The sequence below is a fragment of the Gavia stellata genome, chromosome 17 (assembly GCF_030936135.1).
Source record: "Gavia stellata isolate bGavSte3 chromosome 17, bGavSte3.hap2, whole genome shotgun sequence".
Taxonomy (NCBI): Eukaryota; Metazoa; Chordata; class Aves; order Gaviiformes; family Gaviidae; genus Gavia; species Gavia stellata.
In genome coordinates, this window is record NC_082610.1 from 8,052,905 (window position 1) to 8,124,993 (window position 72,089).

Sequence of the window (72,089 nt, forward strand, 5' to 3'; positions counted from 1 at the left end):
AAAGCACTTTGCCAATATAATGCCTCTCAAACGTCAGGGCATGCATCTGCACAGAGAAGCCGACACTTTGGCTTAAGTACAATGGTATATCAGCTTACAAATGACAGGATTTTGCAGGTGTTGAGGACTTATTATGAGGAAAACCTTGTGGGGACAACAGTCTGGTCCCTGCGTTAACTCTATTTTAATTTTATATTGTTGACTGGACATGAGAGGTAAAAATGCTTTTGCAATTATGGAATTGGCCTATAATCGACAATAATAGACTCCAGTTTCTACTTCTGCTACAGAATTTCTATGGCAAGTCACTTTCTCTCTCTGTGAAGAGTTTATAGAGTTCATAATTTTACAAAATATTTAGGAACCTATTGCTGTAATAGTGCAATCAAAGAACACAGCTGAGGTCTTAATGGTAAAGAAAAAAACCACAATGAAACAACGCACCTTAAAAACTAATTTTTAAATTAGTTTTTAAAAGGACATTAAAATTCCCACACTTGATTTCTGCATGCAGTTATCACAGGATGGCTAAGTGGGGTTGAACTGAGTCATATTAACATGGATGATCTCAAAGGAATTACCTATTTCAGACAGTACTTGGCTTTCAGTAGAGAGTACTCTTCTCTCCGCTAATACATCCTGCTTGCAGGAAGGTACAGGGAGCTGTTAGAGAAGCAAACTGTTAGATGCCATTTCAGAAAGTAATCCTGATCAGAAATTTGAAGGAGGTAAGAGAAAAGGAAGTATTGACAGTGTTGCTTTTAATCTGTGTTTCACCAATGCTTCTGGGTGACAGCTTTCAAACCTGACCTTGTCCCAGCTACTTGTGGCTGTTACAGAAAAAGTACCCTCTTCCTCACTCCACAGTACCCTGAAAAAACACCTTTAAAGAGCATTCTTTACTACTCCAGGTGACACATTTCCACTTTTCAGGAGAACTGAAAATGTAAAATATCAGTACATAAAAGATGGAGGGAACATGGAGGTTTTTACCTGAAGTTTTGAAGTTTTTAAACTGAGTCAGCTGCGGTATAATAAGCTAAATACAGTGGGCTACAGTGATCCTCTATTGTGTTTCCATGTACATAATCCTTAGAAGGGAATAAGTTATTCTTTCAATGCTGATAGCTGTGCTCGATGAGGCATAATGATGGATGAGCAGTGAGGTGGATTGAAAACTGGCTGAAAAGCCAGTGCCAAAGGGTGGTGATCAGTGGGACAAAGTCTAGTTGGAGGCCAGTAACCAGCGGTGTACCCTAGGGGTCAATACTGGGTCCAATCCTGTTCAACATCATCATTAATGATCTGAGCTGGGACTGTTTAGCCATTTTAAGATTACGGAAAACTACATTTTGCAATGACAGATTACATGCTCTTTGCTTTAGCACCAAATAGAGCTACGAAGGCAGCATTCTCTTGCCTCTCTCTTTGCAGTTTCTAGAACATCCTCTGCACCTAAACCTAATGGATAAATCCCACAGGCCTGTATTTCTGTTTGGGGAAAAAAAAAAAAGCGCAGTGTGTTTTCTGGCTGAGAGCTAGCAGCATCCTGCTAAAACCCTACTCGTTGTGGGTTTTGGTTTAGGGGTTTTTTGTTTTTGTTTTTTTCTTAACTGACAAATGAAACAAAAAGAGATAATCTTTTTGATTATCATTAGTAATTTTGAAACATAAGAACTACAGTTGCTGTTGCAACATCATCTGACAAATCCTGGAGCCAGATCCCTTGCTTATATAATCTGTTACGGTAACTACCTTGCAGTTATAAAAGTTTAGATTACCTGGGTACCTCTACCAAGGAGCTTACAATGTTTTTCCTTAAGCCTTTAAATGGCTATACAGGTGAGTACACCCTCATGGCACTGAACTGCTTAAATTCTATTTGACGTACCTCTAAGTCATGTATACGGTTTCAAGGTAAGGGTCTAAATATATCCTAGGTAAAACAAAACAACCTCCTCCCAACTCCAAAAAACCCCTTTGGCTACAATATTACACCAAAGGTCTGTGGTCTGATACACACCTAGTTGGTTCTGTTGTCCTGGGAAGCTTTCCTCGGGAATCACTGCATTATCTGTAGGGATTTTAAAGTTATATCTCATTCACCTTAATTTCCCCTCTTTGTCATTTTCATGATTAATACATTTCTCTTCTCTTTGAAGATGCTTCATTATTTTCTAGTTACATTAGTCATTCTTGTTGGGGTGACTAAAACCCATGACTAAGAGAACATAGATTAGGCTAAAAATAATAAAATACAACAGTAATTACGAGGAAAGTAATTAACATTTACAAATTTTTCACTCTTCCTTTTTACATGCTTTACAGTTTCTCAGCTTCAGCAAATCCAAATGTACTCAGACCACTTCTAGAATATTTACTTCCAAGAAAAAAGCAGATGCACAAGAGGGGGAATATTCATTGTACAAGCTACCAATTTTCTCTTAAAGAAAAATGAAACTACAGTGATCAGAAGATGTATAAAAATATAATTTGCAGTAGGCACTTTTATTTACTCTGGATTTTGCTTTTTGTAAAGAAAAGTACCATAATGTTCCACATAACATATCACACTTTCCATTAAATAAATGGATTTCTGTATTTATATTGAAAAAGTTGAGCTGGATTTAATATCCAGTATTAGAAACTATCCTTGAGTCCTTTCAAAGCCTAAGGATAGATCCAACAGATTTGATGCCCTGCCTAATAAGAAGGGTTACAACAATAGTGCAAAGGGTTGCAACAGTAGTGCAAATTTAGGCTAATATTGCTGAACTAGTGCAATGGTTAGTATGTATTCTTGTAGTCCAGTGTAAGATTATCTTTCTACTCAACAATAAGTCAATCAGGATTGGATTCAAGCTAAGTGACGAGATTACACAAAGATTTTGTGTTGTCAGAGTTAAGCCTATAACAGTAGAGAGTTCATTAACACGTCCTGACTGAAGGAAAAAACTGATATATAGAGAATCCTCAAAGGCGGGCTGTTACTTGAACAGTGTAGGTATTGCTCCTATCACTGTTGTTCCATTACCATTTTCTATTCCTTCGTTCATAGAAATATATAGGTATTTCTTGGTGAAATTATTCTTAATATAATTATCAATTAATTAATACAATTAATTCTATATGTTATATAATAAAATAATTTCTTAATATAGTTAGGCTCTTAATTATGCTTATTCCAACTAAACATAGCTAAATCAATATTATAACAGTGCTTCAGGCACCACTCAGAAATTAGAACTGCATGGCATCATGTGCTGTATAAAAGCAAGGATGGTGCTAATCCTAGAGAAGAAACAACACACAAGGAAAGATGAAAATGGACAGCAAACTAAATAGTGAGAAAAATATTGCAATCTAATAGGCAATATTCCAAGCACTTTGTGTACCAGCTGCTCACAATTTCATATATCACTCACAGGAAAAGAAATATGGGAGGAGAAAAATGAACTAGCTTGACTGAATAGTACCCAGTACTTGTTCCCAACTGAGGGAACTGAGGTCAAGAGAACTGATGAAAGGCCAGGAGACCTCAGTCAATATAATAAATGTAGCAGAATAACTATCTTACTCCTATTCTTTTTTTCAGTAATAAGATCCCACTCTATCTCAAGTAAGCAAGACAGAAGGTGAAAGGAGAGGAAACTATTACTATTGCGTGAGCATCTAATACCTAGAACATAATATTATCATGTTCTACTGTTTCTCCTCCGAGTGAGGGAATAAGTCATAAGAAAAATACATTAATCTTTAATCATAACATCAAAATCTATATCACAATAAAAGATTTTGAAGTCCAACATCTAGGAAAGGAGGAAAACCCCATAGTAGCATAGTAGCAGTAATTTAGTAATAATATTGTCAAAAATATTTTTTTCACATAATAAAGCATTGATTTTTTTTTTTTTTTTCCCCAAGATGCAATTTCCTGACAAAGGTCTCTGTACTATTTAACTGTATTAAACTTCATGAAAGGGCACTCTCTGTTCTTTTTCTATTTCTTTTTTTATCTTTACATCTTCATTGAATTACCTTTTTTACTGACAGCTAATATTTCCCTCAATTTCAGGCCTCACTAGGAGAACAGTCACAGCCTTTCATATCCACCATGAATTATGTTTAGTTAATGAAGGCAATAAATAGGATAGTAACTGTATATAAATGAAATCATCACTGTTATTTATTTTAAAAAGCTCAAAATAAAACATTGTAGAAGAGATCAGAAAATTACAATATCCCTGATTGAATAATAGGTCTATTTCTATTCCTATTTTTTCCTATTTTGAATGTATATGAGGTTTTATAACTGAAGTGTCCTTCCAAGGCTGGATTCTTAATAGCTTGTACAGTGAAGCACATGCCAGGAGCATTGAAATGATACTGATAAGCCCAAGTATATCAAATGAAATAAATGGCAGAAATAATCATCTAGTTGTTTGCATTTTTACTCCTACACAGCAGTAGGATCAGACACGCTTTACTCCATTTTGTCAAAGCAAATGCAACCACTATTTCCTGCATCTCCAAAGCACAAACGATTTGATTATCAGTATTTTTACTTGTGCTATATACCGCACCTGCACAGGAGAGACTGTGTAATCTTCCTCTGCCCTCCAAAGTTTCCATAAAACCCCTTATAATTTGTCTTCTGTGTATCTTAGTTACCTTTCCCTGCACGTTGAACTAGGCATTTGAAATTAGTCTGATTGGCTGAACTAATTTTCCACACTCTCAAAGATACTAGAATGAATTCCCTATACTAATTTAGTAAAAGCTGGACATTTAGGGCTAACTGCAAAGCTTATCTGCTCACTCTAACTCTCTCTGAAGAGATCAACATGGCAAGTGGAAACCAAGTTTGAGGACTTTTATTCTTTGCACTAGTTGAGGTATAGTTTAGAAAGAGAATTGAAAGTGAGCAGATGCATCACTGATCCAATTTTCCATTAATCATAGACAACAATGCACTGAACATGACATTCATAAAGATCCACAACATAGGGTCAACAAGACAACTTACTCCATACGTCAGAAAAAAGCCTATCAATGTCTTGTAATAACTGCAAGGTTATTAAGACAGATAGGAAAGGATCAAAATCCATAAATGTACAAAGGGCAGGGAAAAATCAAGGAAGGATCAGGTATTGCTTTTACTATAATCATGTTTAGAGACAAATTAGTATGTAGTAAGCTATGCACACAAAGGAAAATTGTATAAATAAAATGCCAAATTATATTCTTTCTACACAGGATTAATAAGCAAACAGTGTGGAGTACAGTACCGTGCAAACATTACACACAGAATTCCAAAGGAATACGCCTCTGAGAAGCACAAAGCATGCATCTTAAGTCACTATAAAAGAAATGAAGAGTATTTTATTTCCCCAGGATCTTAGCATTTTGTCTTCTTGTCTCCATTACAGACAAGAGACCCTCTGAAATTTTGTTCAAATTCCATTTTTTGACTAACTCTTCTGGTGACAGAAACAATAGATGCCTCCTTTGAAATTGCAAGAATCTTTTAACTAACTTCCCCACAATGAGAATGCACAATCTTAGCTCCCTTTTTATTAAATTATAATTTGATTAACAAGTTGCTAAATGCTTAAAATTTTGTATAATATACAGAGTATGAACAGCATCACAAAATGGTATTGTGATCTGTAGCCCTTCTTGACTTTTAGTTTAAATTAGCAGTGGTGGCCAAACATGCTGATGCCATCAACTGGTTCCAGTATGGTTGTTACAGCTTAGATAAAAGCATCTTCACATCCCTGCCGAAAGAAATTGGTTTCATTCCCTGTGCCATGCTTCTCACAGTGTTGCTGCACCAATGGTAATGAAATTATTTGATGACACAGACAATAAAGGTAATGTAACAACTTAGAAGTTGGAGAGGTACTATTTGAATAACAGGGGAGCCCTTTATAAAGCATTGGAGCCTTTTTCTTCTAAAATAACTGAAACCCAGCACAGCAGTAGTGTGCATCTGTATTTGGGTTATTACAAAACTCATCATAGTTATATGAAGACCAACGGGCCTTTGTTATTTTATCCTGCTCTTAACAACAGGTGGAGAGCAATAACCGTAGGGTCCTAAAGCGCAAGAAAACATTGTGAAATAGAGTCATCCCAGAGGTACAGGAAAAGTGAAATCAAAATTAAAATTAAAATTTATTCAAGGCATATGCTTGAGTAGTAAAAGTGCAGCATATGATCATGTGAAATACTGACGTAAGTTAATTTAGTTCAGTGCAAATATGAAAGCTAAAGACTGCTGTTTTCACAAACGCAGCTCCTGAACAGACTGTAAGTGACAATAAAACCCAGTTCTCACACAGAAAGTTCCAATTACTTGTCAGAAGAAAAAGTATCAGACAAGTCAAATCAGATCCTAATTTTTCTGCAAGAAATAAATACAAGGACAGACATTCAGGCAAGGCGTCTGTACTGTAACTGCAGATAAAGATGGCCTATAAATACAATACTACAAATTGCCTACTGGTCTATAAAAATGCAGTACTTGTTACTATGAATTAGACAATAGGCATGCTGTCTACTGGATGGAATGTAATACATTCAGCTGGACTGTTACAACCTAAGGTGCAAAGCTGCATTCATATGAAAAACCAATCATGCAGGACACACTGAACTATGCAATTTTCACCAAGAAACAGCATCCTAATAAAAGAATGGCAAGGCTAGCTTGCAGTAACCTGGAACACTAACATCTCTCTGCATTGTTCTTTGGAGTTAACGCCGAACATGCCACAGTAAGGTATGTGAGCTAACTCATTAGCTCAAGATCTGCAGAAGATTGGTTGTATCACCTGACAATCATATTCACAGATAATAATTTATGATAGGATCAGTAAACCCCTACAAGCAGGAAATTCTGTTTATAGATACAAACTACACTGTTCCAGGTAGGCAGCTGATATTATCACGATGTTACTCAAAGATAACTTAAAACTCAGCTTTTAGATGTAAGTCATAGCTCATCTTATATTGTGGGCAGTTCTGATGATTTAGACATAATATTCTACACTAAAATGATAGGAGTAGTTAGAATGCATCAATGAAATAGTGTCCCTCTGATTAATCTGTGTGCATGCTTACTGGGTATTCCCATCACTTATTGTTGTAGCTACAAAAATCCCAGCAGGACAGCAGTCAGTAGATATAGTTAGATCTCATACGGGTTATAGATTAATAATTATACAGACTGTGAAAAATTATCATAAATGTTTGTGTAGTTCTATTTAAAATAAATGTTCTTTAGCCCATAGAGTATTTCGAAGGAGCAGTGGCAAACGGGTATAACACTCTCTGCTAAATTAAATAGCTTCAGTTTTTAAAAATTGACATGACATGTCATAACAGGTTGTTGTCAGAACAAATACAGTGATGTTTTTTAAAAAAAATTCTCAACCTACCTCTATTAGTTTACCATGCTTTAAAACACATCACTCAGAATTAGTCATTTTATGTAACCTGGGAATTCTCTGACCCAGTTCTTCAGGAGAGCTACAACAGGTCTATAGCAATTTGTACCCAATGTGGATGTAATGCATTCTGTTCCCCCCATTAATCTTCATGTCCATGTCAGTCACTCTCTTTGTTTATCTTAAAAGTTACCATCAGCCTTCCCAGTCACCTTTTAGCTTCTGAGCACCTGCATGACCTGTAATAGCAAAAATGTCTCCATTATCTTGATAAAGAATTTTCCTCTGAAATTTCCTCTGAGTTTCACACTTACCACCAGTCCCTAGAGCGAGTCCTTTGAGATCTCTGAATCTCCAGGGCTCATTCAGTCCTTGATTCCTGTATTAAGACTGCCAGCAGATGTACCACCTAATATTTTATTTCAAATCCTCCCACTTTCTTAACTTGATAGCCTATTTCAGCAACCTTATCTTACACAGGTAGATACTACTCGTCTCTGTAATCCCATTCCAGCCAATTGCACAGATCCTTAAATACCATTAGAAGTCGCTCCACAGTCTGGAGAGCTATATCAGCTTACATGGGCTGAAAATCCAGTCAATACCACTGCCTGCACAAAGTCTACCTATGAGTAAGCATGCATGATTTATTGTTGTTTTAATACAGTTATGCATTTTTAATCATTCATTTACATTAAACCACAAAAGGCATTCTTATTCACAGACTGGTCTACATATTTTGCATCAGCTTTATTTCTCTTTTACCAGCTTTTTGAAATATGGTGAAGAATGGGCTCAAATGTAGGTCAATGCAATAAAGTATAAAGGTTTTTAATAGGTTTTGTTGAAAAGTTGCATTTTTTTTTCTTAATAGCAGAGTATATTGAGTTGGTTTGGTAAAAAAAAAGGTGTCAAAATCACATCTTTGCCTTTTATGAAAACTGTATTTGAAATGGGTCACAGAATGATAATATGCCATTCACCTCATATAAACGCTTACATGAAGTAAGTGGTCATATTTGCCAATTACAGCTGTGGACTAAACCCTCAATCTTACTTCATTTATAATTTAGAACTCTAATAATTCTAGATACAACAAAACCAGCCACAAGCAATAGAAGAAAATAGAATTTCATAGGAAATCTAGTCCCTTTTACATCCCTTAAAATGCCCTCATTAACCCATATCAACCTTAAAATACCTTGTCCAAAAGATTCCAAACTTTACAAATTACAATATAGCCTAAGAAGAGATTGAGAGAAATAAAAGTGTCTTTATTTTGTAGAGGCTCCCCCAGTAAGGAATCTTTTTGGTCAAAATGCATAGAGGAAGTATGCTAAGATGAAAGCAGACAAGCTAAAACAAACAAACAAAACCCAGCTTTTTCCTGCCTGAAGAAAATTCTGTCCTGATTCTAAATCTGGCAGTTGCTTTAACCCTGATGTGTGTGAGAACACACACTAACCAAGTACCGGAAAGATTTTTATAACCATTAGAGCAACAAGCTAACTGTGGTTTGTCTCTGGTGTTCCAAAAGACACCAGACAAACTATGCAACAAGGGAAATATTATGCTTTCTGCTTCCACATTTAATATCATCACTGGTAGCAAACATTACTTCAGTCAAGTAAAATGTTCATTTATCTAGAGACTGGAACATCTCCATTTAGGCTATATGTTATTTCCAAGATCATATTGCCAGAAGGAATTATAGAAAAATTTGTATTTGTGCCTTATTGTCTTCAGATTAATTACTGGAGGTCTGGAAGGAAAAGGACAATCAGAAAGATTGTATCTTAAATCAAACTCAAAATTCACCAACGTTTAATGAATTATCTCAGAGGAATTCCTCCTCCTTTACAAATCGGTGCATAAAAGTTTGCCATTTGCAATACATTTTCAGTCCTGTAGCTCTCATCAATAGCCTACAGTCAGAAAAAAGAACTTTCTTGCAGGATGCAATAAATATTCTTATAGGACATAAAAATGCTGAGATCATGTGCAGTGAGGTTCTAATATGTGAGCCCAGTGATGGCAACAAAACATGGTCACAGCTACTTGTAATTTAAATATGAGCTTATCTCTTAAGCTTATCTGTTTAGGTCGAACAAAACTGAAGTGAAGGACTCCATGGAATAAAATAAAATTCTGACAACCAATTGGCAGAAAGATCATTATCCTGTTCAGCTCTCTGCATTAGCTCCCTATAGAAATCAGAATTATACCAATGGGCCTGTTAAATGCCTTTCTGGATCTTTAATTCAATTGGCAACTGAGCAACTACTTTCATTTATAAATCTCTCCACTGCTACATTCCAGGTCCCTTTTTTTCCTTTGAAGTCTCCTAACAGACAATGACTATTCTGGTAGAGTTTCCTTTTTAAGTTTCTACAAAACGGTTTCAACATTTGGGCAGCAAAACCCACATGGTTCATGAAAAGAAGTAAAATCAATTGAATATGTTCACTTACCATTTCAATAAATAGATTTTCTGCAGTGCCGTTTTCAAATAGTTGTGTATTTATGTACTTATTATTTCTGTAGCAATAAAAATTGTCAAATATTCCATGGATGGTTCTAGTAATAACCAGTGGAATTCTCAACCATATATCAAAACTCTCTCTGCTGACAGTGATTGAAAAGATTGAAAAGGGTGAGGAGAAACTCATGCCACTAAGAAATACCTCAGAAGTTTGAAGATGCATTGCTGCCATGGTGATGACACGCATAGAGAAAAGCATTAGGAAGAAAGTGTAGACAAATAGCAAGACTTCAGGTTGACCTAAATTTCTGCTTATACAATTGGGCAAGCTCATGTACCTGCTCATGCACTTCTGGGTAAAAGCAACTCTCATTATACAAAATATCCAGTATTTCTGTATCTACTTCTGTAAGTGCAGGCATTCTTACTCATAAAATGTAACCGCATAGAGAGCCCAAGCAAAATTTTTGTCCCCCAAAAACAGCACAGTACTCCAGGCGCTGTGGGTCTCCACAAATTCCTTGTACAGGAGTGAAGCCATGAGAATTCAATTTGGATCATTTTGTAATAGTTTTCAACACAAGTCTCTTGGTAATAGGTCTTTACTAGTGTTTTGACAATATCAGTTATGGACATATTAATAATTGTGCTTTTAAGAGCAATGGAACTTAATTAAGGTTTGTCATCCATCTGAAACACAACTGCATTTGTGTTCCATTGCAACAGAAGTTAATATGCTTTTTATCACCTGATCACATTCAGGTCAAATCATGCTGCCAGTGTGCTCATTCATACATGTGCTTTTTCATCACTGTGCCTGCCCTCCCTGTCTGCTTGGATAGAGACAGCAAAGGGGAACCCACAGTCCCTGGATTCCAAACATACTGAAACAACATGAGTCTGGTAAATTTACTCTTGTTGCTTGCAGATCAGGCAAGCATAGTGGGAAAAGTATGAATATGTATATCACATTGATACTGCTTTTAACCTGTAATGCAAGGATGTGCATATATGTTTGACCTACCAGTTTGATGCAGCTACCTTCCTAGTCAAACAGTTAATGAAGATTACATACCCTATAAATCCAATTAAAGTTTTATTAATTAGTGATTGTTATTCTACATCTCCCCTTTCCAGTTCAAGTAGTGTTCATTGTGAAATTTTGCCTGTGTACTGTTATAAACCAAAACAAATATGTGAGAAACAGAACAATAAATGAAATCTTATTTTATGTGTCTACACATGCGGAACTCCTACTACACCTGAGATGGGAAGGCTGTGTTGCTGACAGGTTTTTTTTTCTGTTTTTACATGAAATGGTCCTGTGCATGTAAATGACTAAGAATGCAGGGGCAAAAATATGCATTTCTTTTGTTGCATTCACCTGCTTTACCAGTGGGATCAGAAGTCATGTAAACAACCAACCTTTATCTGGATGTTGCAGAATAATCTCACACGACAGTGTTTCGTGATAAGGACAAAGAAGAAAGCATTTTTTACCCCTCTTTCTTCTTGACGCTTAGATGACACAAGGAAGACAGAAATTTATATTCTTTAGGAAGGAAATAATAATAACTTCAGCTGCTTTGAAGGAACACTTAAAAATATTTGGTATTTGCATAATAAATTGTGTTATTCAAAGTTGGTCTTCAAACTTCAGCAGCTGTTGTATATGCCCCCAGTAATATTTGCAATGAAATTAGCAGGCTTATATTCTAAGTAAAGTTATTAAGAAAGTAACATGCCTGGAAGTGTCAAAACCAAAACTATTAAATTGGGTTTCACTGGATACCCAGAACAGGGTGTTATTTTTTTACTATAAATTATGACTTAGATCCAATGCCAGGGCCCTCTTTTTATATTTGTCACTGGCATAGTTTCTATTTATAGGTTCAATCTCCATTTTTAGTGGAGTAAGCGTGAAACCCCTGATATAAATGTTATTGATTGGGATTGCAGAATAATTGGTGATACTCAACATTTTTAACATTTTTCCAGTCTCATGTGCATCCCTATAGAAATGGAAAGGTAAAGTAACGCACAAGAAATAAATGGAAGAAGTTGACTCTTATTTTCACGGCAGCCAATTCCGTTTTCATTGATACTGAATTGGATTTTGGGAGGTAAACCAGGATATCAATCTGGACAATGTTTAAGCTTTAATCTCACACACTGTTTTGTTCTCTTCCAGTTATACCGTTGGAAAACTTCTGTATATTAGCAAATCCAGATAACAAAGAAATGCCAAACTTTCCCAACCACTATGGGAATGCATGCAGAGAAGAAACACAGTTGTATTTTAGATAAAGAAACCATACTGTCTGGTATTTTTTATAGTCTTGCTGCCTGTAACTCATCTGCAACTTCTAGCATTTTAGTGCTTCCATGTGTTTGCAAGCAGGGATATGTTCAAATGAACACATAGGAGGTAAAGAAGTAAATGAAAATTATATCTTAAGTGGGGTTTTTTTCCTGAATAAAATAGTTTTGAAAATCTACCTTAATTTTACCTTGAAAATCTGAGAGCATCTGGAGCTAAATATGATTTTCAGCTGAAACCTGGAATTTTCATTAATGGCAATTAAAATAACATCGACTACATTATCTAACCAGTGTCCTTTTGATAAAGTGAGCATGTGTGTATGCATATATTTAGACCATACATGTATTATTTAAATAAAATTATGCTCAAATTCAAAATCAACATAAACTATATTAGCTTCCCACCACCATTACTACTATTGCATGTGGCATTTCAGACACATTAAGTTCATTCAAAATTGCATTCATTGATATTCTCCATTGCTTGAAAGTCTTAACAGTATTTGAATTCTTTCATCTTGCTATTCTAAACTATGTCTGATATAATTTAAAAGTGATCATAAGGAAATAAAATGTTTAATGTTTATTGTCACAGCACCATTTTTTCAGCTGCTGTGAAAATACATTGAATGGCAAGGCCAAGAGGGAATTGTATATCTAGAAACAAAGACATTCATTAAAGGATTTGGAATGCTAGCCAACTCCTTTTCAACTGCTTCATGCTTAATTCATTCAGCAGGTAATGATATTTAGTAATATTAATATTGGCATTTTACAGCCAGCTCTATGACTCGACTGACTAAGTTCTGTTGTTCGAAAACAATTCAAATAGGACAGGTAAATAAGAAATACTGTTGAGTACTTTCAAGCTCTAAAGAGTCACATTCTGCTGTGTTTACACATTTCAAGTAATACTTCGTACATACTTTCATTGATTCCTATGACTGCCTCTGTAGATGAAAGCAACAAAGGCAGCAGAAATAGGCCATAATCTTTTGTCACTTTCTACTCTACTTTCAATAATATAGAGTAATTCAACAGATTTACAACAGCATTACTGAGAATAAAATTATTTGGGCTATTTGCCATCTGCATTTCAACTTAAATATCTAAGGTAAGTCATTAAGAAGTACCTGAAACAAACATGCTTTACTACTGGGGTAAACATCTTCAATGAAGAACATCTGGTTGATTTTCATTCAGCATAGTGATATTGGTTTTCTGTATTTGTGGATCATATTTGTGATTAGTATACAAGAGATAATGTCAAGCTTATTTTTAAATGGAATTATATCAGTCTATAATTATATAGTTATATCTATTTTATATTATTTATAATACATAGCTATATTTTTGTTTATACATTACATTCAATTATTTTATCTAAAAAATGACACTTCTACCTCAGCTTTATACCCATCAGAATTCACACTGTGATCTCATTGAGGGATTTTAATTCCTACAGGATAATTCGCAGACACATACATGCACTGGCAATAAAAATATTCCATTGATCTTTCATAATTGTGGAAGGAGCTATATATAGCTCATGCTACTGTGGGCATATGTTGTGCCTCCAGGAGGATCTGATTAGATGAGATACTTGGAACAATTCCATGAAACAACAAATTGAGATAATGAGTGCACTGAATAACTAAAGCCTTGCAGACATTTATGGGCATGCTTAACTTCATGCACACTGCTAATCCCATTTAAATCAGAGTATGCCTTTGTGTAGACAACACAGATTTAGATGCTAAACTAGATGTTTATATTGCATATCAGCAGAGTATCTGTGCACTCTAGAGTCCTTACAAGTTTTATCTATTTACCAGCCCTCTGAGATGGAAAGTAATGCATTCATTTTAAACAGAATACACTATGTAGAAGTTTGTGGCTGAACCAGATAATGAACTCAAATCTCACAAGTCCCATTAAACTACTCTATATTCTAGATTTTCCTTGCTAAATTAGAGCTCACAAAATATTCCCAAGTCATACACAAAGGAACATTACTTTGTAGTTTTGTCAAATTTTGCTAAAACATTGCTAATGATTTGCTCTTTTTTTGCTACCTTGAAATGATCCCAGTAAGTATCCAGTATAAATTCATACCTTGAATCTTTCAATAAGTACTCTGCCCTTTGCTTATAAACAGTCTGCAAGAAGCTGCTCCTAATCACCTCTCTCAGATGGGGACTATCTGAAAAAGGACAAATGAATGGGACAAAGGAGAATATTGCCATGGACATTCCCCAAGTGAAGGCACTCTAATTTTTTCCCATAAACGATCAAGTACAGTTGCAGATGAATGACCTTTTGCAACTAAAGTTCTATGTCGATAATGTCTATGTCAATTCAATATCTTAACTAAACTTTATGTCAGTATCTTCTATGTCAACACAGAAGCAGTTCTGGAAGCAAATTAAAATAAAACTTCTCATTGTTAATACAAAACATTATATTTTTAATAGAAAAGTTTCAAAGGACACATAAATAATTATGGTTTTATTACTTCAATGGAAATTTAGCAACTGTGATTTAGAAAGAAGTTTCTGCTGAAAGCAATTTTTTTCAGTCTGGTCTGTGAAAAAGTATGCCCATGAATTATCTGCCATGATGTCAGAGGACATTGATGAAAATTATCAAAAGAGATATATAATAAAACAGTAGAGGATAAATGGTGTAGAGAAAGCAAAATTAGGGTCTGGGGTTTTTTTCATGGCACAATGAAAAGGGAGCATTCAATAAAAAAGGAAAGGTGGAAAACTGAAAATAACTGGTTTTGTTTTAATTTCTGCAAAGGTCAAGACTTTAATAAAAATCAACATGAAACTGTACAGTTGTGTAAATAAATACCCATGAATGTGATAACAAAATTGTAGGAAATCATTAAGCCTCACATGTTAAAGTTTAGAGTCAAAGTCAATTTAATCTATTGAAGATTCAGTGTGACTTAATGTGGGTCACATTATTCCCCATCTGTCTGCAGAAGCAATCTTACAGCTTCCTTTGAAGCATCTAGTCCTACCTACTATCAACAAACAGGAAACTGTTGGGATATCTTTTATTGATATGTTATAGAATATAATTTATAGAATTATAGAATATTTTCAGTATTTTAGTAATTCCACAGGACAGGTAAAAAAGTTTAATTAGATGGATCTGGTTTTTTGCACCATAACTAAATAAGATTTTAAAATATTCTGTTATCTTACTTGAAATATGCAGGTTGAAGTTGAAAAAAATAACTGGAGTATATACCAAATACACTTAAACAGAAGAGTGTAGTTGTTGTAGTAAAAATACTTTCCCTATAAGGAAATGGCATTATCATCCACAGTGACAGGGGAATTAGAAGGGGCTCTCTGGTTTTACAATGTGTTGCCATTTCTTCAGCAGTATGTAAAAGACCACACATAAAAAAATTTATATCATTAGATCCTTCTTTTTAGATTTCAGAATAGGAAAACACTTGAGATATAATACTACATTTCAAAATGTATTTCTCTCTCTCGTGTTTCAATAGTCTTTTTCAAAGCTCTAAACTCATTTTAAAGATGGTGAAAATGAGTCATCTCAGCCACTGATCAACTGAACTGGAAGAAAAACAAGTGACAGTTGCCTTGGGTTAACCAGCAGAACGGATATACATTCAACAATAGCAAAAGAGAGTAATCTGAAATGTTTATCTCAAAAGCTTTGTAAACCTTTCCAGCATCCTTGGAAATAGTGATAAGGATTATGGTTTGTTATTAACGTTTTTCTGATTTATCCCAGTAAGCAACAGAACAAGAGATATTTGAATACGCAGCTTCACTAAAGACTGATTTTTAAAATAATGGTATTTAATGCAGTTGATGGTTTTCATTAACTGCACTATCGCAACTATCTTAAGTTTACAGTGATAAACACAGTGATGAAATATCCAATAAACTAGCATCTGCAGAGAATCCCTTAATATGAAAAATGGTGCAGGCTTTAGTTAAGAGGGTATATTTATTTTAATCTGTATCTGCCACAGACTTGAGGCTTTGTCAAAATATCACAATTTCTTAAGGCTTTATCTGCAACAGAAATCTAATGCAATACCAAAAGACACAGCAAGGGCAATTCAAAGAAAGACACAGTAAGGGCAATTCAACTACTGAATTGGAGCTCAGTTTCAGTGTCATTGCAAGAAACTATCAAATCATTTTGCAGATGTCACCTTCACCACACTAAGTACATTGAACTCAGTAGTAGACTGCAAATTGCTGTTGATCTTGCAGAAAACATGTTGTAACACAGCTGCTTCGTTCAGAGGGGCACTGTGAACCTCCATGTCCTTCCCAAAAGATGGTAGCTCAAATAAGGTACATCATTAAATAGAACAGGTAAACTCAGGCATTGCTGTTAAAACATATTCAGGATTTTGATTCAAGTAACACGACTGTTTCACTCAAGCTCCAGAGCCACTTCCTAACAGAACAACAAGGTGTCTTCACCCAGAGACATTCACTACAAAGTGATGCTTTAGTAAACTGATAGGGAGTTGTGGTAAGATTAACAGCTAACATCTGGAAGAGCACTTCTATGAAAGTGGTGTCTGAAACTGGAATTGTCTTCACTGCGAGAAAGAAGGTATTTAGGGGAACAACAGGCAATTGAGTTACTACAATAGTGTCTTTCCTACTGTAGTACCTTCAGCTTCCTCAGCATGTAATTCAAATTCAGTGATAGCACAAATTACACCACTTTGTCAGCTACACAGACTTTCATGTGTAAACATAACTTGTATCACAATTTACATAATCACTAAATGACATGATATACAATAGTGGGAAATCCAGAGGGATGCACAGGTAAAAAGAATCAGCACAACATACCCGTTTGTCTCTTACTTGCATTTGGGATAGGGTCTAAGTGGCCTGCACTTCACCTAATTCTGGCACCCACTCTTTCCTATTAGTTAAGGGTATCCAAAAGTCTAATAAAATACATAGCCACAGGAGCCTATATGAAATTTTAGTCATTTCAAAATGGCACAAATTAAATTATGCTAAGGCAGTGGACAGATAGTACCACAGGAATTACATGTGGTTTATATCATGGCATTCATCATAGAACTTGAAATGTATCAGCTTTCATTCTTCATTTTCACTCTGAGGCACAAAACCCCAAATTTTGCAGGTAATATGAGGAATTTGTCTAATTAACTTTATGGGTTACAAAATAATACCTTCATTCAACAGGACTTTGTCCTTGAAGAGATTTCCATTGCATGAGTGAGGATGCTGAAACAGTCTTTGTAACCAACATTTGTTTTTATGTTTGTTCTAGTCTCTTACACATGAGAAGATGGCAGAGCTGAGGATAGCAATTACAGCTGAACAAATATAATAAATGAAATACAGGAAGCATTTCCCTTTCAATTACAAAATTTCAGCCTAATATTTTGACACTTAAGTCATACAAATTAAAGGCCAGTGGCTATTCAACTAGGCTATGCAATTCCTAGAGGACTACATGCCCACACATTCTATTCCAACAGAGATACACAAGCTAATCTTTTGCATCATCTGACTAGTCTTTTGGTACTATACAACAGTCACTCTTTAACCTTACAAAAGGTATTTCTGGGAATTCATCATCCCTAAATGGCATTTCTTAACTTACTGGATATTGAAATAATCAGTCTCACTCACATTGCCATTGATACAAAACTGCTTATATTTTGTTAATTCTCTGTGATGTTTTTCTGGAACAAGGAATTCATCAAAATAACAGAGGATGCTAATTTCGAAAGGATGTGCAACTGCTTTACTGCTAGTGATAGAAATATGTAATTCAGAATTTTACACAAGAATGGGTCCTGTGACTTCTTGCAAATTTTCTATTATTTTTATTATTTTTATAAAATGTTGCTAAATACTTTTTTTTTTTTTTTGTAATGTTGACTGATATTTTTCCTTCCACACTAGCAGTAGAAGTCTGATTCTATTCTGGTGACCCTACCACTACAATCAAGATCGGAAGTTGTCCTTCTTTAAGTTTTGCTTCTTATTGGCTTTTCACAACACTGTAGCTGTTTTCCAATAATATAAAATAGTTCCCAGCACTATAATTCCCAAAGTAATAATGTTATAAGTAGCTTCATTGCTTCTAGCCTGATACATTTTCTGCTCCTGCTCTCTTCCTCTTTTTTCTCCGATTATTACAAGGCCCAAAACCACTTCAGATTTTTTTTTATTTTTCTTTTGAGAGAAACAAGTAGTCTGGAGTACAGTTGGGTTGTCTAAAAATAATCAGGAAACTTGAAAGATGTCAAAATTGATTGGAAGAGAATATATGTTTTTCATTCCAAAGAGCTTTTCTAACAGGTCTGGTTAGATTTTTTCGTTAAAAATTAACAAAGAAACATAGGAAACATACTAAATATTTTCTTTTTTTTTTTTTGACCAGTATTGATAAGTAGTTCTGTTCAAGCACGAATTCTCTGTGACAGCTGATGAAAGAGATGGAAAGAGAGGCATTTGAGTGTACTTATGGTAATTTCCCCTTAAACTTTGAACTAGAAATTGATAAAATTAAGTCTAAATCTCAATCCCAAATTGAACTTTAAAGAAAAAGGTATTTGTAATTTGGATCCAAATTCAGAAATATTTTCTCACCACCAATTTAATCTCACAACTTGATAGACTGCCCTGTTCTATACACAGCTAATGAACAATCACTGCTGGAGGTGGCTGGAAATTTGCCAGGAACCTAATAAATATGCACATCAGGAAAAGGTAAAAGGAGACAGAGCTGTGGTTGTGGTACATAGTCTGCAGTGTATTAAGAAAGTGATAATGGTAAAATGCACATCTGCGGGGAAAAAAAAGGCCTGTGTCTTTCCTTTTGGGGATATCTTCAAATGTTAGCAACCTCCTCTGCTTCACTATCACAACTAAATTTTCATGCTTTAATTGTTAATTATATTAATGACATTGTTCAAATATCTTCAGATTGTTTCTCTGAAAAATCTTGTCTGGATTTTTATTTTAAAATCAGTATCATATCCCTTTTACATCTATTTCACCAGTGTAAAAGGCACTTAACATTTGTGAAAGGACTAATTTGTTTCAGCTGCTACGTGTTTCTTTTATTAGTTGTCCTTTGAGATCTAAATCATTTAATTCCTTAGGGACAGATACTACTCTAGTCTACCACAGAATTTCCACTGACATCAATGAGAGATGGACCTGTGGATTTATGGCAGAATAAGACTCCTAGCATGAAGATTGTTCATTTGGGACTAGGTTGGTCTTAGCTTTTAGCATTCTTGGGCTGTGAAAGCAATTTCTTATTAATCAGTAATGTCAGCCTATCAAAGCTTTTAAGATTTGACTTCTCTGATGGTTTGGAATTCCCGAAAGAAACACAGAGAGAAAACCATATAAAACTCTCCCTTGGTTGCCTACTTATAGTTCAATCGAATTTCAGGCTTCACTGTGAGAGTTTCATTCTTAAAAGCTGAATAATTTCTTTGTCATTTTAGTATGTTGAGGAAGAAACAAAAAGAAATGTTGATTCTTTCATCAGTCCACGGATCTTAGGGCTAATTTCCTCCAGGTAACAATCACGTGGAAGTAAAACAGCATTCTCCTTATTTTCAGTTTTGTGCATAGCTTACAATGCTTGTGATTCCCTGAACAGAATAAACCTTCCAGTCCATAAATTACTGTGTATGCATGTGAAAAGCATGTCTCTTGAGGTTTGGAACTGAAATTTTATGTTTGTTAGTTGTAGGGAAGATTAAAAGCATTTTCCTCGGTTACAACACTGTTCCTTTTGTCTCCAAAGACAACCTAGTGAGTTAGTGAAATTAGTTTGCTAGTTAGACAATAGTGAAAAAAGTAAAATATAAAAAAAAAATTATAAAATATTTTGCAGCTGAAGAGCTGAAATTTCACAAATTAAGTTTACAGTTTGAGTAGAAAATACACGGTTGAAGATGAAAATACAAAGCAAAGATCAGCACTCAGCTATCACCTATTGGGTTGTTGGGTTGTTGGTATCACGACATCTCTCATTGCCAGTCTCAGCAGTTCTACCTGCTGTCAGATCTCAGTTACAGTGTCATGAATTTAAAACTCCCTGTTGCTCCCAGGAGGTAACATTCATAGAACAGTAGATCAATTTTTAACAACACTTTGCCTGATTGAATCTTATGTTTACTGTATTCCTCAAAAGCTACAGAAATAACTGTTTTCCTTCTTTTGTCTGATTCTTAATGGGAAAAGAGGTTTTGCCAGATTAGTCCTTACTTTTATGCAGACACACAAAAGAAGAGGCCCATAGCAAGCGAAAAAGAAAACTCAACTCTTTATCAGTCAAAATTTGCATCCCTGATTCTCCACGACTGCACAGTAAACCTATAGACTAAAGAAGGAAGAAAATTAGAATGGTAGAGAAAAGGGCTAAGAGCTCACCATTCCCTCTCATATTCTACTCCTCAAGGATAGTCATGTAGAACAGAAAGGAAGAAGAAAGAATTCATCTGTTTCTTCTGCTCTGCATCTGTCTTCTAGCTTCCTTGAGAAACTGTCCCAGGTCCATAACAAAGGGATTTAACAGCAGTGAAAGGTACTGATTCATCCTAGCAACCTTGATTCGGGGGGGGGGAAAGAAAAAAAAAATCAGAATACATATATTAAATTAATCTCTTGAACATATGTGAGTTTGGTTCTCTCTACGCATATGTGGACACACAGGCACACAAATTTAAAAGATATAATCCTCAGTCTGATTTGGCTGATGTTTTCTGACCAGCAGTAAAGCTGTGCCATTGAGTCCCAAATCCTTCATTACAAGTACCAGTCTAACCTCCTCAGCACGTTCTTGTGTTTCAAAAGTTTTCAAAAATTATGATAATGTTAAACAACCAATGCATTATCTTGGCTTCTAAATGTTTTCCTCTATTTCCAGCTGAGAAACTAAAAAATAAAATAGAGGATTAGGTAATTCTGAATCAGACTTGTTCTTTAATTTGCCAACCTAGTGAAGATTTTAGGGGCATTCACAAATAATTTTGTTCTCTGATGATTTGCTGAACTGTAGGCCTCTTGGTCAAATACCATTACAATAGGTTCATGTTCAAAACCACCAATTAACACCAATTAGTATAATTATACAACATGTCCAAACTACTTAATTACTACAGATTTGTGAAAAAATCCTTGATAAGTACTACAAACACAGTATTGTGCCTTATTCACTGCTTTTGACTGCAGAAATCAGAAACCATGGTTTAGGATATGAACAAATTATTTAGCCAGGTGGCTTTTTCTAATACGACTTATTAACTTTGAATGAATCCTGATCTTAGCATTCTTTCAATAATCTTACTATAAGCATTAGGAACCTTTCTATCGCTTACCAGTCCTTTTAAGAACCAGATGGATTAATTGAAAATGTACTCCCCTCTCCAAAAGCTGATTAGTTACTTCCAGCAGTCAACAACAATCTCCCCATATTTTTGTGCTTAACGGCACTACACAGAATCTCTAACCAAGCCAGATTATATGGACCTTTCACCATTCCTTTTATTATGTGATCCAAATCTCACTCTTATCTATTTTAAACCTGCAGCACATTAAATATTTGTCACTATTTTAGATAGTAAGTAGGGCAAGTTATTTTCTGAAGAAATAATATTTACTGTGCATGTGGGCGGTTGTTTTTATTTCTTGATGTATTCCACAGTTCAGAGATGTTGGGTTTTCCAGCCCTATGGAATATGGCATAGGGACTTACGTCTCTTCAGAACTGACAACTGTCAAGAACAGTGATCTCTAGTTGACAGTGACAGCTGACAAAGGTCAATCAAGAGTTAAAGATGAATAAAAGGTTCTAAAATATGAATGTGGAAACAGCTTTAAAGGAGGGAAGCACGTTTGAAGATGTGACATCCCATTTAGCAAAAATTTATCCTTAAAATTGCAATCTGATGGGTAATATCCAAAGCAATTTCCTAAAAGAACAATGATTACAGAAAATATAAGATAGGAACAGAAGTAATCCAGTATCTAAAGCAAAGGGAAAGTTGTTTTCATACATGCTGAGACTTGCAATTAGTCAGTCTTGATAGATTGATACCAGCACAAGCGAAAAAAAAACCCCACAACCCAAAACATTACCAGCACAAGACCAGTTATTTCAGTTATTTTTCTCAGTATTTCTGCATATTCACCAGAATGAATGGCCAAGCATAATTTCCCTGAGGGACTCAGTTATGCTTGACGAATCAGAAAAGATATGACTTTGTATATATATTCTTGAAGCACCAGCTCACTCTCTTATTTACATTTCCATTCTTGTTTGCTGGATTCCAAGTTTGTATTAGCTTTTCAAATGTGGAATAACATTAATCTTTATAGAACCTAAAAAACCCACCTATAATCAACACTTTCCTTATCCCTAACAATTATAGCAGAGCATTACAGAAAGTGCATTGGAACAAATACAAACAGACCCTTTTAAAGCAAAACATGTTATGACTGAATAGATAAATGTTAAGAATATCAGAGAAATTAATTTCCTTCAATGAACTGTTTTAGTCTTCTACTCTACCAGCTGAATGACAAAATGAACATCACAGCTGCACCTCAAGGAAATATCTGCGAATGTTTACATGGATAACGCAAGACACCTCGCAGAATATTCTTAAACAGCCAATGTACTCTCCTGATTCTACTGAAATATTATCCCAAAGATAAGAAAATATTTATTTTAATGAAAGAAGCAAGTAACACAGGCTTCTTACTCTGAAAATACTCTTAATATTCTACCTTCTCGCAAATCACTTAGAGACTGCTTAAAATGAATGTATAAGGCAAAATTATGGTTGAATTGTATTGACTGCAGATCAGAGGATGGTTGATTCAAAAGACTAAACTATTTCCTACAATGTACTGTAATATAGTGTGCTGTAAGTACCTCAGCTAATGCTATAGCTCAAAAGTAAAATCACAGTAAATTATATGGACATTGTCAGATTTCAGACCTTCTCAGTAGGGACAGAAACATTTTGACTAAGGTCAACTTACCTCTTTCCCAAATAAAGAGACTGAACAAAGTTCAATCTACTATTATAAGCCATGTTTTCCAGAGCTTTCAGCTTTTTCATAGTTCTTTCCTGAATCCCTTTTAATATTTTGCTCTCATTTTCGATGTCTGGAACTAGAAATGGAATTCTGATAACATTCTTGTCACTGCAGGGATAACACAGGTGAAGTATTGCCTCCCCACTTCTAAAGGATATTCCTCTAATCATTTAAGGATTACAACTGCTGGTTTTAGTATAACTCTGGAAAACATGTTCTGATAGCTCCTAACAATTTTATTCTGATTTTTATTTCCATGAATGCAGAGCATTCAAAAACAAATTACGCATCACAAAAAAATGCATTATGAAATTTTTTTCTTGGTGTTACAGATGTCTGTATAAGGCATCGGATTCTAATGCATTCACTATCTGAATGAGTTTTCCTAGCACGTACTAGCAAAATAAATAATCCTGTGCAGCTTATGGCCCATGAAAAAAGGAAAATAAAACAGATTCAAGGCCATAAAACCTGTTGCCAGAAAGGACCAATGCCTATCATACATCCTGACCAGTCTCTCCGTCTCCACAATGAATAAACCAAAGAATTCTGAAAGAACCAATTTGGCCTTGAGAATTTAAAGTGACAAGGCCACTGTCTTTGTGATAAGTTCAGTCATCAGTCACACTTCATCAGTCTCACTGCCTGAAATTATACCCTGGACCGAGGGTTGATTTACCTGATTTCAACCGTCACCATACGATTCTCATCCACTCCTTACAACATGATCAGAAACTTCCTTCACGTTTCCCCTTTCCATCATGATTATTCCTGTACCAAAACTGAAGCATATGGAAACATTCTAGAGAAGCAAAGTTTCTCAAGAAAATACCTACAGATTTTGTCTGTATTCTTGAGTTTGATGAGTTCCCACAGAATTAAAGGCAAAATGCTTACAAACCAAGCATGGACTCTTTCATAGTGCATGTGGGTCCAGATCCATTCAGACAACCTATTCAGCATCTACCTCAAGCTGGTTTCAGTAAACACCTGCGAGACACCTTGCTACAAAGCTAAGGTTCAGGTTTACCAAATTATAGGGCAAATTCACTTGGTGAATTTCCACATAAATTATTGTTGGCTTGCAGGCCTCCCAAACCAGGGGAAATTTCAAGATGCTTTAAGTGGAGGGACCATGGGGACCCATTCCCAGTTTGTCATAGTGATTATGAAGCAGATGACAATGCTATTCTACCTTTTTACTATAAAACCAGGAAGCCAAAATCCTTGGATTCTTGGTATCAATTACAATCCCAGCTTTGGGATTTCGGGCAGCCAACAGCAACAATAACGCTGAGAGCTTCAATTTCTTTCCTTTGTTCCAGATGCCTTGGGAGAATTTTTATTTAAGAAATAGCATATATTTTATTTCCATAACAACATTTTCTGCATGGTAATAAATATGAAAACAAACAAATTAACCCTGCAAGTCCCAGTGTTCTCAACCAGTGAGCTCTGTCCTCAGAAAGCTTTTTAATCAGCATTTAAAGAATAAGCTGATTTTTCATATGTCATGCCTACATACATAACGAGCAACACCATTTTTTATATTTCTTCTGTTCCTTGTACACTACCTTAAGGGTAGTTTTTATTCCAGTGATACATTTAAGAATATTTAGCACAACAGCCAGGATGTCTAATGGTTTTGATTAGATTCTAGGTTCATTTTTAGAAATATTAAAAGTACCACATTTACTGCAAGTACCAGAATTCCTGGTTCAGATATTTCTTACTAAAATAAAACTGGGTTAACAGAAGGTAGCATGCAGCTGGTGTCAGAAGAATGACGTGTTCAGAAAAAAAAAGTAATTACTTTTCCTAGTCTAGGCTTTTTTTTTTTAAAGAGAGAAAAACTGTTTCTTTCTTCTAGGAAGTGCATAACCTGTCACGTCTACAACATCGAAGACTTGGGTGTGCTGTTAGAAACGTTCCATATGCAGTCATGGCATGGACATTGGTTTAAATTTGGACTGTCAAAAATCTGATCCAAATTCCCAGATATGTCATAACCATGATGGACTCCATCAAACAGGGTCCTGCAGTAAGGTCCTATTTCTTTTTAACTACCGATTTCAAGACCTGCCCCAGTGGGGGAAAGATGGAGGGTGAATCCCAAATGTAAAATGCATCATTACTGCTGGGTATACTGAGTTTTGGTAAGAGGAAAGTAAGCAAAGAAATAAAAGAACCTTCTCTATCTTCACTTTTCTAGTCAAGAAAAAAAAAATCCCTCATAGAAACTGATAAAAGCAGCTCCTTGGTTTAGTTTCTGAGAAATACCACAACGTGATGATTTTACAAGTAGTTGTTGCAGATGTTTACCTTGTTGTGAACTAGTGCCCTCTTTAATATCTGCCAAATGGGAGCTTATTTCTGTACTTACAAACTTTTCCATGTGTTTCCTAGTGAAGCTTTTACAGAATATGTTCAGCAACATGAATAAGGCCTCCCGCAAGTAAAACACTCTGACATCCTGCCACCTCATGGATTCTATTCTCTTTTGTGAATGTGCTGCCACCTGAGAACAGTTTGCACATGGAAATAAGGAATGAAAAAAATTAGTCATGGTCATTGCAACCAAAACCTTCAAAATGCATCCAGAAAAGAAGCACTGTAAGAAAAACCTATATCAAAGAAAGCTGGTAGCATCCACTTATGAAGGGGTCAAATACAATAAGCGTGCATTAAAGAAAGAGAATCCAAGCGCTTACATTCTCAAAGAAAAAGGAGATTCACATCCTGTTTTCTTCTTTTACTGATTGCTCCTTCCTAGAATAGACATTTACTTCGTCAGCCAAGAATGACATTAAACTGCATAAGAAAAATTGCAGCTTACCTGGTAAATAGTTTCTAAAGGATGTAGAAACTGAATAAGCAGTAAAAGAGAGAAGCTTCAAATCTGTTGATAATGCTGTATTAAATTAGTTAACAACCCAATCCATTGCTGAAAACCACTCAACCACTCCTTGTGATTTGTCGCATTCTTTAGAATTCTGAGCAGAAAATACTCTCTTTGTCAACTGAATACTTCCATTAGCTTTCCATCAGCTTTTCTGGGGTTTTCTCCAGCATTTAATTTTCCTACTGGTTTGGTATCTATGTATATCATATTTAATATTTATAATGGGAGTTGAGATACACTTTACACAAGTGCAGTGCTGTGTAGCTGCAGTAGCTGAGACAGACATCAAAACTTTATTAAGTACCAATTGTTTACATACAACTTTTATATATAACCTGTTTTGACAAAAATTGTTAACTGCTAATGCTGTAAAACAGAAGGAGAAAAATACACAGCAGCGGCCTAAAGCGACTGGTGAATGCCATTATCATCATAGGGCAGTATAGCAATCATAAAAAAAAAAAAATCAACAAGAAAAAAATATTGCTTTTGTGTTTTTAGAAAGCATAACAGTGTGTGTGCAGCCCCTGCTGTGCATAGCACAGCTGATGCATACAGCCCTTTTCTCTCATATCGCTAAGAGGAGTAGTCCAGCCCCTCTTGTGTAAAGGAAATTTAAGGGAGTATGTTATACATATACAATACATATTTTTGTAACTTCAATACAGACCAACACAGAATAGAAAATCTTGCCTCACACCCATGGTACTCATGCACACTACCTGTGTGCAAAATAGAACTAATCAAACACATTTCTTGAAGTGGTAGGTTTCTCTGGGGAGACAGAACATGCTACAGATATAGTCCATTTTGCATAAACCAGGTTAAAAGCTGTATCATTACACACCTTAGTCACCTGGATGGATGGAAATTAGCTGAGGCAGGAGACAACAACCTCAGAGTAAAACCTGTTTACTATGTCACAAGTGTTGAAACTAAGTACTAGTTTCCAGCATTTAGCTTTATATAAGTAGATGTAATGCCATTTGTAAATAATTGAAATTATCTGTAGAAACAATACCCTATACTGTCTGTTTATGAGGACTATTTTCAGTCAAAATCACTGTGTGATTTCCTGGAATGCTGAAAATAAAGGAAACTTCATAAAGCACAGCTTTCCTCTATGTATTCTCCTATTTAAAACCAGCTACTAACCAGGGAGATGTAACCTTAGGAACTACTAGCACTTTGAGGGCAAACAAAGATAAATCCATTCTTCAATGCTTCTGCAAACAAACTGTAATAAGCCCTTCATGTCATAATCCATTATGCATAATTGGCTTTGTGCATGTGGATGGATGAAACATTTCCTGATAGTTGTGCTATTTTGTATTCAGACAAAGCATTCACTATACCATTCAACTCAGAAACGTGTATAGCAAAACAGCTGATTTCACTGGGAAACCAGTGCTGCAAATAGTTTTTAACATCATGATCTGGACAAAAATCTTGAAGAAATTTTCGTTATTTCCAAGTACATTACGGGTCACAACATTTTAATGAGAACAATAAATTTTTCCTACTACCTACTTCTACTTGAAAACAAGTTGTGCCACAACAGAAGAGCAGAGTGAAGAGAGCAGATGGTGAAAAATGTACCCTTTCAACCTTTGCAAAGCAGCCCAAAGTCTCAATTTAAACTCTCCAGAGAAGGCAAGGTACTTCAGCAGCTGCTAGTGAGCACAGGAGCTTTGTTACACAGGTTGAAGTAAACCACGGATCTTTTCCCAAGCTATGGGAGGAGAGCTCTTCTAGCAATGCTGCTAACACAAAAGGCTTCTGATATACCTCCAGCTCAACCAGGTTGACAGATGTTTAATGTGTTTTACTCCTGGGTTAAGAATTCTTCATCCTTTATACTCTGTTGGTAATACTGCTTAACTGAGGTTAAATAAAAATTCACTACAGTACCTATCTTTAATGCTTTGTGCACTATGCAACAGAAAATTCTTATTTTAGAAGAATTAATAGACATTTAAGTATCTTATCTTAAATATATTTAAGACAATGTGCTGTCCTTCCCCGCTAGAAATATTTCAGATTTCTCTGCAATTCTTCCAAGTATCAAAGTTGCCAAGACTACTGTCCACATAGGAAAATTCAGAGCATTTCCATTTGAATAAAGCTCAGCATTAGCGTATGCAGTCCTCAGTCTGAAAATAAGGTTGCCAGAGGATTACAGTGTGCTATTCCAAGAGAAAAACTGAATAGTAACTCTACATGTTATATGTTTCTAATTATAATGAACTATAAGCATAAAGGCCTTGTCACAAAAACATCTTTTCTTAATGAGAAAGAATTGTGTAAATAAGGATTTTTCTTATGCTTTACAGCAGGTATTACTAACTCCACAACATAGGTATTGCTTTAAAAAGGCATAAATCATATTCTTTTTATTATTTTCTGGTGATAAATTACCCATAGGATGTTTATTTTGATACCAAGTGCATCAGTGTCATTCTCAGTCATCTGACCATAGTCATAAGTCTCACCATTGATTACAGCAGACTTTGAATCAGTTCTCCTGCCCACTCACTCCTGCTTGCTAGCTCCCCCTGTTATAGTTCTTCTAATATTATTTTCAATTCTTGCAACTGGATATGCACCAAACCTCTAGGACCAAAAAGAATCCCACCGAAGTAATTTCTATGAATAAACGCTTCTTCCACAGTTTGCTCAGGAGCATTGCATTCATTCATCACTCAAAAGCTGCAATTTTGAATACATAAGAACAATATAATCTCCTCTGTCCCTTGACTAGATTAACACAGTTCTTCAAAAAAAGGTTGGAATAAAAAAGATTGAAAACAACTGCCATCTGATGAAATGAAAGGCTTATTCTATTTATAGTCATGAGGATTTTTTTCCTTTTTTTAAATTAGGCTCTTAACATGGGACATCACTTTATTTCTCTGAACATTTCTGAGAGTCAATACATTGTCAAAGTATCTTAGAAAGAAAAGCATACCAAAAAAAAGGGCAAAAAACTCAGTCAATTCTAAATTGAGCAAACGCTAACAAATGTTTTGGCAGATATTCCCTCAGTTTAATTACAGAATGAGTCATGTTTAACTATCCTTCTGTGTTACAAGTGGAGATTTTCTTAAAAACCTATTCTGTGTATATATATAACATACATGCATATCTAACACTCTTACAAATGTATTTTTTCAATATAAAGCTGCTGATAATAGGCGCTATTCACAACATTAGAACAATGTTCATTTGGATTCCTGAGACAAAGGAGATGTGTTGTTACCATGTAATGTGTTTCCAGAACAGAAAAACAAATCACATTATTTTACATAATACTCTGAAACCAAGGAAAACTTGCATCTTCGTATTAAAACCTGGAATGGAATGGCCTTAAGGAATCATTTGAAATTCTTTGATATGAAGAAACTGTAGTCAGTGGTATTCAGTCTTTCTTTCCAGGGATCTATGGACTATTTACTGAAGGGATCCAGAAAAAATTCATTATGAAAACCAAATATATTGTAAGTACAATATATTCATTTTTATGGGCATTCAAATACTGGCAGAGGCTGAAATCCGTTAATACTATTGCCTACCCTCAGACAAAACAACAGTTTTGCAAAAATAAGTTTAAAAAGTTATTAAAAAAAAATTTAAAATATGCAGATTCCTTCCTCTCAAAAGGAAACCAAGGGTTTACTTCATAACCAAGAGGTTATGAATGGTATGAAGACTGATAGTGGGATACAGAGTCCTTCAAATCTTCGAGGTGTATCCTAGGAAACATAAACCAGGCCTTGTTCCAACGCTGGAACGTGATGCTTTCCTGCTATGAAACAGGGAAGTCACTAAAGCGAAATGATTATTAAGTTCCAACACAAAGGTCTAGGCAACAGCAGTTCTAAAGGGAATGGTGACATTATGCAGAGAACATGGAAGAGAAATGGCCTATATATATGAATTCAACTATTATTTGTCTGTCTGTCATATTTTAATCTTTGATTCTTGTGGATATTAGAAGTAAATCAATTAACACCCTGAAGTTACTGCTACTAAATAGATACACCTTCTATTGTTTAGACACTACAGTGAAATACATAAATTACCAGGGTTAAAGCTATCAGCTGAGCGTAACTGACGGAGACACATCCCTCTCATGCACTGGTACAAACAATTTTTTTCAGTATGACAGGAAATGTAGTATTAGATGAGTTGGTTCTCATCCTGCTATAGTGTGCAAGTGTGTATTTACTGCACATTTTTCTTCTTCTTTTCTCCCTAAAAGCCTCATATTTTCTTCACCTAAAACATAACTCACCGAATTAAATGCTAACTATGTGTTTACTTGAATGGGTCCACTGGAAACACTGCAACCATTTCTGCATGTAAACCTGACCTGGCATGTAAACGTTTCCTGGCAGAGTCAAGATTAATGAGTTACATTTTTAGAAGGGGTATTAGTCACCTGGGCTTTTCTGCTTTCATTTTTTAATGAGGTAGCATTCTATCTTTGTACCTTCATTTCCATCCTATGAATTAATCATAAAGTGTTAGCAATACAAATGCTCTCAATGTTTTGCTAGTTTAGACATAATTTCAATATCCATCATTATATTCAGTTATCAAGAAATTACTTCTGCATCACAGCTGTATTCCACCTACAAAAGTGGCCAAGAACTCTAGTAAAGACAACTGCAGAAGTCTAGGTACTTCATAGCAAGAAATAATATGAATTTGGTTTGGTCCTTTGCTGTTCATAAGGCAAATAAGAATTAGAGGTTGAGCATTTTAATAACTTGCTCATGTCACAAATACATTTAATTTTGACAGGGCATGCAGCTTGGTCTTGTGTTACTGGTACACTTTTTTCCGCAGTATTCTAGTAACTTACCAAGTTACTGCAGTTTCTGCAGTATTCTAGTAACATAACCTTCCTACAGGTGCTGAGTAGGAAGATTACGGTGGGGGAAGCAAGGGATCACTTTCTGTGGAAGCACAAAGAGCTGTGGGTCTGTCTGACAGTGGTGGGGGTCTTATGATTAGATTGTCTCCAGAAGCAATCATGTATTTCAGTCTCAGTACTGCTACTTCTTCATGATGGTAGTGCCTACTAAATATCAGCATTTTAGTGGCTAATTCTGGGTGTGACTCAAATACAGTGAACTCAACACCTATTCCAAAGGCAGGAAACATTATTTTTCAGCAGTTTTTGTTGAACTAGCAACAACAGGCAGACAAAGTCCTTTTTATTCTGCAATTAAAGAGTTTCCTTCAAAAAAACTACAAGAAAACTAAAACCAGGCACTACTTGGTTAAAGAAAAAGAAAGCACACTTTTTTCACAGCTGGATGCCTAACACAAACTGAAAGGGAAATCTGAAAACAAATTAAATGAGAAAGAATTTTTAAGGGGTATCATTTTTTGCCTTGATGGTTATTCAAATCAGGTTCCTTTGCCTAATGATTACATCTGTATATTTGTACTTATACTTTCACATGCACGTATTATGCTTAGAAAACTTAGCATGACAATTTGTTGCCTCCAGTTTAACATTATTTGTCAGAAAAGGTGACAGTCAAACTCAGTGCATTAGATTCATTTCTGAATGTACATAAAGTTTCACCAGCCAGAAAGGGCACACTGCCTGTAATACACCTGAAACAGGGAGCGATACTGTGGGCACAGGTGTGCTTCCACAGGTATTAAGGGAACTCCTATAAACTTTAAGGTGGGTAGTTTTCATTACATCATGATGTAATGAAATGACCTGAAATGACCTTCTAGTTATATCATCTTATGATTATGTCTTTAAAACATGGAACACTATTTGCTATCTTCTGTCTATATCAATCTATGTTTAACAATACATCAGGCAGGAAAGGGCAGCTTCTACACAACCCCTAATTTACTGGTTGGATCTACTCCTTTACCCAACAGTTCAGAAAATGAGACAGGAAAATATGCTTCAATCATAAGACAAAACTGATGCAGAATGATAGAAATCTTTATCTGCATCTGGCACTGAAAGTGGAGAAGACAGTTGCACCTTTTCACATTCTGGTTTGGCTGTCTCTAGTACAGCAATACTTAAATCACATGGTTGCAGTGAAGCTTGATGAGTACAAGGCACTTGGAAGTCCTTGGATAAAAGACATCACATAAATGTTATTCAACAGGACTTGAATTATTGGTAACTCAGTATTCACGAGTCATAAAAGAAAGACTTGGTTGCTGTCAGTTCCGATTAATCTGCTAGAAAAAAAAAATAGTTCAGAGAAGCAAAGAGAGAAAAACAGTAAAAATGTTGAGAAAAAAAATTATTTCTAAAACTGAGCACTGCAACTTTTGTTACGAAATTTATGGATGGAAATACTATCTGACTTTATTAACTGATAATTACTGAAGATAGAGATTATCTGTGAAACTATTCCTGTTGAGTATCTTTTTTAATCATAAAAAGTACCCTCACTGTTCCTACTAACTGACTCCTTGCAGCAGTATCTGCAAAGAGATCAAAGAACAAGCTGGCAGTGGAAGCAGAATGGCTACACGCAATATTTGGACTCATTCTTTTCATTTTAGGGAAGATGGATGAGAAAATTGGCAATGCACTCTATCTGAATATACGCCAAAAAGCACCATCCATCTAGCAGAACTGATCCAGAAATTACAGTCGGAAACTAAAACCTGAAGATGAGATTAAGTAATAAATTTGTGCATCAGTGTCATGGTGATGTGGCATCATATAGTATTAGGCATGAGAAATAGTCCTTATCTTTGTATGGACTACCTTGTCAACAGTGTCCCAGACAGATGAGAATTTCACACTCTTTGATTTTGCTTTTAGCATAGAATGAGCATACATACATAGAGCTTTATTACAGATATGGCAGAGGAGAATGGAAAAGTTTTAATCTCATAGTTGTTTCTCTTACCACACTATACTTTTCCTGTTGCAGATAGCAGAGCTAACACATCATAAGGCTCAAAGTGACTGGGGAGGGGGAAGAGAGAGAATCCTGCTTTCCATTCATAAATGCAAAAGAGAAAACTCTGCTTTCCATTCATAAATGCTTTGTGCTAAAAGGACTGCAAGTAGCATAGATTAATACCATTTAGTATTCATTAAGACTGGTTAATAGGAAATGTTATACATAAATTATGATCAAAAAGTTAGATGAGCATCAAGAGGTTAGCCACCTACACGTCAGAAAGATTTGTGCCTAGTATCTTACATTTAAACATTTTACAGATAAAACCCAATACATTATGGGCTGCTAACTGTAAAACGGAGTGGTGAAGCATTCTAAACCAGCAGCATATTTGTTCATTCAGTTAGTTTTCACTCCTCCTTAGTAGCTTTGTTCCTGTAGTGATGTCTAAATGGTAGGTGCTAACAGTACCAGATTCTGTAAGTCACATCCCAAGCCTACGGTAAGACAAGACCAGTCACGTATCAAATCCCCTTCTTTCCCCCATTTCTATAGTCTCCGAAGGAAACAAATTCAGGCAACAGGCCAGAAAGACCACAATGACTGGGAAACTAAGATTGTAGGCAAACCTCTACCACGCAGTTTGAATGGTGTCTGTATCTATTCAGTGCACGAAGGTTGCAAAAGGCACAAACAACAATCTTGGAAGCATTACTTAATTACTATCCACACACTTTATGTGGGTCCCCTTTCCTAGAAAAGCTCTGAACTTCTTGTTAAGTAAACCTCCCACTGAAGCATATGGGAGTTAGGGCAGGAGGATTGTGCTCAAATCATTGCTGGAGTGATGGAATTAACAGGCTCCTACACCTGCTCCTATACCTGACAGAGCAAGGCCACACAGTAAGGAATATCCGCTGAATGCTGTAAATACAGAGAGACTAAGAAAAGGAGATAGATGAGCATCCTCTATCCCTGCATACATCAGGTTTTTTTTCCTGAACATGCTCTGCAGTTACCACTAAATAGGTTAATGTAATCATTCATGGTTCAGAGTACTCATTTCCATGAACTGAAAGTCCGCAGTTCACCCTGACTTCTGACTCCGTCTGATGAATTACCTTGTCTGCAGTGCCTGATCTATAAATAAACACATCTGTTGGAATGCTAGGTCTGAAAGTCTGGCTGAATAAATCACTCTCCAGAAATTCCCAAAGCTACTAAGGCTCTTTCCACTGCTTCTGTCCTTTTCCCTCCCCTGCCATGCATATATCCATCTCTTTCCCACCTAGTGGGAAAAATTTATGTATTGTTGCTTTCTCCTTTTCAGTTTCTTAAAGGCACACCTTCAGTTAGGTCAGCTGAGAAGGCTAGTGGTGGTGGTGAGAGCTATTGCTCTGTATTCTAAAGCAAAGAAAGTTCGGTTATTGCTTCCTCAAAAAGATTATTAGTGTTGTTTTCTTAATATCCATGTTTGGCAAGAGCATTAATAAAAAGAGAAAGAGTGGGTATATAAGACAGTAGTTTATGCTCAGTTCTTTGGCCACAGTAAAGAAAATAAAAACAGATTTGGCAGGCTCTCCTTGTCTTGTTAGGCTTTGCCTTCTGAGATCTCCTTTTTCCAGTACTCCTCTTTGCAGATTAAATAGGAAGACTCTCACGATTTGAGAAGACAACTATTGCATTTCCACAGGGATTGCAATTTGTCTCTTGCAAGCTCACATTCTCCTCAGTAAGATATGGGACTTAATCAGATTAAATGTCTGTGTTTATAGAGAGAATAGTTGCAACCAGAAAGTGCCTGATCCCAAATGTCAACTTTCATCAGGCACTTCAGCATCATATTTTGAGAGAAATATTTCTGTTTTAAGATCATCATTAAAATCCCAGGTCTACTACAGCAAAAGATGTTTTATGAAATAATACGGTTTGGTATTTAAAAAAAAAAAAATAATTGACCCGATGTAAAATTAGCATCAGAATTATGTATGGTTTTAACATTAACCTGAAAATTTGAAAGGGACAACAACATCCATACAGATGCAAACATCAGATGGTCATTTTTATAATCTATCATAAATCAGAGCAGACCCTTTGATGAGGAATTACATCAGTTAAAGATTCAGGGTGAAAAAAAGTTATGCAGCCTTTTAGTCTTTCGGCCTTTGATGCTTTATTGAACAAGTGCAGTCTTAAAGTGCAGCCCAGCTACCCAGGTAGTATAAATTCATTCCTTCTCTTTCTTTCTGAAAGAACAGAAAATATGACATTTCAGAAAACTCTGGTTAATAACTGATGTTGCTTACTATCCCTCTGTACACATTTAACCTTCTATTGCTTTTGATATATGGAATCAAACACAAAGTTATCTTCACTATTGGATCATGTCATGCTTTATCTTTCCTGATTTTTTTGTGATATGATCCATAATTTTGCCATCTCATTAGGCCAGCTCATACTTCTTCAGAGACATGGTCCTGTCTCTGAACTTTCTAATTTCCATAACCACTTGTGAGGTTATCAATAATCAGATATCAATATCAGTTATCAATAATCAGATAGATTTAATCTGCATATGAGTTAATAGACTAGAATTCTCTCAGGATCAGCAACAGCAGCTACAGTTGCACACTGCAGCAGAGAAAGTGGAGGTAGAGACAAGAACTGAAAAAAAAAAAAAAGTTAGCAAACAAATTATGGTAGTGGATAATCTGGGATTCAGAATCCCAGTCCCATCTTCTTGGGCTGTCTGTGCTTTCTTACATTACGGGTAGAAGACTGCATTTCCTCATTACATATTTTGAGGAAGGTAAGTGAAATATATTACAACTTGAAAATTTCGAAGTTCCAGTACATCAAAAAACTTTTGTATCTGCATACTAAAAAACACATTTAAAATAATGTTTGCCCATGGAACACTCATTGCACACAACCCCAGTTTTTCAGTCAACCTATGTGGTGGGGTAAAATATTTATAATTAAGCTGGCTTGGGTGTTCCTGAGAAAGTAGAAAACTCATGAAAATTAGTTGAAAATTCAATTAGCAAAGCTTACTTTTTAACATTTTTCCCCAAAATATTTTCGTGCTTTCATTAAGAGGTTTTAGAGTGTAGATTACAAATACTGAAAAAAGTTAAAAAATGATAACACTATCCAGGTTTCTATCAAAGTGTAATACAACAACTCATTTCCTCATTAAGAATTTTAAATTGTGTGCACATTTTTCACTCTTTACTGAGGAACTTAATATGTAACTTTGACATACACTACACAGACCTATTCCAACCGTTAAACTTAAAAAAAAAAGCTAATGAGGGAAGAAATATTTATAGCTTAGCCTTTGGCAGTAGGAATTCTAGGCAATTTTTGAATCAAGCCTTATAACTTTAGAAATAAAAAAAAGGGAAAAAACCAAAAAGAAAGAAATCCCTGAAGCCAAAAGGGATAAAAAAGGAAAGTGGAGACATTTTCTATGAAAGTACTGGTGCTTATGTTCCTATTGGTCTTCTTTGTCATTTTAACAGCAGGTCTTGTACTTTACGTTGAAGGCCTTTGATGCACTTTACCAACCATAATGAATACATCTTAATATTTCTGTGAAATAGTAAGATAGTGTCCTCAAACTTAGGATGAGAAAATGAGACAAATACACATAAAGGATTTATGACCCAGTTGTCAAACATATTGAGCCACTGAATCAGACTGTATGTAACTTTTAAATCACCTAAAAGCAAGTGGTTAGACCAGCTCAGTGGCCCTAATTAGATCATAGGAGAAAGACCTTCCCAGGAAGCCGTGATGCTGTTTATTCTTGTAACTACTGCCATAATGGAAGGGGATACTGCCCCATTTAAGAAGATAATTCCACACATTTACCTTCTTGAAAACGCCTTTTTTTTATATATATATTTTGTATTATCATTCAAGCTATTGTAAATCAGTACTTTCTTATGGTACACTGACTCAAGAGGAAAAAATTAATCAGGTATTCCTGTGATGCTCATACAGCAGAATGCAGGATGATGAAGTAGGAAACAGAGTGCAAAAGAGTCAAAGCTATTTTTGCATTTATTTACCTTTGTTTTGTTATGTATTGTAGGTTTTCAGAGGCATTGTGTGGTGTGACAACAAGGAGGTGCACAATAAAGTAACTAAACTCTGCTTCCTTTCCACCACTTGAGTGACACAAATAGAGCGTATGCTCTACCCCCTGTATTTTAAGAACTTGGGTACATGCTGCTGCTTATCCTGTTCATACGCTGTAAAGAGCCACAGACACTGAAAATTCTCTGTACATGAAAATAAGTGATTTCTTTCTCTGCAAATGATTGTTCAGTTGAAAGCTGAACTGAAATGAAATGTAGTAAGATTCGTTTTCTGACAGTCTATGTTAATTCATTTTCTCCGTTGTGTTCCAAAAAGACAGTGTGTTTATCACTGTGAAGATTATAACAGGCTAGATGGTAATCCCTGCTGGACAGCCTGGTTCTAAAATAGCAAAGCATCTCTTTATTTCGTGCTACTTATGCTGGACTGATTTAGCCTATTCATGGCTTGTGCATGAAGTTTAATCCTCCGAATTCTCAAAACAAACAGTCCATAATAATCATATGCAATGCTGATTTTTTTTCAACTGCAGCTGAAGAGATTATTTTAACCCTAACACTACTCCCATAACACACTGCAGAAGTCAGACAACATATTCTGATATTAAAAAGATTAGACTCCGAAAACATCAAGGTGTAGTTTCAAGAGGATTATCCTGCACATTCCTTCAAGGAAAGAGATAAGGAAAGGAATACAATAATATCAAAAGGTGACAAATCCATGTTAAACTGAAGATCTTCCGCCAGCTCTATGAACTGTCAACATTTCCAGGCAGGGGGACCTGACAGTGGAGCAGCCAGTAGGACTGGAGAGGAAGCACTATTGAAGGACCACCTTGTCTGGACAAAATTCATACAGGAAGACAACAATTTATGCACAGTCTGTACAACATCAAAAGCTCTTTTCTTACAGCACAAGTAATACCTGAATTTTTTTGGTGCATTGATGGATTCCATCAGTCTGGATTTTCTGACTCTCAGATATTTGACTGTGTTTCTTCAGGTTATACTTATCTTGATTACCTTTGAAATAGACCAACACTTTCTAGGGCCACAACATAATATTCTCATAAAAAAGACAAAAGTGAATAAAACAAGCAGGATTTGTTCACTGGAATCTGTGTGGCTGCACTGCAGAGGATGTAGGAACTGTTTCATGCCAGTGGAAGGTATTTGTTTTCTCTACACATTCAAAAGCTGAAGCTGTTACAGGACATCTTGAAAAACAAGGGTTAAAATTAAGAAAGAAGAATGTAAAGAAGATACTTTATAACAACTGCGCCTGGCACTTAGACATATTAGAGAGAAAGACTGTCTCCACTGACTCTCTGCTAACTAGCAATAATGATTAGCACAAGGACGAATCATAGAAAAATAGAATAGACTGCCAAAATAGTGCCCTAGAGTTAACTTGTCTCATTATAATCTCATTTTAATACTAAGAAACACACGTCCTAGCTAGAAAAGCCCCAACCCAATTAAGCCCCCTACTCTCTGAGCATGCATGGTGAATTAAAAGAGAACTGTAACTTTAAGATGAAGTATTGGTAGTTAATTAAGGGGTAGAACCAGTAGGTGTAACTAACTTTGTTAATTGTTTTAAATACCTGTCATGATTTTAACCCGGTGTGCAAGCTTTGAGGAGAAATCCCCTTGCACCCGGCACCGCAATAAACATGCCTGCTTTATAACTCTTTGTGAGTTGTGAAGTTTGTTTCCGCGTGTCAAAGCTAAAGTTATGTCTTATAGGCAGCAATTCATTCCACAGTTTCATTAATGGAGAGCATTTGACTAAGATAAGTATGTTAAATTGGCTTCAACTAGCAGTCACTTTAACCACTTGGCAAACAGCAAGAATGTAGAGTTATAACTGATATTTCCTTCCTAAAAGTCTTCCTGTATTCCATCAAACCTTGGCTATATGGCATCCAGATATCATTAACTAGCTGGTGAGTATCCATAACTGTTCAGCTTGGTCCTTGTTGTGGGTTGCAAAATCCATCTGAAATGCTGAGCAAAATATTTAGCCTCACATTGTTATAATAAATACTATATAGAGTTGTATCAGCATTCACTTGGGTACCAACATCTACAGAAGGTGTAGTCACACCTTTGACTGGTACAACATAGCTACACCTAAGAAGAATGTTACTAGAAGATGAGTAGTATTTTCAGGTTTCCAGCTGTTAAGTCAAGCTCAGACTTGGTGATGTGTCATATCAAAACATCTGAAGGGCTCTTCATAGCACAAGATTTTTATGTGCAAAAATTATAATTAAGAAAAATAACCTATCAATCACACTAAAATACACAGTCCCAACTGGCATTTTTTTCTGTTTATGATCTTCCATTACTTCTTAGCCATTTTAGAGCCCTGTAGCAGTATTAATGTACTAAGGATTCTCAATTCAAATGTGTATCAACTTTTATTTCAATTAGGATCCTTTGCTCTGTATTTGTCAAATTTGTGCAACTGAGAATTGACGTTGGCTATACAGCTGGAAGTTCATTAATCTTTTCTTGTTGGTGGTTGAGCCACACAACCTGAATAACAGTAACTGCTGCAATTGCTGTAACAGCAGGTAAGGAACTGAGGAAATGTACAGTCAAGTCATTCTCTGTACATGTGCACAAAACCTGCTGTATTAAAGTACTCTAGTCCTTGACAGAAGAGATGACTGGATCTGCCTTTGACAGCCATCCTCTTCATTGGGGTTTTTCTTTCCCTCCCCTCCCTTTGGGGGACAAATTTCTTCTACCCTTAGAACTGACGGATGACATGCAAGAGCAAAAGAAACTCAACACACATAACATGGTTGGGCCTAACCACTAGTGGAAATATGGTCCGCAAGTACAAATTCACTGGAAAATCTGAAAGCCACATGGATTTGTGGCCCTCACTGACAAAATGATAGTATTATTAATGATGTTCATTGCTCAGTCATAATGTCACAGCACTCTTTATATACAGAACGGAGTGCATCTATATTCTTCTTAATTTTCTCTCCAACTTAATTGGCCCTCTTTACGTTCATATATAGTGCACATTTTATGATTTCTATTACTGGAAAAGATAGTGACCAAAATTGCCATCAGAATTTATCTCCTTCATGAATCTTCATTTGTTCCCTTGTCTACCTATTCCTGTCCAAGCAAAGTCCAGCTGTGCATCTGTATTGTTTACATTACCAGATACAGTGTCTTTATTCCAGTGTATTGTAACTGTGAAGTTGTGAAGAACTATAATATAAAACTACAAGAAAAGCTAGGTCTAAAAATACCAGAAATGCAAGTTTTATAGGAAAAGGTAATTAGACCATTTGCTACAGTTTCAAAAAAAAAAATCTGAACAGGCAAAAAATACCTTCTGGCACAGCCTCTGTAGATCTGCAAAAAGGCTTGTGTGATCAAAATCCTCCCTGTTTTACCAAGCCTTCCACTGTAACATAATAAAAGATATTATATATCTCCTCAGATCAGACCTAGAGAAACAACATACTTAACACAATCATTTGAAGACTGCTTGCTTCTGCTCAGAGCAAGATTCTTGAATATACCAAGATCTATCCACAATATTTAACAGCTGTTCCATTACAGAAAACGCTGCTTGGTTTCATTTAGATTTGGTCAGCTCTCCTGCTAAATTCAACTTTTTATATGCCTAGAAATACACACTAGAGGCAGTCGCCAAGTCTTCTATCACAATAAATGTGATATACAACCTGTGTGGACAGAACAGTTTTGTTTACTTAACACAATTGTGTAATTTAAAAAGAGCGGCAAGACCATATGGGAAGTAGGGCAAAGAGTTATTTCATGAAAAAAGAATTTAATTTTTTCCATCTCTTTTTTTAAATCTTACCATCTGAAAAATATCAACATCATAACTGAATCTGTGTTGGTTTACACCCCTATTATACACCCACTGATTTTCTCTCTAGAATTAATGTTTTGTGAGCTGAAGAAAACGTCACTGAGCTGGTTGACTCCATGGAAATTTTGCTGATGTTTAAGGTACTCTTTGAAAGGAAGGCAAGCAATATCTGCAAATGGCCACATTAGTTAAAAGAAAAGATTTAAAAAATACAAACTTAGGGAAATGTATTTTTAAAGAATATATGTTGAACTTACTGATATGTGAAAATCCTTCACATTACAGATATTTAAGAGGCTTCATTTTTCCTTAAAGTTCAATGATGTTACAACCACATCTAACCAATTCCTAACCACATTATTACAGGCTACACTGAGACTTCATTTGATACTGCACTTAATCTTGACTCCTCTTCACAGACATACGTATGGCTGTACCCACATCAGCTGCAGGGATAGAGTTGAAGCATAAGCCAGTCTCTTTTCCTTTCAGTCCTCTCCTGCACAGTGCCTACATTTCATTGCCTGGAGAGACAGCTGGACCACTTCAATCCAAAGTCTGTGTCTGCCAACTAGTGAGCAATCAGAAACTGGGCACAAGTATTAGTTCAAACACTGTGCCAGCAACGCAATATAGAGCTACTATAATAAATATAATTTTCTTCAAGTTTCAGACATGCCTTCTCATCCAATGCCTCTCTAAATATTCACTAAAACACTGGGCCTTAAAATCTAACAGAACTAACGTCTTCATACTTCCAGGGTGTAATTCTCCTTGATTCCTAGATTAACACCACTTCATAGCCCTCTAGGAGCTACAGTTTTCCCTTGATTACACAGAAAAGTAAGGTCACTTCCAACTTGCTAAAAAGCTGTTATTTCAGCTCGTGATTGGCATAGTTCTGTGCTGTTACATTTATGACAGACCACATTTTATCTACTTCTCAGGCTCTTAACTAAATATGGGTGATGCTCATGCTAACCTATCCAGGGATTTGCTTTCTTTGTTACTGCTCTTCGGGTTTTCCTCCACTGTCCTCTGGAAAAGGGTCAAAAGTAATTTCTCAGAATTTCCAAGTCACACAGCATCCCTTTATTAGAGCACTCTGAGAGTTACAACTCAGTGTCTGCACTTCCTCCCTGCATAAACCTTTTTACATTTCCAATGCCCTATGTCTGCAGTGACAATTACAATAACAACTACCACTGGAACAATCAACAGCTCTTTCTGTCTCTACCTACTCTTTGTGGTCTCAAACACACATCTTTTGCAACTTGGCTGATAATGCACAATTTAACAGTCTTGCATTACAAAATACCTCACATCATCTGCACTGCCTGGGAACTCAAGCTCCCAATTCCTTTCCTTAGAGGATTATAAATGAGGAACAAAGGAGGACTAGAGGTAAGTTCACACTTGAGTACAGCCTGCCATCCGTCTGTATATAGCAATACATTACTTACTTGTAACATCATCTTGTTTACTGATTACACATTTCCAGGTTAAAGGACTCCTGATGCTATAAAAAGAAAAGTCCAATCTCACCATCCAGTTCCTCCTCTGATCCCCATAGATCCTTGTGTTTCAAGTGGACATGCACAAATATTAAAACTTAGGAAGTTAATTACTGTTCTTAATGCAAGTGCTAGTAGCAAACTGTGATAATGTCAGTAAAAGTGAAAGATGTGTTTTGTCCATTTGACCACAGTGATTAAAGCACAAAGTATTAATGCCAGAATCTTATCTCTCTAGTTCAAGAGATCAGCATTTACCTGATGCAAACCTGGAGCAAGGTTTGTGGTTAATTATCTGAGTAAGAACTTTGTCAGTGTGTCTGAAATTACTAAAAAGATTCAATAAAATATATTATTGATGTATTTAATGTTTTGGATCTGTATTTCAGATACCTAAGAACCAAAAAAAAAGTAAAATACAAGGGCTATAATTCAGCCAGGCATAATTAGCAAAGCTTTATAGATTTAGTAGAGCTATTCCAATTCATACTTACTGAGAATACAGTACCAGGCCATTATAAAAAATAGTATCAATGATAAAGGAAACAATTCCAATCAGTTCTGTGGGATCCAGCCAGCAAGCACACTGAAAAATAGGTTTTGCTTATTAAAAGCAACAGTGGATTTACGAAGGAAGTTCTTTCTGACTGACAAGCCACAGTTCTTCCAAATCATTACAGTACACAAGAGGAATGCAGTTAGCATTGTCCGTAGTACTTAGCTATCTGAAAACCATTCAGGAAAATCCTTCATCGGAAGTTATTAGGTAATGTAAGAAGTCATAGAGGTTAAGCAAACAAACTTAAGTGAAGGAAAACAGTCTTATGTTCATTTATAAATATTAATTCATTTCATAAAAACAGGAGATCCCAAGGATTAATTTTGACAATTCATCTGCAATATCCAGAAAAATTATTTTGCTGCCTCTATGAAATGGGAAGCAGAAAGGAACAAATAGTGATATTTTTCCAAACCCTGTACGTAATTTTAACTCTGCCCATTTATGTCACTTTATTCATGTCACCAGAAAATACCTTAGGGTCTGAACTGTGTCTCTTTCTTATTCAGTCAAATGCAAGAAGGCTTCACTCACATTTTGCTTTTCAGATTTTAAGATCTCATGTAGCTCCTAGTTTCCAAATACTCTAATCTATGAACTCTCATAGATTAATACTCAAACAGAGGAGTATCTTGACAGCCACAAAGTCAAGGGGGTCAAACTGGACTCCAGATGGATGATTCAAAGTCTAAATACCTCTTTAACTTTTCTTCGTAAATGCACATAAACCCTTGCCTCAGTGTTAGGTCCTAAGAGAATATCAGTTAAAAGAGCAAGTGTCAATCACGGGAGAATCTAAAAGCGTAAGTGTGCTGAGTAAGGAAAGGAAATGTTTGCACATAAAAGGCTGGGACATGAATAAAGCATTTTTATTTTGCAACAAAAAACAAATATATTTTAAATTTAACTCATGCTGTCTCTGAAATTGTATTTTTGTAACTAACTATAGCAGTGCCATAAAATGCATGGCCCATCAGAGCAAATGCACATTCTCCGTAACTAACTGGTTTGTCTCCCAAAAAGTATAAAAACAGCACTAGTGTCTCCCCAAAAACCAACAGGCAATGATCATTAGTTCACAGCATTATTATGAGAGGCTGTCCAATGTATCAATAATATCTCTGAAAAATCCAAAATCCATTCCCCTTAAATTTCATATTTTAAACTGTATATTTTAAACTACTAATTAAGCACAGTTTAGGCCTTTATGAGACATATACTAATAAGCATTCTGATTATTCATGGTAATAGAGGTAGAAAGAAAATACCTCACAGGAAAGTGGCACAGATTTGATACCTTATTTCTCTTCTCTGACTTCAAGGTTTAGGAAGTACTGTAGTAACATACTAAGGCTTTAGATTTTTAGATTCTACTATCAAAACATTTTCTTAAGCAGGGGCTTCATGCATTGATATAAAAAAATTATTCCAACATTTTTAAATATGAGCTCAGGAAAGTGTTTCTATAGTTTGAACCTGCAGCAATGACTAGGCAAAACCTGCTGATGTTCCTGAGATTGCAACAGGGGTGTCAACTTCACCTTAGCCATCTCTAATGTTATTTATCCAGCACAAATCAAATTGTTTCTTTCTATATAACATCTCCAAGATCAGCCTTTCATCTCAGTTCATTTTGGTGAAGCTGAAACCCAGATCACCATTTTTCATCTTGACCTCTGCAACATCTTACTCCCTCATCTTGACACATGCCACTTTGACCATTTTCGATGCATTCACTTTTATACAACTAAATTAATCTTCTTGGCTGTGCCACCATGCCACCAAAAGACTGCTCTCTTTTTCAGTCTATCATAAACTCCTGATCCAAAGAGAAGCTTTATATTGAATGTGCTTTGTAGCTTACAGTACGGTATAGCCTGTGGTCTGAATATGTGCTCTTCAGTGATTTCCATCTCTATTCAAGCCAGCTGTCATCATCTATCAGTCCAAATTTCCTTTAAACTCTCTCTCACTTTCTACCACCCTCTAAAATATGGGATAAATTCACTACAAAAAGAGCAAAAATTACTATTCCTCTTCAAATTAATCTTTTGGTGTCACCTTTCTGCTGATGCCTACCAAGCCTGAGAATTACCATCTTCAGGATGGGCCTCTGGGAGACAGGCTTTTTAGCCCCAGGCCAAATGAGGAGTCACTTCCAGTGCTGAAAATCTGCAGGCAGATGCAGGACACATGCTCAGTATGTATTAAATGGCATCTTCATGCATGCATATAAGACTCCCTCACATGAGCATTAAATACAATTATACAAATGCAATGCATGCAGTGTACACATTGTCTGTGTACATCCGCTATATATGACTCTCCAGGCTTGGCTGTGAATGCACAGAGAGTGCTCAAGTCCCTTAGCTTGTTTAAAGTAGTTCCCAGCAGCTGTTGTGTTACTACAGCTGTTTACTGCACAAAGGAGAAGTATTGCTCCCCTACTCTGTTCCACTTCTTTGTTGCATCCACTTATCATCATATATTTCCATCCTGTGCTTTCTGGGGCACAAAATGCATTGTGATTTTCAAACGTCAAATCACCCATTTGCCAACGTACCGAAATGCAGAATCTCAAGGTTTTCTTGCACTATGCAGTGTAGTTAACAGTCTTGAATTTTTTTTTAACTATAATACATAATCACATAGTGTTTTTCTCACTTTCTTAATCAAATACACAAATTTTAACGCGCAGATAGGTTAGACACTTACTGCTTTGTAAGTTGGTATTTAGTCATTTGAATGAAAAAGAGCAAAAACATATATATCTCTATATCCTAGCATTCCCTGTACTTTACAATCATTTCAACACATAAGGAAGAGGTTCTGGGCTTCATGCCAGCTGAAACAATTGGCATTAAATCTCATAAAGTGAAGAAGTGCACATCTTTAGTTTTTGAAGCATTTGTTCACTGCTGACAGTGGATTGTAGTAACAGCAGAAATAAAAAAACCCCAACAAATAAATTACTCCATTCTCCCCTGCTTCACATAATCATGCTGGTAATTTTGGAAACTTTCTTTATGATCACCTTTCAGATGAATATTATTCATGAGTTGGACTGCTTGATAGGTAGAACTGTATTTATCTTTCAAATATTTCACTAGACAAGTAAAATAGTAAAATAACCATTCTAAGCACAGAGTAAATAGCTTCAGTTATCTGAAGAAAGAAAAAACTGCTGTTCTAGTATGGAGCAAAGATTGTCAATGTTTTATTGGTGATTTTCAATACAAGCAGATTGATAGTGTGCAGTCAAGTTATGTTACATGAATACCATCTGCACATTTAGCAAGTTTTCCCCGTATTTCTCCTTCATTTTCTTTGTTCTGAAGTAGGCACATGTGTGATCCTGTATTGACATGGAGAGGGCAATAAGGGGCACTTGCTCCTTTTGCTCTTTTGGAGCTAAAAGGCTGAGAGTCTCAAGCACGTAGAAAGCAATGAGGTGCCATTAACCATCTCCAGGGTACCACTCATGCTACTTAATTTATTAGTTATTGTACTGTATCAAGACTGTATTATGGGCAAAGTTTTCAGCTGTTTCTGATGGTGACTGTCTGGGGTGGAAGTCACAAGTATTTGAGCAACATAGCAAGATAAACAAAAATAATCCTTTCTTAACAACTTCAATGAAGGGAAATAGCTACATCCAAGCCACGTGAGTAGGAAACTGCATTACCACAAAAACAAGCATGTTAGACAAAGTGCTTGCAGACTAATTAATTTGCTTTGGATCCCAGTGGTGTAGCCATTGTAAGAGCAGACACAGTATTCTATGGACACAGGGCTGAATTTCATTTCACAAACATTCAGGGTTATGTGGTTTAACTCTATGTTACTGTGACTTCATCTAATGCTGGTCTGCAACTATGTGATTTATGGATAGTTGCTATGAACATGGAAAAAAACATTTTTCTTTGCTTGAAAGTAAAGAATTCATTTTCCCACCACAGACTTGAAATAGAGATATGTGTCAACTAGATCTCTCCAGGTTATCTTCAGTTTCCACAGTTGCTTGCTGTTTCCAGTAAAACTCTGCAGTAATTTAACATACAGCACCTCTCTTCCTGGCTCAGGTAGGAACACAGCTTTACACCAAGATCCTAGTTAAATGCAAAGATAGACTGGCATTTAAATACTATAATGTGAAATATTGGGGTAGGGTTAAAAGTTGCTAATCAGGACTCTGAAACCATTCTGAAAGGAAGAGTGAGCTCTATTTTGTTGGGTCCTCCCCACCAAAAAAACCCCAACAGTTAAACTAAATTAAGTTATTAGAATAATTATACAAGAAAAATAGACAGGCTAATGAATGGCATGCATCATCAGTCTTTTAAAATTATGTTCAATTCCTCTACACCATTAGACTCTTTAAAAATAATTAAACTTATCTAGTTTTATTTACAGCCACCGCCAGCTACTTCTGTGCTATCTTGTACGATTTATTAACTCTTACATCAATAAAATACAATGTCCATAATTCTAGAATTTCTACATGCTGTCTTTCATAATTTTTAATTCTTACATTTTTGTACTGAAATATTCCATCTACTTTTAGTCAACAAATTTTAATTCCTGACATATTTTATAATTTAATATTTTTCTTTTCCTGTTAGTATCACTTACCCTACTTTTATATATTTTAATTAAGTTCTATTCCCATCTTTAAAGCAGCATATATTACAACAAACTTCTGCCCTAAGGACATAAAGGAGATGAATGACAGGGAGTCAAAGGAAACCTTTTTCTAGCAGTTGTTTGAAGATCTAGGCCCAGGCCTTGAGGTGCCTTGCTAGCTGTCTAGGGGAGAGATGCCAACTGGTAACACATCACTTCCACAATAGAACATCTTCAGGTGACATGAGTCTTGCTACTACTCCATTTTGATCCAGTGGCCTCATACAGAATTTCCTTCTCTGAGGAAATCCATTTTGGATTGGAAAGGCGACGCTGATAGGACTAATAAGTGCAAACTGCCTGCACCATTAGGACTTTTATCATACAAATAGTTACTGTCTTGAGACCTTTGAGTATTACCAATTGGTTTCAGTGGGATTACTAGTACACATAATGCTGTACACAAGCATAATGCAAGTGGTTTGTAGAATCAGTGACTAATTCACACTAATTAAAATTTGACCCAGATCTGCGGTATCTAGGTCAAATGAAATAATTGCTATCTGAAGGCTATCCATTGACATGTGTAAGCCTGTAGTGTCATGGTACTGACTTGTGATATGGATGCCTCTCTCATGAGCAGAAGCCATAGCATACTTGGGGGACCTGGTCAGAGCTCTAAATAAAACTTTTGAGTAGATTTGGCATGCTAGATATAGCCACGATTTATCTCCAGAGTCAGAAACAAAGCTGCTGATGGGGAATCACTGCCTATCACAGAGATAAGGCAGCTGATCAAAAGCATCTCCTGGCAGGCCCTGTTCACTGCTCCTACTGAGCTCCAAATTCAGCAAAAGCCCTGCTTTTTCTCAGAAATAAAATCCTCCCACTACAATAGAATGACAAGACATGTAAGTACTGAGATATTTTAAGAATATACACAGCCTTACTGATTTCAGTTAGCACACCAACAAATAGGCCTGTCCTTTTTAATTATGAAACTGATTTCTAAAGGTGACTTATCTTTCTTGATAAGCTATATATACATATTAGTACATATGCCCCTAGAGATACAGGTCCAGCGGGAAAATGGGCATCATTCATTCAACTAAGTTTTGTGATCACAAAGTCGACAATGTTCTTGTTTCTAAATAGATATTTCACAGTAATTGGAGAATAAAGAAAAAGTTGAAGGATATATCTTGACAACAGCATGATATAGGTAGTACAGTATTTTCTGTAAACAAGTAAATCAATTTTGCAATTAAATATAGGTGTTTTGTTGGAAACTGCTTATCTAAAACATATAGAGAAAATTACAGTCAATGGAATTGCATCACTTGGCCCCATTCTGTCCTATCAGAAAACATACACACTGAGCCATTCCATTTACTTGAATGCATATGGCTGAGAACACCTAGTGTGCATTATGAGAAATGCACTTCCTACATCCTTAATTTAGGAGAAGCTTTTCATCGTTAATTAAACTGATTCAACCCAAACATAGGTATAAACACTCTCTGAGCACTTGCTGGCAATGGTCTCAGAACAGCTTTTAATTTCATAAACCAAACTGATTATCACAGAATCATTAAGGTTGGAAAAGACCAAGATCATCAAGTCCAACCATCAACCCAACACCACCATGCCCATTAAACCGTGTCCCGCAGTGCCATGCCTACACGTCTTTTGAACAACTCCAGTGATGGTGACTCCACCACCTCCTTGGGCAGCCTGTTCCAGTGCTTCACCGCTCTCTCAGTAAGGAAATTTTTCCTAATATCCAGCCTGAACCTCCCCTGGTGCAACTTGAGGCCATTTCCTCTTGTCCTATCACTAGTTACATTGTTAGCACAGTGTCCAAACAGCGATGAAATTTACTTAGGAATTGTGAATAATGATTTTCACATCTGGTTAACTATATGTGTGTCTTTATATCCCAGAGTGGACTTTGGACTGGATTACTAAGAAATACAGCTCAAATACTCGAGTTTGCATCAATTCTATGAAAACTCTGTCCAATGTATATGTATTTTTCCTGTAGTCAAATTCTAGTGGTTACAATCACTTTGGAAAAAGCACATGCCAAATTTACAAACACAAAACAAATTGTGGGGGTTTTTTAATTCTCATCTTTCTTCTACTTTGCATTTTTGTAAATCCGTTTAAAACTGCTATAGTGCTTACTTTAGTTTTAAATAAGATTAATATATTCCAGAATGCTAAAAAAGACCACCACTGCAACATGTGATAAGGAAAAGGCAAATGTGCTAATTTGCAGTTATCATCACTGGCTGTTATATGACTATCAGGCCAAATCCCTTTTCCTAGGTCATCTTGTATGAAATTATTACTTCTATGGGAAGTTGGACACACTCTACCACTTCTGCCTCATTGGTTTTTTCCAACAAGAATTCTTAGATACTTAGATCTCTCCAGGTTACTTTCCATTTTGACATTAAAGCAATGAAAAGGAAATGGAAAATCAAGTCTTATTCTCATCTATCCAAGCTAAATACTGTATGTCTACAGAACAAAATACAATGTGTTGGATTGTTGCTGTTAATATTCATGATCAGTTCAGCCTTCTTTTTCCATTTATAAATGATTTGTTAGAGGATCACAATTTCTCCAGATATATACATTATTAAACATCCCAAGGAGTTTTCATGCCCAGGCCAGAATTGATTTCAAGCAGCTCTCTTGAGTATTTTCCTACTGCTGGTATGTCATTCATCATCAAAATTGCATGAAATTGTGCTGTTCCATGGGATGACAACAATTTAAATTAGAAGAAAATGAAAATTAATAGCAGAAGTGATTCCTGATAGACATTAATGTTTGGATTAATAATTCCTAATAAAAAATGTATGAAACTTCATTATCTGCCAAGAAGCTAAGGTTAATTGCAAACTCTGCCACTGCTTCCCATTTTGTACAGACAGTTACTCCCTCTGGACCTCATCTTTAGGGATTTAGGTTAGAATCTGCATACGGTATCACAGTTATATTGGACAATATGTAAATAGCAGCTTGGGAGCCAGCACTCTTAATCCTTTCTATTTGGTATGACTCTAGATCTGCTACACTTCCCTTGTGTATAATCATTTCTGCCAAACAACAAAACCTAGTAAGTTTGGGGAAACATATTCATTTTTATCTTTTAGACTGCAACTACTGTAGAAATGGGAATACCATTCCTACAGAATACAAGTACATGCAATACATATAGGAAGAGAGATCTATTCAAAATATTCAAGAAGTTCCACAGATTTACACAATTGAACAACCAACAATTAAAATGAACATTTCTTTTACTCTCACATGATCACAAGGTTAATCTTTAGATACTCAACTAAAAAATAAAATAAAAAATATCTATCCTTTTATCTAGAAGAATTAATTGTTCATCTGTCTTGTAATTGAGGAATGGTTTTATAATGGACTTATCTTATGTCTTTACAGAATGAACTCAGAAATCTGCTGTTCTGTTGAAAGTAACATTCATTTCTGATAGCAATATTTGTGAGCACCTTTTGGGCTGAATACTATGTGCCATGTCTAAAATACTAAATTTTTTTGAAAATAAATTAATAATATTTTTAAATCCTTTGGCAAGTATGTAAAACACACATTTGTTATAGTTGCCTTCCAGGTTTGGTTGGCAAATAGCCAGATGCATATTGATTCTTGGTGGAATACAAAATGATTTACACTTCCTAGCTCTTTCATGGAAGCTCACCGTTTTGACGTATCACTGGCAAAGGAACCAAATCATGTGTACTCTTCCCCTGCCTAATTAATTCCACATCACATAAATTGAACACTCAGGTTGAACTGTTAAAATGTCTACAAATCAAGCCATGTATTCTCAACTGATTTTGACTCATGATTTTGACTCACTTTTGCCCATAAATAATATAAAACCTGTCACACTTGTTTATAACTATTAAGAGATGTCACTTTTTTCCTTTACTTTCATTTGAAGTCATACCCAATCTACTTATGTATCAACAATTTTTTTTTCAAAAGTTATAAACTTTGCTTGAGTACAGGAAACATTTTTGCATCATTGCAATGATAAAAAACACAAGGGTTTATGATAAAGAGCAGGTAAATTCCACTAACAATGGTCCTCTATACCATTCCTTACTGGGGATTTCTTGCACTAGCAAGTCAGGTACTAAACTATACTGCAAAAATTCAAGTGCTTAAAAGGTGGGCACTCCTGAAAATTTTCACAGAGGCCATTCACTAAGTCCTTTTGTGACACAGAAAAGACCTGCAGGGGTTTCTGAAATGTACCCTGAAAGCATTCAAAGTAGAAACTAGTTCAACAAGTTCTTTGTTACTTTTGTAACAGCTACTTATTACAGTAGAATTCTTAAAGATAATGCAGAAAATAATAAATACTAACCTGCAGCCTGAAAAATGTGAAGAGTTATCACATTCAATGAAATACAAGACTATTCCCTTTAGAAAAATATACCTAAGGAAACCAAAGTTTGAAATAGTTCTTTAAACTGGGCACTGCATTGTCAGAGCTTTGAATGAATTAGTTGGACAGATTCCGGCTGAGGAACCAACTTTGACTTGCTCTTTACAGGATATTTCTGACCCTGCTCGCAACTATTCACTCACCACAGGAATCATGGAGTAGCTAATATAAAGAGGCATACTATTTAAAATCATTTCAATCGCAATAAATGCATTTCAGTGCCAGTTTCTGCACCCACATATTTTAAAATATTAAATTATATATTTTATTAACTATACACTGAGGAAACACATTAAATAGCATGTCTAGGAATCAATGTCACCCGGTTACATGTAAAATTGTTACAGCAGTGAAAGCTATTCCAACACTGGCTGGCAAAAAAGGATACAACACAATGTGTCTAAACCCCAACCTAGAGAAAGGAAGCCTAGTTCTGATGTATGCAAACCTAATTCTGTGTATCTAAGTCATGACAACTAAAAACACAATAGACCTTTACTGGCAGACAAGATAATCTTGTTCTCTGCCAATGTGCTGATACTGGTGTCACAGAAAACTGTTCCTGACTGGGAGAATCACTGTGTGAGGCGGATCTACTGTCCAGTTTCTACTCCATCCAGCTGACCCTCAGAGGTTAAAATAGTCATTTGGAGTCACTGCCAATTATCGATATTAACAACTTTTGTAACACTTGCTCAGAACTCAAGGAATACACTGACTGGGATATTGACATTCTCCCATGGCAGTACTAGTACAACTGGAACATGTATGATCAAAACTCAACGTCATTTGCAGCTCGCTACATGACTGTAAACTGCAAGGAAGGTGTTTTTGATGGTTATGTGAGGTTATGAACTGCAGTGCCATTCTCATTATGTGTGGGAGTACATGCACAGTGGAGCAAACTGCTGGTTGCAAGAACCCTCCAAGCCTTCAAGCTTTGCCTCAGAACCAAGGAAGCCTGAGAATGGGCAAAAGTCACTTTTTCCCACTCCCTCAGACCCCGGCACTGAACACAGGTTTGCTAGACCTACCTAGCAACCGATGGACTACTTCATCCTTCTGGTACTACTACATGGTTTTATGGAAGTGTCTGTGTCCATCTAAAGAAGATATCCAAGACACAGATACTTCTGAATCATGTCAGATATACAGTATAAAAATAAATAGAAAATCTGATTCCAATCACCATGCACTACTGCATGATGAACTGTGATGGTATAAGTGAGCAAGCAGGACAATGTTTATAAAAAGTTACTTCCATCCGTAAACTTTGCCTAAGAAAACCGTCATTCATTCCAGAACAATAGCTCTGCAAGCTCACTGCTATTCACTCATGTTCACATTATTTAATGTCAGACTTCAAAATCTAATTTTCACTTCTTGTGGAAGTTCTGGAAATCACACCATTATAATGAACAACCAGGAAATAATAAAATAGTTTAATACATACTGCTAACGGAGCTGAAAATGGAAAGGGTACAGCCAGCACAAGATTCTTGACTGTGATTCCAAAGAGCATTATTTCCCCCTCATTATGCACTGATGAAAAAAGCTGTAATCAGTCTTTCCACAGATCAAAATGAGTCTTAGGTCAGACTCAGAATCTGCCTACTTGAGTACCTGTTATGCCTCACAGAAAGGCACACATTTAGAGGGAATCTTACAGATTGGCTTTATACTCTTTCACAACACTTTGTAGACAGACGTAGAAAAAAAAATAGTAGACTAATGGTCACACACAAGATGAAAGTAAAACTTACACAAGTTTTTTGTGAGGTTGGGTTTTTTATTTATTATTGAGTAAAAATGAACAGTGTATCACTGCTTTGAGTCAGAGTGAGGATCTAAGCCAGTTAACACATCAAACTACAGTTCCTTACCTGACTGTTTAGAGAAAAAATACACCTGTACCTCTTTTTAGTCTCTTCTGCTGGAAATGTTCTCTGTTTTCACCACATTTACTGGGACAGACAGATAACCTGTAGCCTGCCAATAACTCTGTAGCCTGTAATCAGGCCACCTGCGAAGCTGGCAGAACAGAAACCAGAACCAAGATCCCTAACAACCAGCAAAAGTACTTTAAATAGTCAGCTACTGGCTCATTTCAGCTAACTTGTACTCTCATTTTAACCAGACTTTGCATTATTGATGCCTTCAAAAGTATCAGAAATTATGCGAGGATCATCTCAAATTAAAAAAATAATAGTGGAAGTAGTGACAGAAGAGTCAAAGATGCCTGAGTATGCTTTGCAAAACACTTCACAGGATAAGGAAAATGCCAGATCAGCAACATGTAGATGCAATGTTGAAGAAAATCAGGCTGTCAGACCAGTTTGCCATGAAGCTCAGGACGGAAACTAGTAGGGAATGGACATAACATATGAAAGAGAGAAGAGGAGAGAGGGTTTTCAAGTAACTCTGCTACTAAGCTGAGATGTGCCACAGATAAATGAAGACCATCTGGTTGTCCAATGCTGTGTGATGACTGAAAATAAAGGATTCAGAAAGAGAGACAAAACTAACTGTCCTGCTCAAAGAAAGTAAAGAAAAATACATATTTTGCATATGTGCAGTAGAGAGATTGGGCAATTAATATATTGCATCAGGTTTTCTGCTGAAATTCTTGTGATGTGCATAAAGATAAATGTCAGAGCAAGATACAAGATGTTCTGAGGTATTAAAACTGCCCAATATGCCTGCAGAGAAAAAACGGGTAAGAAAGAAAAAACAAATTACACACTGTCATATTTTCCCTTACTGTTGCAAAATTCAGGTCTTGATATTTATCATCTTAATTCTTCTGTACAATGCTCGATATAAGTGGGCATCTCTGTTCACTTTCATCACCTGAAGTTTTCATCCTTTCCATACTCCTGCAAAATTACTACTAATGTTCCATAATGCACAGTATACCTTGCCATTTCTACAGGTGGCCTCCTTTAATACAGCACCAGACATAACTTGCTTGCTATTTGATACTCATGTTTTCACAGCTCCTGAGCATCTCTTCACACTCCTTGTTTTTCAGTCTTAATCTCTGTAATGTAACTTTGCTAGTGTTGAAGGACCAAGGAACTGGTCTCACTGACCATTTCTGTTTACCTTTTTTCCCCAAAGACAGACATGCTCTAATTAACTTGTGTTAGCTATTCTCAAGACAATAGACTAGTCCAGGCAGCCTGAGTGGAAATTAAACAGGGTGAGATCTGAGCAAAATGGCACCATCAGTCATTGCTGCCATCCTATGACAGATGCACAGAAAGCAAGTGTAAAGATTTTCCGGTCCATTCAGGTATCTTCAGTGTTGTGTACAAACTGCCATGTATTTATACCCTGCCTTCTGCCCCTAATTATGCTGACCAGAAAAGTTCAAAGGGATCTTTATACTGCTATGAGAAGGTTTTTGAGGGTTGGTGCTTCTCAAACAGAGTGATCATTATGGAAATGATTCTCATCCTATGCTAACACTTTCTAGCCTTTCAGCACAGGCATGTGGAAGTGAGGACAGGCATCTGGTAGGAGATAATTACTACCAAGAAAGTCCCACAGAGTCCTTTAACTTGTCTTCAGGCCCATTTGAGCATTAGAATAGGAGATCAATAGATTTGCATGAAGTGAAGGGAGGATAAAGCCCTCTCTGAACGGAGATCCAATAGTCTCACTGAATGCATGCACTGCCAGAGGTTAACACTAATTCTTGCCTAGAGCATACCAGTTTTGGTTAAATAGTCAATACCATGTGATAGGAAAGAAGGGCCAGTTCCTATACATACTCCTGATTGTTCTAAAACAAATCAGTTCTCCTCCTGAAAGATATGTTGCAGTTGAAGTCAGAATGCTTGTGCCACAGAGTAAATATGTGGAAACATGAATCAGGAAATACAGGTACTCACTTCAGGATTTTTTTTCCTAGATCAAAAAAGAAGATGCCAAATTTGACACAGATGAGTTTTTCCATCCACAGAGAACACGCTCATGTCAGCTGAAGCCAGAATACTAAAAGAACACCCCAGATGAGGACTATGGACACTGGTACTGCTATTTTGTGCAGTTTGGGGCAAGAGCTCTCTGGCAATGACCTGGGCCCCTTAGGCTTATGTGCTAGCAGTGAATATGCTAGTGAAATATTGTTATTGTTTTTATTATTATTTATTTTTATTGTTGTTGTTATTATATATATTGTGTTATTATTTTCCAATGGAAAGATGTAAACTACAGGAAGGAGTGGCAAGAGGAGGAGAAAAAAAGCAGCAAATCAGTGCCTTAACTTTCTTCATTTTCATAGTAAAACATTTAAATTTCTCTGCCAGAAGAAAGATGCTTTAATATTTCAGCTTCAAGTTTCCAAGAGTGTCATATAAATTGTTGCAGAAAGGTAAAATAATCCCATATACACCTACCACAGGTTCATTACATCTTCTCCTGAAATAGCTTGTGAATAATGCAACACAAAGAGTTTTAATCTGGTGAAGTCTGGAATTCTTAGAAGCATTTTCATGGTTATAAAACAATGCTAAGATTGGCAGATAATACAGACTGAAAAGTATTAAACATTTTTTCTTATTTTTCTCAAGAAAATGGAGCCAGTAAGAGAAAAAAGGAAAAACTGTCAAGAACTGTCTAAACATGACAGCAATATTTATTTAGTCCATCCTAGCAGGAGTCTTTCTGTCAGCCATGAATTTTTCATAAATAATGATTACTTATTTTTAAGCTTGTTGTAAAACTTGCTAAGAGCCATGTTTACAATAATAGTGTTTCTTGTCTTTCTCTGTGTAGGTATTAAGACCCCCCAGACTTTCTCATCTCTGGGGGGGGTGGGGGTGGGGGGGGATGTCAAGAGATGTTTTTTATCATAATTTATGCTCAGATCTCAGCACATATGAAGCTTTTGTCCTGGTGCTTAGATAACCTTATCAAATGTGCAGCACACCTTTTGCCCACTCTAACACAGTCTCCAAAACATGTCTCATGCTTCTTTTTTCTTCATTCATTGACAACAAAGATCTCTTGGACAGTTCTAACAGGCTCAGCAGGAAAGTGGTTCCACCAAACCTAAACCTTTGCATTAAAATTTTCCCACATTATTTGCCCTATTAGCTGTGACTCAGAATAAATTTTCTGCTGATTAGAAAGTCCTTGAACACCTGTAAGTTCACAAGTGATTGTTACCCACACAGATATTAGTAAAGTGCTAGTTTCAGGAACCAGGAGGTTAAGCATTCACGTTTTCTTGTAGCATGACAGCTATTTTGACATTACAGCATCAGCCCATACACTTAGCATAAGACTCATTTTCATTATTGGCTTGTCTTACATAGCAGGAGTCAGCAGGATTGATTATGCCACCACATAAATACTTTCAGAAGCAAAGAAGGGAGAATTTTTTTTTATGAAAGCTGCTGTGGGATACCAAAGACTAACACTCAAGGGAACCTAACTGTGTTTTTTATTTTCCTTGAAATCACTCCTTGAGGAACATACCAAGAGTTTGAATTATTGAATGTTTTCCCTACATCTTTGATTATACACAGTCTTTAAATGCCAGTTTGATTGCAAATCTATGGTGGTGTGCAATTTGTGAAGTGATTTTCAGTGTCCAAAACCTACTATACAGATTCATAAAATAAATTAGTTATACAGAGAAGTTTTATTGGCACCTTGCAGACTGAGTAATTTAATAGCTATCCACCTCTACCCAAAATGCCTATGGACTTCAGAATCACAATGTAATAAGGTAAATTCTCTTTGCATTTTAATACAGTTCATCAACATCTGCTCATTCCTTCATGCATCTTATTGCATAATGAATGATTCTGTATCATAAGTCAGTAGTCCTTTAACTTTTTACTGTGTTATGTAATTGTTTTTTAGTTCATCTACTAAATGCAAAAAAGACCCCATTTTAATGTATTTTTTTAATGTATGAAGGCAAAGAGATAAGCAAGGGAAATACTCTACAGACCTGCAGACAATTAAAGCAAGTAGATCATTTTAATAACTTCTTTTTTTCAGTTTTATCCTTAGATAACCTTGCCAGAAGATATGAGTAATGTTTGCATGGATTGCCATGAAATTGCCATTCATTCCAGTGGAGTTTTCATGCACTGATGTGTCCCAGTGACTATAAAATAGCACATGCAATTCAGCAGAGATCTCCCTTGCTTTATGGTTATTTTATTATACTTCATGACTCTTTTCACTCTTGGGGACATATTTCTCTATATATTTCACAGCAAAAAGTCATGGTGGCTGGTTGCACAACAGTCAGACAGCTCTAGTAGCCTCCATCATTTATTTGTATTTATTTAACATGTACTGTTTGGATATTTCAGGTCACTAAAAGGTCTTGAAAATAAGAACATGCCTTCAGTGAAAGCACTACTTTTTTATTATAATTTCCAGAGATACTTGGGCAGAGACATCCAGCATCTCTGCATACTGCAGAGTAAGGAGCATTGGTACATTCCTCCTGGTTGCTCTGGCACCCTAGGGGATACATTTTCCTGAGTTAAAAAAGTACTGAAACTTTGACTGTAGGTCTTCAAAGATTGAAAGAAATTGCCATAATTTGCTTCACATTTGCATTTGAGAATGCCCTTTTGGATGTCACCGCTTAAGACTAAATGAAGACTAAGTATTATAGACAATATTAAGAAACAATAAGCCTCCTTTCACCAACACACAGGTCTGAACTACTGTTCCTCCCAAGAGCCCAAGCTCAACATAATCTGCTCATGTTGTAGATGCTCATAATACTATTTCTGCTTTCTGAATACCACGCATTTCTCACTCTCTGTTGGTCATATCTTTGCAAGAGATCACAAAACACACTAGTATCCTAGAAAAAGTGTGTTCTACTATGGGATCTCCTACTGAGGCAAGATGCTAAACAGATCTTTGTCTTTGCCAGTCCTAAATTCTGCCCAGAAAAAGAGAATCAAAAGTATATTTTAAGAGCAGACTTCTTTTTTTTTTTTTTTTTGCATTAGCTACAGTGTAAAAACACCAACATTAAGGCCCCAAGGGAAGGTCAAGGGAATTGACTAGCAAGACAGAGCTGACAAGAATATATATACTGAGGCTGGACATCTTTAGAGTCAAAGTGAGAGGCAGGAAAGTACCCCTAAAGGAAGTTTGATTAGTCTTTGGTTTTATCCTGTGTTTTTTTCTGGTAAAATATTAGACATAACCTTGTTTGTTTGTTTTTTTAAATTGCTACTTGCTCCCAGCTATTGCTTGCTCCACTTGCTCATTTTATCTTCTTTTTAAGATAATTGTAGAGAGTTGAAATCAGAATAATGCCTATTTGAGTATTTCTACAGCATCCAGCATAAGTGGTACTGTTGCTGTGCTAGAATTTTACACTAATAATAGCATGTGCTTTAGAGGCTCTGTTGCAATCTCTCAACAGAAATTACACAAAGGAACAGATGTATCACACAGTTCGTAAGCAAGATATTTGCTGAAATATATATACTTAAGTTCAAAAAAGAAAATATCCAAACTTGCTTGTGTTGTAAGACAAAGAATAAATTAATCAAATATTACTATTTAGTCTTGCTCATTCTTAGCTCTATACACACAAGAAAGTTTCTTGTCTTATCTGTACATTTATTGTGACAGGGTACTGTTCCCTGCTAAAGTATCTTACTCATTCCTGAGATATTCCTAAGGAGTCATACCTTGTTATTAGACACTTCAGGAGGAAAGAGCTGTATCATGTGTGAAGAGGTGTAGATAAAGATCACTATAGAGTGCTTATTCCTAATTTGTTTCTTCCCTAATATTTTCAGACAAGTCCATCAACGGGGTGCTTGCACTTGCTGGTTATTTATTTCACTTCATGGTAACAAACACTGTTATTACTGTGGCCCACACAGGGAAATTCTGTTTGAGCTGCAGTGGGACCACAACCCAGTGTAGCATCAGGCAAAACAGATGGTGCCGCCTTCTTAGAAATTGACCTACATGTACATAGATGAAAAATTCTGGTAATGTTACTGGAGCACATTGTTTTTCAGAGAGGAAGGAAGATGAGCAAGGAAGAAATTATAATGACCAACAGCAAAATAAAATTAACTGCCCATTAGGTTACCTGCTCTCTGTGACCAAAAATATTTTATGCTGCTCATCACTCATTTTCACTGCATTCTTTCAGAGCTCAGATGCATATACATAAACACAGTGGGTGTGTGTATGGATACATGCATCTTCATCTATCTTATCACACACACAAAAGCTCCCTTGAAGTGATCAGTTTCTCAAATTCTCCCTGAAAGGCACAATCAGACCAAATAATAATAATGGAGATACAGACCAGGTAGAGTGGAGAGCTAAAAAAAATCTCCTTCCTTACATGAGTTGAAGAACACCTGGTTCAACACAGATGAAATTTAAATGCAACTCTAAGAAAGCTACAGTTCCATACAAAAAATCCTGAAAGAAAACAGGTGCTGTATCTATTGATAGGATTTCCATGTTGTTGTCTGTCTGCAGTATTTTTTGGGTCATGGGGAAGGAGGAATAAATAGCAGAAAGAATGGGACTGTTCGAGTAAAATAAAAACAAAACAGAACATTTACCTAAATTTGTACCATTGGCAGTAATGCAAAAAATTTCTGATGAGAACTTTGATTTCACACTGAGTATTAGGCTTCTGTCATATGCAATGTATCCTCAGAGGCCTGTCAAGAAGGTTTAAGAATAAACAAGGCTAGAAGTAAAATGTGTATATGAAACCACTCTGAATACATTTGCATACACAAACGTAGGTCTTTACGAACTCTATGTACACATACAGTCTACATGTGCAGATATGTCCATTATTTAATGACTGTCCTCCTCAAAGTTTTTCTTGAATATTATATCTTCAAACCCTTTAGACACACAGATCTCAGTTATATATGTAATTAATTTTTTAAAAAAATTAATTTCAATAATCATTTATGTCTTACATTCTCAAATGTGTATTTTTCTTCTTAATTATCTTTATTATTATTAACGGAAATGCATCTGAGTCAGATAAAGTCAGATAAAGGATGTTATCTCTTACAGCCTGACTTAGCAAGGTCAATCAGTTTTCATTTAACCTCAAGACTAACAGAGAAAACACAGTAGTATAGTTTTCCCACATACACTGTAATAACAATAGGCACAAAATGATGGAGAAGAGTTTCAAGCTGACCATGTCATTCATTCTTTGCTCTTCACTGGGCAAGACCAGGCTTCTCAGAAGCCTGTATTTTCTGACAAAAGTATTTCAAGACATGCACTAGTTTTCACTCTCACTAGTTTTTACTCTTTACTGCTTCCCTTTGCAATGTCTTTAATTTATCAAATGTGTGGGATACAAATATTTCTACATATTAATACTATTTAAAAATTCATGAGGTGGAATGCTTTCTATTTAAGCACCAAAGATAGAAAGCCATTGTAGCCAGTATCTACATACTTTTTAAAGCTTGGTCTCTTGTACAAGAGGGAAAATACTAAGAGAACCAGAAAGAGGAAGGTCAAAGGCCAAGTGCCGGGGTCTTTGGCCACAACAACCCCAGGCAACGCTACAGGCTTGGGGACGAGTGGCTGGAAAGCTCCCCCGCGGAAAAGGACCTGGGTGTGCTGGTTGACAGCCGGCTGAATATGAGCCAGCAGTGTGCCCAGGTGGCCAAGAAGGCCAATGGCATCCTGGCCTGTATCAGAAATGGTGTGGCCAGCAGGAGCAGGGAGGTGATCATGCCTCTGTACTCGGCTCTGGTGAGGCCGTACCTCGAATACTGTGTTCAGTTTTGGGCCCCTCACTACCAGAAGGACATTGAGGTGCTGGAGCGTGTCCAGAGAAGGGCGACGGAGCTGATGAGGGGTCTGGAACACAAGTCTTATGAGGAGCGGCTGAGGGAGCTGGGGTTGTTTAGCCTGGAGAAGAGGAGGCTGAGGGGAGACCTTATCGCTCTCTACAACTACCTGAAAGGAGGTTGCAGAGAGGTGGGTGTTGGTCTCTTCTCCCAAGTGACTAGTGACAGGACTAGAGGAAATGGCCTCAAGTTGCGCCAGGGGAGGTTCAGGCTGGACATTAGGAAAAAGTTCTTTACTGAGAGAGTAGTGAAACATTGGAATAGGCTGCCCAGGGAGGTGGTAGGGTCACCCTCCCTGGAGGTATTCAAGGAGCGTGTGGATGTGGCATTGTGGGATGTGGCTTGATGGGCATGGTGCTGTGTGGTGTTGGGTGGGTTGGTTTTTGGTGTGTTGTGTGGTGGTTTTGTTTTTTGTTGTTTTTTTTTTTTTTTTTAGGTTGGACTTGATGATCTTAAAGGACTTTTCCAACCTTAGTGATTCTGTGATTCTGTAAAGTCAAATCTCTCAGTGAGCCCCACAAGCTATAGACAGAATTTCATGCTAAAATACTGATCTTAATATTTTGCTCCTATCAAAGATATAAAGTCTGTGAGCACACCAATTTCTGACATTTATATCCCTTAGAGCATCTAAAGTTTTGCTTCTTGGTTTTCTCAGAGCTAACTTAGTCTCAACAAGGCTGACCAACTTAGATTATATCTCATACTCAACTTTAGTTGGTGTTAAGCTAGTTAGAGAACCTGGCTGCAGAGAGGGATTCCTGAGTACCCATGCCAAATTAAACACCTATCTTTGCCTGTGCTTGTGTAAAACACCTGAGGCAACCTAAGATTATCTTTCTGCTTTGTTTCAGTTATTTCTAGATAGCTTTGAAACACCTCATACATTTCTTGTTTCCCAGAATATCTGTGATTCCATTAAATTTCAATGCAGAGTGTTTGTACATTACTGTACTTCTTTCACAGAATGTATGGCTATACAAATATAAGCGTATGTGTGTATGTGCATACATACACTTACTTTTTTCCTTTATATCTCTTGAAAGATACACATTTATTTTTAAGTTCATCTATTCCTAAAGAATGGCAGATCTACTTTAATAAGCTTTTTATTCTCTGGTTTTTAATTGCAAGTTCTCTCTGCTCAAAATATCTAATGTTCATTGTTATTTATTTGTAAGAGCTGAGTTTTTTAACTAACACAGACTACAACTCCAAATAGTTTAAATTGCATGTGAGTCAATAGAACTAGACTGGTATTTTGTCTTTCTTAAGTGGATTGCTCTTATAATTGTTAAAATATATTTCTGTCTTGCAAATACCATGCACACATATTTTAAATATTTGTTTCCACAGAGGCTTTTTGGTTCCTAATCAGTGACTTCATAATCTTCAGACGAGCAGGTGTGCCAGTTGTGTACCCTATAAATATATAAATTCACCTAATGAAACTAAATTTTGGAGTTTGTGTAACTAGAGAGTTGCCAATTTTTAATTTAAAATGCAGTTAGCAAAGGCTAGTCACAGACGGGCTAAGCAGTTGTCTGTGCTTTAGAGAACTGATAGTTTCTGACTTGCCAAAGGTATAACATCTAAATGCACTGTTTACTACAATCTACACTAGTTAAGATTAAGATCACATTTCTTTTCATATTTGGTTTAATTTAAAAGTTATACTGAAGTTCATTATTGGGCATCACTTTATATTGTGTTATAAAGTGTTTAAATTAATATTAAAATTACATGTCCATAGGATATTTCTAAATAGCTTGTGGAACAACCAGAACATGAGAACTTCCGTGTAATTCTTGTTAATCAGCGGGAAATCAAAGGTCATCAGTATGACCTTTGGAGTCCCTTAAAAAAAGGTAAATGTTATTTTATGTTAATAAAGTAGTACCATATTTCTGACTTCAGTAGAAGCGTGCTTACTTGCCAAAAGAGAGGAGAGAAGTACAAGTAAATTTGCTCCTGCTCTTAATTGCAAACTTTCCTGAGCTTTGCTTTGCATAGGGATTTCCTGGCACTGCAGCAGTCTCCAGCCTCCATGCCCTTACACTACAGCTGTCTGCTCCATTAAGAAGTATCCCAGCTGTGTGCGAGGAAGTGGATGGAGGGAGCAGACAAGGATCATACACAGAGATTTCAAGTAAGGACACAGGTAGATGATTGCATGTGATTCAACTAGCAGGTTTGAAGCCATCCATGTTTCAAAGAAACAGCTAACGCTGCACAGCCATGCCCTGACCCATTACAATGGCTACCCAAAATACCTTTAAAGCATTCTCTAATCCTTTGGATTTGTCTCCCACTCTCTTAGTTGACCAGTGCTAAAGATACAGCCTAAATTAATTTGCTCTTAAAGAATGTCATCTGACCAAAAACGCCATTTAAATAACACCACCATTATGTTTCTTTTATGTCGCTTTCAGAAACATAATGCTGTATCAAGCAGGTTTCTGTAAAGTGTTTGGACTTTACAAGGAAGATTTAAGCTTTTGATAGCCCTGAAATCTCACTAACTGTTCTGTCAAGTATTTACCCCAGATGTAGATGTCTTGCAAAAGTACCTGATACTGTATTTAAAATTCTCCTTTAGAAGTGGACTTCTTAGGGAAGTATTAGATAGCCTAATAGGTCCTTTTGCATCTCTCAACTTTTACAAATTTAAGTCCAGGACCCTAAACCAATGATTCCATTCCTAAATGAGAGCAAATTATGGAAAGCAAATTGTTTGCTAATTGTTTGATAATTGTTGAAAATCTATTCTGCATCTCCATGTTAATAAAGATGGTTTGGAGACTTATTAAAAAATCCATTAGTATTAAGAGACAATGTTACTTTAATTGAGCAAACTTCACTGATTTTTTTTACACAAACCAGGAAAAGCCATTGCGCCTGCACTTGCGAAGAGTTAAGAGTAAAAAAACCTTTGATTGCTCTATATTGTTAATGAAAGAGGAGAAGGTTTGAAATAGATTCACTGTAGTAAACTTCAGAATTTGGAGGCAAAAGAGGTTAATAAATTTAACTAATAAAGCTAAAAATAAAAGATTGTACTTGCAGTAAAAAAATGCAACAGCATTAGAGTGAAGCTGTTTTTAGAAATAAATGCCTGTTAAATAGAAATATAGGAGCCAACACATATGTATGACCAGCTAAAATACTTGCAACCTTAAAAAAGATTCACAAAAAAAAATTAAAAAGAACTGACCACACCCTAATAGGCAGTTGAGCATTAAATTAATCCAGGATTTTTAAAAAAAAAGGATGGTCTACAGTGCACATTCAAATAATATATAAATGAAAGTATTCTAGAATACAAGAGACTTTTGGAAAAAAACTTTACTCAGAGATTTTTAGACATTTAGTGCTGACATCAATGGAAATATACAAGCTGCTCCGTAGTCAACTAGCTCTTGAATTATCTCAGTTTACACACAGTTTAAGTATCCCAGACAGCAGAGGCAGGGTCAAGACTTGAGCAAGGTAAACCTCAGCAACCAGTTCAAGCTAAACTTTATGTTTGTAAATCAAAACTTATTTTAAGTGACAGTTAATGTTTCTGTCTTCTCTGAAGATGTTTCCTAAATGAAAATCTAAGGGATATTTTTATTCTGCTCAGATGAAATTTGCTTTTCCACTGAGGAAAAAACTGAAAGTTTCACTCCACAGCAACAGATCCGGAAGAATTATGGGGAAATTTCGCTCTTCTGTTACCTCCCATCCCATCCTGTCTTGCTCTTGCAAGTTACAGCTATCTCTGGATAGTTATAACCTGGGGTTTGCAATCCCCTGCAAGGGGTCCTTGCTGGAAAAGCAGTAGGTGGAATAAAAACGTTTTCCTCCTGGTGCTTTCCTCTTAGCTCATCGCACCTTTGGTCAAAGAAATTTTCATCCAACAGCTGGAACATGACATCTCTATCATTGCCATTGCTGGCTATACAACCTAAAAAGGTTATCTTTTGTCTTACTGTATGTGTTTTTCTACCCGTCAACTTCCCAATGTGTTTATATATTGTGAACACACCATAAAGCATATGTTCTAATAGCTTGAGACCTTCTGGCAGATGTTTATAGACAAGAAAATACTATAATTCAGTTTTAAAGCAAGCTAAGTGGGGCTTCCCAAGCACAGGGTTTAGTCTGGAAAAACAAGCAATGTCTCAGCAGAACAGCAGAAGGAAACAGAGAGACAGTTCTAAGCATAGTATTAAACACTAATAATTGGTAGTGACAAAGAGGTTTGGTGGGTTATGCGAACCGGTAAGTTTAAACTCATCACATTTATAATATAAATAATTGAAAGTTTGAGTACATAGACTGACAGGCAGAAAGGGAGTTATACAAATGAGAACTGTAATTTATTAGAATAAAGAAATCTTTAGCTTACTGCATGTCTTTGCATGATTACTCCTCATGACTCAACTTCAGTGTTCTAAGAATATGAGTGTGTGACATTTCCTTGCACTATCAGATGCTGAAAGTGTGGAAGAAGTTGTCTTCTAGAATACTTAGCTTTCTGGAGCTTATAAATTAATTTTTAAAAACAAATTTCAAAGCCATGTGATTCACTTAAGCTCTCCAAGTAGATAAAACATAGAAAATATTTCCTAAAGTTTTGCCACAGCTAGTTAGCTGAAGTTTATTTTTACTCCCATTTCTCCCTAAACATCTGTCCCAGGAGAGTACTAGCCACCTAAACAAAAAAGTTATTTTCTCATGGTCACATATATGAGAGTCAGTTGAGGATACACAAGAAGGCAGGAGACCTTTTGTACTAAAGCTTTCTATAGGAAGAAGGGTAAATTTGGAACTTGAAACCTGAAAGATGCCTTTTCCCACTACTGTTTTCTATTGATTTTAACTACCTCATTTAATAAAATTTAGGGACTACATGCTTACAGTAATTTCGTTTTCACTAAACATTTTTAGGAAATGCCTTGCCCCTTCTTCTCTCTTTCGTACCACAAAAGATGACTGGCTTTTTTTTTTTTTCTAAAGCCAAATGTGTTTTCCAAGCCATGCTCATGTCAAAGTCTTTTATTTATAGAGTATGACATTTTTACAACTGACATAAAGGACTTTTCAGGTCTTAGTATGCTATTACAAAGTAATAAAATATTCTTTCATGTAAAAAATATGAAGGTCTTAAGTGTATATTCCTGGGTATATGTGCATATACTATGTGTGCATATCTATGTGTGTGCCCGTGTGCATAGAAGATAATGTATATACTTCACAATAAAGAGAGGATGCTGAAAACCTAAATAAGGTGATAGTAATACACAGACATGAAAGAAGAGAAGAAATCATTATTTCCAATTAACTATTCTGAACTAGATATAAATATGGTTATTATTACTGCTGGGTTTACGAAACTGTTGAATCTTGCAAATTAAAAGTAACTTTACCTTCAGTGGAGATTTTATAGTTCACAGACTTTTCTCTGGTAATTTATATGGTTTCATTACCTGCAGTGAAGATCTTACTCCCCTGAATGTTTCACCCAACAGTCCTTGATCTCTGCATTTCATACTCCACTGTCAATTCAGTGTTGCTTTCAATACTGATACCATTCTCAATTCAGTTCATTCTACTGCAGTCTACTCTGTCATATTTCAGTCACAATGACTGAGAACATAGTAACTGACATTTGTACAACACAGATGCTAACTATACCATAAAAGTGCTGTAGACAAAAATTTAGGACGGTTCTTTGGTCAGCATTTTTCTCTTTGGCTGACATGGTAGATCTTTCCTATGGTATCCCAAGCTTTAAACCAATACTCAATTAACTAAATCCATCCTAAACACTACAGAATGCCCAGCCTTTGTGAACGTGCTAAATGCTGTGTGCGTGCATGCGTGCATATGTGTGTGTGTGTGTGTGTAACATTCCAGCCAGAAGAATGAAGAATCCATTATACTTAAGTCTGCCAAAATGGACCATGGTGAATAATCTCCATTTCAAATTTTATCCACATAAATTCATACATGGCATATTAATTGTACATACTCTTTTTCTGTATTTGAAACGTTTCTCTAGACTTCATGACCTAAAACTGTCTTCCTAAATTTAGCTGGAAGAACTGCAAAAGTAAATGATAATGTATGTGTCACAATATTAAACACAAGCATCCTTTTAAGTGCAAATTTTTGGTTGGTGTGCATTCAAACATTAAAAAATACGAAAATAAATAACCATGCTGTGACAGAGTCTATCTTCCTATCAGTCAGAATATGGTATGTGATTTTTCTACACTGTACAAGTCCTGTCTGCAATTAAAGGAGACTAGCTGGCACAAGACAATTGAAAGCAGAACTGACAACTTGTGCTGACCTCCAGGAATTACACTGTTGTTGAACAGCCATGCAGTGATAGCTTCTAAAATGGTCCTTAAAAATATTCAGTAAAGAGCAAAAAAAGAAATATTTTCCTGTCCAGTTAATGAGAAAAACACATTAGCTTAAGCCAAGAGTACTTAATCTTTCTGACTAGATGGAAAGTTTCTTACACAGTTAGCGAAGCGTTGTACATGATGCCACATCAAACCTCTATGCTGGACCTACTGTATATGCAGTAAATCCCATTCATTATGAGAGACAGAGAGAAAGGGGGCAGGGGAGGGATGGACAAGCTAGAGCAATTCATAAAGACCATTTTTCCTAGAGGTACACTGGAAATGGGAAGAAGGTGTGCTGGGAGCCAAATGATTGTTTTCATGAATCTTATCTTGCCCGAGAGCTGCAAATCACTTCATTTCCCTCCCAACCGCAAACTGGCTTTGTGGTGAAAGACAAACTTGTTATGCTGAAGTAATTCAAGTTTTTGCAAAGGTCCCTTAAATCCACCATTTAGGCGCCACTTAGATTCTCAAAAAAACCCACTTGAAAGCCACTTTAATGTTAGTTTCTAATATTTGTAAGTCATTACGACCTCAGGCTATACCATTGCAAATAAGATACAGCCCCAGAAAAGGTGTCTCAAAGAGAGGATACAATCACTGCAGGTTCCCTATCCTGTAGGTGTTTCTTCAGACACATTCAGACACACGAGGCCTATGGAGAAAAGTGGGCATAAATGGAGGGTAGTCTGGCACCTATGTTCAACGTAAATCCAAATCTCCTCATTGAATCAGCAAGACTTGGATTTGGAGCTCAGTTTCTGACCAAAGGTTTGCAATCTATTTTGAAGACAAAGGCCATTTGCAGGTTCTTTCACAGTGTTTCCAAAATTGGGAATAGATCATTAAATTCCATAAACAACTGCCTGGTACTTATCCTGAGCAGATGAAGATACTTGCTGAAGATACCTGACGCCGATGTCTTAGAATATTGCCAAGAACCAAAGTTTGAGTCTGAAATGTGAGAGCTACAGATGTTTTCAGCCTCACTTCCTCTACAAAGGGAGGAGCATCTAGCAGCTTGCAGCATAAGGCCTCAGGAGTTTTATTATTTGTCAATTAATTAAATTGCATGAAAACATTGGCAAAAATTAATATTGCTCTAAAATTTCTGAAGAAAAAAAGGGGAAAAATCATTGCAGGAGGACGGTACTACTCACTCACATCAAACTGTAAGAACACCAAAATGACACACCTAGAAAACCAGAATCAGCAGTAGAAGAATAATTTTGTTACCAACCTTCCTTTCATCAGTGGTTCTTTGTGTGTTCAGACCTGAGAACTAAGTTTCCATCTGGCCCCAAATACTCTAGTCTTCCTAAGAGCCAGAGCAACAAGAATTGAAGGCTACACCTCAGGGTGGCTAAATTCTTGACAGATTAACTGAATACCATTCAGAAAAAGTAAGCATAATTTTAGATCATGATGGGAGGTAAAGACTGGCAAAGCTTTCTTGCTGGAAAGACAGACTTGCATGCGGTCAGGAGTTCTGAAGAATTATAACTGTGTAGGTTTGTGTCGGTACATCTTTTAAAGAGCTCAGTTCACTGAAGTACAGTGTGAAATGGTAAATTCACAACATTATCTGGCTTTGGACAGGACACTTATGAGACTGATACAGCCCAGAAATGTGTTCATTAGTGGCCAAATGTCAATTCTAGCTTTGAATGTTCCCCAGGATTTGCAACTCATAATAATGTCTAAGTTAACTCAAAGCAGACAATCTCTCTTGGAAATCAGTACACTTTCTGAACCCCTCCTTGAGATAACTTATGTAATAGTACTTCTTACCAGACATCAGAATTGGATCTCCAGAAGAACCTGGATGGATCTTAAGTACCTCATGATCATATAAGGCATTCCAGGTCCAAACTGTGAAATCTAAAGACTCCATTCAGCTGCAGTCTAGTCTCTAGACAAAAGGGTCTCCATCTCAAGCTAACACTTGAACTTGAAGTAAGGTTTCAAATACCTTAATTTCACCAAACTCTCAGTTTGAAACATCAAAATTCCCTAGGCATCTATATGTTTGATTATGGAGCATTCCTTATGTATCCAGCTTGACAGGGCCAAAGGACGTGGACTTTTTCCCCCATGACAAGGTACTTTGGGATTGATAAAACACATATTCGTTGATCTGTCTCATCTGCAAGGCTCGTCACAACAGACATTCTCAGAGCTTACCTATGAAATCAGGCTCCACAGGAAAAAAAAGAAAAAAGCCAACTGCACTAATACCCCTTTTTACGCCAAAGGGTGAGTTGGCAGAATATTCACTGGGGAAAATACCTAAAACAAGATCTTGGTTAATAACCCAAGCTATTATGCAAAATTATACTCGGAATGCATTGAACTTAGCCATATAGAAGTGTGCCAAACACTAAAATGCATTTTCACTGAAAATCCTATTGCTTATGCTCCTTGCTATACAGGCAGATAAGATACTTAAAAATATTTTCATATATTTCCCACTGTATATGTGGGAGAAATACCATTATTTTTGCTTTCCTTTTCCCTTCTATCTGCAAGAAAAAGTTGCTAACATTTTGTATTTTATTCATTTTTATTCATTGTTGTTTCTGTAAGCAAACTCACCACTTTTGCCTTGATTGTAGAAAAAGTGATGTTGTTTTAAAATATCAAAATAAAGTGTCTGTCAGCATATTGAACTTACATCTGCTTACATAGGTATATCTGTCCCTCCTCATCTCAGCACTCTATAGTGCGCCTAATGCTAACATATAAACATGCCTGTTCAATTAATTTGTAATGCATGTCTCTGCATAAAGAAATAAATATTTCAAAATGAGGATATCCTTATTTGGGCCAATAGCTTTCAGTGACAGTGGCTAGTACTAGATGCCTCGGAGGTACACGCTGAGTGTCCTGACAATCCAGAATTACTATGCTGCTAAGGCACAGGTTTTCAAACCTAGGTAGCTATTGGTTTCATTCTGTGTAAACATATGAAGAACTTAGACTACTTAATTCAGGTACATTTCCAATATATTTCATTGTTTGTTCCTCATTTCTGTCCTAGGAAAAATGACATCTCACACACACACAAAAAGAAGAAATAATGACGAGTACAAAAAGACCCTTTCTGATTTGTGTCCTCTTCGAAACAGAACTAGATGTAAATTCCTGGCTTTAACATCTTTACCATTTCCTAGACATCTTCCTTATCTACCAGACTTTGTTACTGAAGCTGAGTAATCAATGTGAACACCGCAGTCATGAGAAATCACTGAATATCAAATGACTAACAGTCTGGTCTAAGAGATGTATTCTTCACAAACAATATTATAAATGTTTTCATTGAAAATATTGACCAAATAATTATGTATAATGTCATCTATTTCAAGTAGGTGGTAAGAAGAGGATCGAACTCACAATAAATTGATGGTAATTAAGTTTTATTTTTTCCCCACCTCAATGCCTTTAGCAGGTGACTTCT